A 72,089-nucleotide genomic window follows, 5' to 3' on the forward strand; every position below is an offset into this window, starting at 1 on the left:
CATTTAAATCCTGGGCAAAACTCCCATTGACTTCAATGGGAGCAGAGGTAGGCCAGCTCTGAGAGTCTTTCAAAATCCCACCCAACACAGAATGCAATTTTAAAAAATGTACCAAAACTGCCCCCTCCTCTTGCAGTGTTGTATAAGCTCACTGGCCTCTGCTAGTTGCAACTATTGTAAGATTTAAGATGGACCTTGATATTTTGGTTCTAGTCTCACGTGCCAGGCTGTCGTAATTCCATTTTTAAAAGCTCTCATACATACACTGAACATCCATTGAGCCTGCTCTGACTTTAATGTTACCAAGGCCAATCCCAGGAGGACATGTGTTTGCAAAAAGTCCAGGAAGAACTGCCTTAGATTTTGATTGTTGTTGCCAAATTATGTTTACTTTACTACTGGAAGAAAAGAAATCTAACCACCTCCTCTTTGGAAAATCAGACTTATGGAGTTCATAATTACACCAGACTGGAAAACTAACATACTATTGTTAATTTAAAGCACATCAGTTTGAAACCATTCGGTATCCATGTGCTAGTGATTTACATTTTTCTTTTAGAACCCACTGTTAATAATTCACTCTGTCAATGACTATCTTACACAAGTTTTGTTTCATCTAGACTTCACGAAACATGTTTCCTTCTATCTCCTTATTATGATGTCTTTTTACTCTCAGTAGATGGTCCTTCACTATTTCTCAGGAAGGAATCTTCTCGAACAGAGGTTTAAAATATGTGTGTATATATAATTCTACTATAATGTAATATCTCCTCACAAAAAATTAGACCATCCTGTTATGAATGGTCTCATTATGCCATATGGAGCATACTGTACCTGAATTAGAAATGACACTCATAAAATAAATATTCTAAATGTTTGTTGTTTGGGGTGTCTCTTGAAAAATCAATCATTTTACAAAGAGGATATAAAAATCTGTTTTAATTGAACTGCAGTGTATCCATTTTATGAATCATTATGAGCAATAAAGGTTCTATAGGCCAAATTATGCCCCCATTGATAAGTGCAACCTCAGATTTTCCCCTCGGTGATAACTGTACGAACCCATCATCTCATGAGGGCTGTACAGGTATAGCTGGGACATATTTTAACCTCCATTTCTGGGGAGGAAGAATCTACCTTGACTGTTTTAGTGTGAATTTGTAGGAATGATATATTTAGAGAGTAAAATTCTGTCCTTCCAATCTCTGCAAATTTTGATATGCAAACTTGAGCCAGGTCTGCACAATAGATGTCTGACAACATACTATGGCATGAAGCGGTATGATTCCCTGACCAGCCTAGCTGGGCCAGCAGAAGCCCCTAGAGTAGATGTAACATAGCAAACACTTTTATCAGTGTCGCTTGTTTCACTCATGGAGGGTGGTTTCACTATAGCAGTCTAGTAGCTTTTTGTCAACATAGTACACTAGTATTCCTATACAGGTAAAGCACTCCTAGTATAGACGTGGCCTGAGAAGACACAATGAATAGGGAACTCCCCAAAACTATTTTCAGGGAGTCACTCTTCAGGGTAATATCCACACTATAAAGTAAAGAAGCATTATTTTCTTGATTAAATATGAAACTGTTAGGTGAATTTACTTTTCTTCAAACAGATGAGAAACTACAGGAGAGGAAAATCTTAAACTTATCACACATGCCCACTAGCCCAACCTTTTCAGAGGAGAAAAAAAAATAGAGCTGCTAGAAAAACAGGAAAGCACTTTCATAGAATTTTATTCTTGTGATTTTTGGTGTTTTGGAAAAGTTTTAACAACTGTTTGAATCTCAAAACATTTCGAGCTTCTCTAATAGATCTTTGCCTGCCCAGATTCCCCTCTAAGATTCAGCTTCTGTCCTTGATTGTGGCAATCGGCACTTGCTTACATTTTAATAAAAGTAGCATTAGCAGAGTCTTATGAAGAGGAAGATGGAAATGAGATCTATTTATTTGCACTCTGAGAAATGTTGGTCCATTTGAGGATCGTACCATAGAGGAGAATAAGGACACAAGCAAACTAGAACTCCCATGAGGCATTACAACTCTCTCAATTTTGACTGACACATTTTGGTTTTCCAGATTCTGCCAAAAAAAAAATCAGTGGGGAAAATTTTGTTGAAGAAAAACATTTTTTTTTGGTCTGTTCTCATCAAAACTTTCTACAGAGGAAAGAACCCCTATTTTCACACTAGATCTAGTGATGAGCCCTTTGGCTCAATCCAGCAAAGCACTTAGGCATGTGCTGTCATTGCTTTGTTAGCAATAAGTGATGTGTTAGGCAGGCAGCATTATAGGAAAGAACTTTACTGGGCATGCAGCAAGGTCAGTGTTACATGCTGAGAGGCCTGTTTTTTTGGGAGTATCGTGGCCTCTGCTTGAATTCCTGAGTCCCCAGTACACCCCAAACTGGGACCCTTCTGCAACCTAACATTCTTTCTCCAGTTCCACTTATCACACTACAGTCAATGGGAGTAAGCTCTTGCCGAACTCTAAGCATGTTCTTAAGGGCCAGATTTTTTTAAAGCTATTTAGGTGCCTCAAGATGTAATGAGGCACCTACTGGCATTTTCAAAAGCATCCCCTATGTGATTATCTGTTAGATTTTCATCAGCCGATATGCAAGCATGCAGTAGGAAGAGGGAGTCAGGAGCACCTGTTGCATGGTGTGCATCAGGGAAGCACATATAGTTAAGTGCCTAAATACCTTGTCAAATCTTTCCCTAACTGCAATAAGGCCAAAGTGCTCATCCCCATGGAGGATCGAGCTCCAAGAGTTGAATTTCCTCTCCTGTGTACTGCTCCAATCTTTCCAAGTTGCATTGCAGTTTGGATCTGTCCTCCTGAGTGTTTTGCTAATTTTCTGTATTGCTTTAATATTGCAGATTTGGTCTCCACAGAAAGAGAGGAAACACGGGGCAAAGAGAAGCATGAGTTATAGTGGTATTTATCTGGCTTTATTTTAAAAAATGCACCTAACCACTTCTCAGCCCCAATCAATGGCATGTACATTAAACAAACCCATGACACAATGTGGACTCGTCCCACAACATCCAATCAACTTGTCAGGGCAAAGAAACAGAACCCTCTCTGTCCAAAACTACCCTTTTCTTGAAAATCTTGGAAAACAGATAGCCTTGCAATTGATTGCTCTGGAGAAAAAAAGCTATAACTAATTCTTTTCTGGTCTACAACAAACAGTTGTCAGTGCTGATGACAGACAAATGCTTCACCACTCACTGTGACCAAAATAGCTCTGTCAGCCATTTGAAAGTGTTCTGCAGACAACCAGTTACATGTATGAACCACAGTTTAAGAAACATGGCATTATCTGTTACATTACAGCCAGAGTCTACATAGTGAGACTAATGATGTTGGACTGTGCTGAGTGGCATCCACATCAGCTCCCTCAGCACACCGATCAAGAAATGAAGGGGAATGAAATGGTGCTCCTTTGTCAGCTCTGGAGTGTGTCTACACTGCAACTGAGAGCATGTGTGCGTCCCAGTGCAGGTAAACAGACACTCATTAGCTGTGCTAAAGCTGGCATGCTAGAAACAAACCTACCCAAACCCGTGGCTATGCACTCAGGAAGCGAGCTCAAGTTGCCACCCATGCTGCTGCAGCCAAATTGATATTCTTAGCCTGCTAGCTGGAGCAGAGCTAGTGAGCATCTGTCTGCCTGTGCTAAGAAGCACACACTCAGCTGCGGTGTAGATACACTGGCAGGAGGTGTGTGAAGCATGTACTGCCACTACCTGTTCTGTGGATGATAAGAGGACCTAAGTCTCCAAGGCTTCATTTTACCTTTCTAAAAAAACATGTTTGCTAAACAATTAGTTCAGGGTTAACCTAGCAACTCAAATGTTCTTAGGGATGCAGAGTCTGGGAGTATCCCTCTCTGTCCTCAGTAATCACACACTTTGCTTGGATGTTTTGGACTAGGCTTGAATTCCTGTCTCATAAGAAAATCTAGCCCTGTGTATGATTTACATCAGCCTCTATGCAGGCGTGCAGTAGGGGGAGGGAGTCAAGAGCACCTGTTGCATGGTGTGTATCAAGGTAGCACAGGGCGGCTGTGGGATGGTTCCTAGGGTAAGCACAATGCCCAAAAGTGGTGTGTGAGAGAGAGATGGGGGTGGGGAGGGAGCTATCTAGTTTTGTGTAGGGGAGTATGATGTATCCTTAAAGGGGTGTAGCAGATTTTGCTTGCCCCAGTGTAATCAGGGAACTCTGGGAAGCATTGTGCCTCTCTGAGGCAAGGTGTCTCTGGTACTCCCTCTGGATTGATGCAGCTGTGCCCCAAAGGCACAATCTAGCCCCAAAGTGAATGCTCCCCTTCCCTCTCTCAATGAATCTGCTGTTTGTCTGCTGTGCCCTAGTAGCAAATTTAATCTGATGATAGGTTAAGACTCAGCAAATGCAGCTCAGCCTTTGAGTGCACAAGAAAGGTGGGAAATATTAAAAGTTGTTAAATTGCTGGATGTTAGGTTTATATTTAATGTTTAGTTTCACCAGTATTAAATTAACCAATAGTAGTTTTTTTTAAAGAACGAAACTTATTTTACAACTCCTGCCTTGCTCATGCATTCAAACACTAAGCAGTATTTCCTGGGCACTGAAGTATCTTTAGACTGGACTTTTATTTTAGAAATAACGGGGAAATGGTGGCTTTCATTAGAAAGAGAGAACAGCAGCATCATTCCCATTGGGCCAGATTGTGGACCAGAGGAGTAGGAAGTGAAATAAGGAAATTGTCTCCAATGAGACATTAGAAGATTATGGTGAAGTAAAATCAGAATGCTTACAAGATGTTAAAAATTAGCTAGTGATTTTTGGGTGCCTTAATTTTTGTTTGTCCAACTTGAAACATCTTTAAAGGGCCTGTTTTTCAGAGGGTGGATGTTCAGTACTTTGTAAAAACAAAGCCCTTCTAAAGGTTATCTCCAGGTGGATACTCAAAAAAATAAATAAAAGTAAAACACTAGTCACTTCCGACAATCTTGGCATATGGCAAATGGAATATTAGAAGGGACTATTGGGAAGAACATATCTACTTCCCACTGTTAGTCCCATTTACAATGTGATTTTTTTTTTAAATCAAGAGCTTTTTGGTTTTTATATTTCACAAACATCCGAATGCAAAAAAAAATAGGCAAGTTCACAAAAGTTTTGAGAACTCAAAAACTGACTCTTTTTGTCACCCCCCCCCCCCCAAAAAAAATTCTTCCAGCTCTACCTATTGTACCTACTTCCCAGTGCTGTTCTGAGGATTTGTCATAGAAGTAACTGAGAATCCATCTATGAACACATCAAATTCTAAGGCACCACAAATCACCCTCCCTTTGGAAAGTCCCCAGCAAATTACTAAAGCTCTCTAAGCCTGAGAAGCGCCATGTAATCACGTCTGTAGGTATTGTTAGCTTTTCTTTTTAAGTTATATGTAGCAACACTCTTTTGAATGATTTACCTTTTTATAATTACATGTAGTGACTTTTCTGTTACAGTGGAGTTTTTCTTGAAGCACTTGATAAAAAGACACGGCACATGCTGACCAAATTACTTGGTTCCAGCAGCATGAGCAGAAATGGGACTAATACAAGGAAGTATAAGTGCTGTAGTAAGGAGCTGTTAAGGTGGGATCCAAGGTCAAGATTTAAATAAACTAATGAGGTCAATGAAAATGGCATTAGCACATTCTGTTACATGCCAGAGAAGGATGTGGGCTGCTAGAGTTCAGTGACTTAAACACACAGGCCAGGCCCGGTAATTCCTTGATTCTGACACTGCCAGGTGCTGTAAGTGAAACTTGCAAGCTTATTGTACCAGCCCACCTGGTACCCTTGGTATGTACTCAAGTGGGTAGTCTATGCTGCACCAGCTTCACTGCTATTGTTATACAAACTAGCTAGATCAAAACTAACTGAGTTACACCTACAAGTTGTGCGGTCACACCAATGATTACAGTGTACACATACCTGATGAGAACAGAATTTACCTCTTTATTTTGTGATTCAATATGGAGCTTTTCTGGGGGGGAGGGGGAAGTTGTTTTACACCAGTCCAGCAAAAATGCTGCTTCTAAAGCCATTCTCATCCGGAAGTGACTAGTCTGAGCCAGGTCACCCCACCTCTGATTTGTTTCCTCTCTAAAGTTGAAATTTAGCAATGAATTCCATGAAACCTGAAGGACTTTGCAAATGTACTGCCTGACTGGAATGTGGGTGGAACCTCTTCCAGTATGGATGGTTCTTTCTTGACATGCGCTTCCCCACCCTCAGCCAGACTTGAATACATATTTAAGGAGTTCATTACTGAGGTGCATTGAATACTATTTTAAAACTTTAATCTGCCACTTTATATTTTCAGGATTTTTCCTGATCCTGCTTGCAGGCTAGGGGTCTATGTAGGGAAGCAAATGATCTGGGCCTAGCAGCAATCAATTAGCAGCCAGACAGCCAAGAGTAAGGGGAGATGGGTTGTGCCTCTCTATTTTAGGAAGCAGCCTGCTTTGTTTCTCTCTATTTATGGGTTATTTTGTGTTGTTTTGAATTCTAAGAAATAAAGTATTTACATTGCAACCTTCCAGCAAGAATGTTGCTATATTTATCTAATTTCTCTGTTTGTAAGCCATGAACATAACAATTACTACATATGGACTTTGAGAAGAACATTTGTGTAGAAAATTTGATGTGGACGTATGGATGCATTTACTAAACATATTGTTATGATATAGCTGGTTGAAAATTAGTCCCAATTTTTTAACACAAGTTCTCATGAAAAATGTATTTCCCTTTTTGGCCAGCTTGAAAGATATATAAATAGCCTGATATTTTGCTTGGTCCAATGTTTTTAGTTTAATCTGGTATGTTAAATGATGGGACCAGATCCTCAGCTGATCCCTCTGTTGAAGGCAATTGAGCTACCCTGCTTTACACCAGCTGAGGATCTGCCACATAGTTTCTATATGAAAACTCAGCATTGAGATACAGATTTTATACCATTTTCCCAGTGACCTTCGTCAATCTAGTTACCAACCTGGGTATGACAAAGTCTGTATGGGTTGCACTGGTTGAAGATTTCCTAGCAATAGATAAGGATCAAGTGTCCAAAATGATGATATTAGATCATCTATCTTCGGTACCAGTGATCACAGGGTGCCGAAGACTTTTCTACAGACTTGGAGTGATGAGGGATGGGGCTGCTCTCAAGTGGCATTGTTTCTGTCCTGTAGAGAGATCAGTATTTCACAAGAGCTCCTCTTCCCCAAGGATGCTTTTATGTGGCATTTGGCAGCATTCCATCTTCTCTTCTCTTTCAGTGTGTATATGAGGCCATTAGGAGGGTTAGAGTAACACAAGCTTGTCCCATGGGCTGATTATGGAATCAGGGCCTGCTCCAGGCACCAGCATTCCTAGCAGGTGCTTGTGGTGGCACTGTGAAAGGGATGGCAGTCTGTGTGCCTTCAGGGTGGTGTCTCATCTTTCCGCGGCAGTGACAATTCGGCAGCAGCCTCTTTCCTCAGGCTGTCACGGCACCAATTCGGCAGCAGCTTTAGTCAGCAGGCTGCGCCCCGGTGGCAATTCTGCAGCAGCTGTACTCTGCAGGCTGCCGCAGCGGCAATTCGGCGGCAGCTTCTGTCTTCAGACAACCTGCTTGGGGCAGCAAAAATGGTAGAGCCGGCCCTGTATGGAATTAGCCTCACTTGAGGGGTATCAGGCAAATCTCCATAAATATCAGAAGATGGCTGCAGTAAGCAGAATAAAAGCCATGGTTAAGTGGTGATAAAGCCCAGCTGGGGAAAGAGTGGGAGGAGCTCCAAGAAGGGAAAAATTGAAAAGCTCGTGGTGGGGGGGGGGGGGGGGGGGAGAGCAGGAAGTGCCTAGAAGAGACCCTGAATGAGAAAGGAAGAGACTAGGAGACCCAGAGGGGAACTTAAGAGGCTGGTTAGGAAGTGGCCCAGTGGGGAATTGTAGTATACAGAAAGATGCAGCTCAAGCTGTTCAGTACAGGCCCCTGGGCCAGAATCCAGAGGAGACGGTGAGAGGGGATTCCCCTACTGGGCCCAAAGTCAGAAGCATACAAGTTCACCACAAGGGTTATTGAGTCTAGTAAGGAGGCTGCAGGCTGAACTGAAGACAGGCTCAGGAAGAACCCTAGAGAGGGGGAAATGCATTTTGGGGGACTTCCATTTGGATTATTGTGATCCTGAAGGGGAGGACTTAAGACTGACCTGGCCAGAGATCCAAATTACTGCCAGAGAAACTGCCAGAGCAGCCATCACCAGGGGCTGCTAGTCCAGAGTGAGAGTTACTACACCATAGTTGGCCCCAAGGGGGCCCCAATCCATGAGTGAACCTAGACCCAGTGAGGAAGATTGAGTAGTGGTATCTCCAGTGCACATAAACACCTTCATGCTTTGTCCCATGCTGCCCTTCATGCATGGAAGGAGCTCACCAAGTGTAACGGGCAGGGGACGCTAAGGCAATTGTTGGTATAACTGTTATACTCTCCTTCTTGTACCCCTGCATAACTCTCTGCTGATGCACATGACAGAGTTCTGACTTGTCAGAAAACTGTACGTAAAGCTAAACTTCTGGGCTACCATATGTAAAACCCTGATAATAGATGTCAATAGATCCTAGTCACATTCAAAGAGTACCGCACATTTTCTTAGTAAGAAACATTTAATATGCACACAGAAAATACTGTAAATAGTAGTCAGAAGATTATGAATAACTTTTAAGCAAACACTGGTGTTGCTTATGCATATTTACTCACTTTTCTTGTTACCTCTATTAACAGATGAGGTTTCAACATATCACTGTACTTTTACCCCACTCCTCAACACACATTCCTCACTGGTCCTCTCTCAGGTGATTTCAGTCTTTCTACTAGGGTCAGAAGATAATATACAGGGGTGGGGGAGTGTCAGTCACCTGCCATCTTCCAAGCCTGAGGAGAAGGACAGCATCTTTTCAAACACCTCAGAATCCTGTCAGCAAACAGGCAGTCTGGGGATTCTCCACAGCTAGCAGCATTCAATCCCTTTGGTTATAATAGTTGACTCATTTGCAGGTGAAACAGGAATCTGTAGCCTCTATCCAAAGTGGCAAGGGAATCAGCATATCAAATACCCCGGTCCTTAGATCTCTATAAGGCACCATCTTCTCCCCATAAGCCTGGCCAAGTCAGATGAGAATTCGCCTTGCAGGTGGCTTGCCCACAATGAAAATTTAGTATACATGCTCAGTAGCTGTTCTTTTGAGGCTGCATATGAACAGCCACACTGGAACTTGCCACACCCTAGTTCTGGATGGTTCTTCCCTTCTAGCTGAGTTGCCCTGCCCTGCTCTTTGCACGTGTGCTGAGCCGCTGTAGTATTCCAACTAAAAATCATTTCCCCTCCGCTCTGCTTCTTTCCCGTTCTTTGGGAGAAACAAAGTCAAATGCTGAGTATAAAGCATGTGAAGTCACCTCCTTGTCCTCCTTCAAATCCCTTCTTAAAACTCTCCGCCACACTGCCTACAATTTAAGCACCCAATAATGATTTGTCAGCTAGTGTGTCGATAGCACTGCCTATCATGTTCTCCACTATCATCTCATAGTTTCCATTTGTTCCCCCTTTCCTTCTGTTGTATCCATCTGTTGTTTCTTGTCTTATATTTATAACCTAAGCTCCTCAGGGCAGGTAATGTGTGTTAGATGGGTGCACACTGCCAGCACGATGAGGCCCTGGTTTATATCTAGTTACACTTTTAACCAGTTGTCAAAGGCCCTTAGACACTGATCAGCAAGGTACTTTGACACGTGTAACTATAAGCATTTGTGGTGTCCCATTGACATCCATCACACTTACATCCTCTTTAAGGTTGTTTTCTACTGTAAAAGGGCCTTAGCATAAAAGACTTACGCCCTAAATTCACAGTTTTAACTGAGGTCAGTATCTGGTCCAGTGTGTTTTGTTTTTGCCTCATAAATTTCTCTCTAGGGTCGGGGGTGACGGAAGTCATTTAAACACAAATGCCAAAATAATTAAATTTATCCAAAACCTGAGATTTAACAGTATTCCAATTACTGTGCAACCTTGAACCCCTTCCATAGATCATGTTCACTTAAAAAAGCCATACATGGGTTAAATAACTGTGGCTATCTTCTTACGGTGGTTCTTTGTCTAAAACCGTGGTGTGCAGAGAGCCAGTCTCTATTGTTCCTTTGACTCATAGGATCTCTTCTTTTATGCACCCTTTGCATTGTTGTCATTTGTCAGAGTTTTCACAGACTAAAGGTGAAAAAAAAAATTGGTAGCTGATATGAAAATCAAAGACTGCCACAATACTGCTGTTTGGACATTCCCCCCCACTCCCCATATGGGTTTATACATAGCACGTTTGCTGTGATTTCTGATTTTTTTTTCTCTCTGATTAGACTTAAACCTGGAAAGTTAGTTGATATGAACATGGGTGTCTGTATGTGTGTGTGCGTGTGTGTGTGTGTTTATGTATGTAAATGAAATAATTTGGACTATAATGAAAAGGTGGGGTCACTGACTCATATGACAATTTCAAAGTATTTACTATCCACTGCCACCTTTTCACTGGTAATAAACAGACTCTTAGCCCTCATAGGCCTAGTCTATACACAGACTTGTACCAATTTCAATATAGGTGTTTTCAACTAATTTAGTTAACCTGTTGCAAATTGCTATGTGGGCCCTCTTAAATCAATTTAAAAGTGACTTCTATCAATTTAGCTTAAGTCAGTTCTTTACTGACTAAAGTTTAATGTATGTAAGCCATTTTTAAACTGACTTAGGGATGTGCACATACGGTTTTATATTAGTTTAACTAAACCGATTTAAAAATATACCTTTAGTTATACTGGTGCAAGTTTGTGTGCAGACAAAGCCTGACTGTAATCTGTTTATTATGAATACATGGCTTCTGCAAACTTAAAGCAGTTTAGGCATTGTCTACGTGAGAAAGAGGCACTGGTTTAATTTATATAATTCTCAAACCCCATTAAATTAAACCAATGCAAACCCCTATGTATTTTGATGTAACAGTGCTTATTTCAGTTAGTCTTAAATCAGCATAAGATAAAGCAACATTGGACACTCTGAAATGAAATAAGAATGTCTTCACAGGAGTTTGCAGTATGTTTCAATAAATCAGTTTCTAAACTGATTTAATTGAAACCAGTGCAATTTACCTATCTACGCAATCTCACTCTGATCAATCCAAATGAATCCACTGCTGCTGTGAAGGTGCTATTTCAGACCCTCAGAATGTTATAAATTTTCATAGAAAATATTCAAATATATTTTTCAGAAAGTAAACCCAGAAGCCCTTGTTGGGTAGTTTTCTGATTGAGGCAATGACCATGGCAATAGTGACCATGTATTAATGTAAGAAGGCAAGAATAAAAACTCTAAATCAGTGGTTCCCAAACTTGTTCCGCTGCTTGTGCAGGAAAAGCCCCTGCCGGATCGGGCCAGTTTGTTTACCTGCCGCGTCCGTAGGTTCAGCCGATCGTGGCTCCTGGTGGCCGCTGTTCGCTGCTCCAGGCCAATGGGAGCTACTGGAAGCGGCGTGGGCTGAGGGACGCACTGACCACCGCTTCCAGCAGCTCCCATTGGCCTGGAGCCGCGATCGGCCGAACCTGCACAAGCGGCGGAACAAGTTTGGGAGCCACTGGTCTAAATGATAAGGGGGGATTTTTAAAGGAACACAGTATTAAGTACCCAGTTCCCATTGATATTTAGTGGGAATTGGGCACCTAAATCCTGTTTGTGGCTTTAAAAATAATCCCCGTAAGTAGCTGTAGTTCCTTTCTAGTCTAAGTAGACTTTATTACATCTATATAATATATATATATATATGAATTACTTTGAATCCAAATAATCCAGTACAAATAGACATGGAAATAAAGAAATACTTGCAGTTAGGATGGCTGGATTTTTGCTTTCCAATATTATTTTCCTTGTAATAATACATTAATGTCTGTATATGTGTATATAGAATTAGATGTATTTAGGGCCACATTGACGTGAAAGAGACTCCTTGTGTGACTAAATGCTCACTAATATGAGTAAGGGTCACATAACTGAGCCTTCAAGTTATCAAATATATATGAATGTTTGCAGTTCAAGAGTGAAAACTTGTGCTAAAAAAATTGTCTTCCTCAGAATTTCTGGACCTGATTCTCATTTACACTAAGGCCACTTTATAGTGCTCTGGCAGTGTAAAAGGGCCTTAAATGGAGTAAATTATATTATAGCCCCTTTTAAGCCTTGGGCTACAGCAGAGTAAAGGGGCCTTAGTATAAATCAGAATCAGGCTCTATGGGTAGGATTCACAAAGGTATTTAGACAACTATCTCTCATTGATATTAGGCGGAGTTAGACGACTAAATAATCTTTGTGAATCCCACCCCATGTGTTCTATAAACATATGAAAGCCAAGTGAAATGTGAATCCTAACAGCTCCCCTTACATATATGTGCATTTCCTTTTTCAGGGGACTGCACTAATCATTATTAAAGCTACAGAAAATGGCTAACAAATAACCAGTTCCATGATATTATAATCTTATCAACCAACCACAGTTGCTGAAAGCATGTTAGACTATGCTTAAAATGATCAGCTAATGTACCAGGCTGAACTTGAATTCTGTCTATTTATAATCAGTTATTCCTCAATGTATATAATTGTATAGGCATGGGCTTGTCTTCACTGTAGAAGTCACTCACACTCTTACTTGGGAGTTGTCCCTAACTTGGCTCCTGTATACCGACTAAAACCTCTTACTTGAGCATGATGGTTTTTTATACCTGGTCTAGCTGTCCAATTCTGGGGTATAAGCTAAAGTCCAAGTGCTGCTTACACTCATGCTGGTAACCCATATACTTTGCAATGAAGTTACATGCTAAACCACTCAAGAGTTGATTGTCCTCCAATGTTTTCCCACAGTTCACCCATGTGTCCTGAAAGACAGAGAAGTTCTCCCATAACTCACTGGAAAGAAGTCTGAGGGGAGGAATAGCTCAGTGGTTTGAGCATTGGCCTGCTAAACACAGGATTGTGAGTTCAATCCTGGAGGGGGCCATTTAGGGATCTGGGGCAAAAATAAGGAATGGTAGTTGGTCCTGCTGTGAAGGCAGGGGATTGGACTCTATGACCTTTCAAGATCCCTTCCAGTTCTTTGAGATCGGTATATCTCCATATAAAAAATAAATAAAAAATCACCGAGCCGCTCAGCTTACTGCCATGCAAAGAATCAGAAATCCTAGCAATTCACACGAATGAGAGGGCATGGTTGTGTGGATTCACTCAAGGCTGCCTTTGCAGTGTGGCCATTCATACCTGAGCTAGGCCAACCTGAAGACTCACACCAGAGAGCTGATCACTTAGGTTACATCTGGAGTGAAGACTTGCCCTGTATAAGCTTTACCTAACTCAAAAAAGTGCTCAAAATTTATTAGCACTCTATTAAACATACATAATGTGGACTTTTTTTTTTTAAAACTCCAGGCAGACTTTTGCAATTAATTTGCCAACAGCCTCTTATCTGGTACTAGAACATATATACAGATTTGACACTCACTGTACTTTTGTAAAGAAGTGAATTTGTATTACTGAAAGCCGGAATGGCTTCTTTCTCTAATCTATCCAGTTAGTATTAAAAAAAATGCATTATGTGATTGATTGTGTCTTTGTTCCCAGACATAAATTGGGGGCCAATTAGAGCAGCCCGGGTTCCACTGCTGCTGCAGACCTAAACAGACTGCCATGCATGCTGAGGGTCAGAAGGAGAACTGTGTGCTGTTCTTCAGCCCCTCCCACCCTAATACAGTCTTTCTCCCAGTTCACTTGTTATGGGGAGGAAATGAATGCTGTAGATCTGGATCTGGGCTTCAGCATTGAGCCGAGAGTGATTTTTATGTCTTTAAAAAGGGGAATCATGTTCTCAGTTTGTACATTTTAGAACTCATGAAGGTAGGAAATTGCTGGGGATGCAAGGTGGTTTGTAGATTTAATATTTTATTCAGCTATTCTCTGTTTCTTCATAACCATATTATTTTCCCTGTGAAACTATTTTTTATGATATGTTACTAGTAATAATCATTATCCAAAGGCACCCACAATTTATCCCCGCTCTTAGATTTGGGCTCAAGGTGAGAGCGTGGAAGGAAACTGCCTTAGCTCATAAAGATTCAAGCCTTAGCAGGGGGTATCACAAGCCTGTTCTAGAGAACACATGGTGCTCATAACTGTCAGCTCTTTTCAGATCATGAAAGGCCCAGGAGCTCCCAGGAATAAGACCTGTTACATTTCACCAGACCATTTATGCCTGTCTGATGTTCACCCATTTTTATTACCAGGCAGAAAGTGGTATTCCTTATCACTGAATAATACACCTGTAAACCACAGTTAGGCCTTGAGTACACTGGCAGTGGCATGTAGGATATGGGCACCACACATGTAACTATGTGCTACAGTGAAAAGCAGGCTGCGCCCATGCTGCAGCGTGTAGCTACATGTGTCAGTGAAAGGTTGTGATGGGGGAAGGCAGCCTTTCCTCACAGCCAGAGTCTTTCCCTGCTATGGGAAAAGGCTCTGGCAACAGGATATACTGCTAAGAATAATAATGTAGACTGCTTGGGCATGTAGGGTTCAGGTGTGTTGTTACTCACTTAAGCAATGCCTCACCATCTACAGTGCTATTTATACCTGTGCTAGAGATGTGTGCAGTGTATCCTAAATGCCAACAAGAAGAGTATGCAATGTGGATGTACCCTTAGAGTGCAAAGGAAAAGTCCTAACTAGGCTAGAAACTTACCATGCCATGTGTATGTGCTATTAGTGAAACTAATCATGCATTTCAGACGTGCTAAAATATTTTTCCAGAACATCTTCTCTTTTCCTTTGTTTATTTCTGAGACTTATTTGAATATATAAAACAACTTGTGTGTGTGTGTGTGTGTGGTGTTTTTCTTCACTGATTAAGGCCTCGTCATGCAATAACATGACTAGATGTTCATTGTAGTGTTTCTGTGAGTGATCTATTCTGTTCCTTTAGTTACACAAAGGATTTTATTTTTAAATGTCTTAATACATAAAATGTTTGACCATTATGGATTAAGAGATTTTTCTTTTTGGACTAACTGTTTAGCTAGATTTCCCTTTGTTCACTTGAAGCAATGCCTTTAATGAGCTTCTAGCTGGGAGCATTTTCTTTTGTGTTTTTTTTTTCTAATCTATCATGTATCAGTACATTTCTAAATATAAATGTTCAATCCAAAAACAGATTAGGGAGTATTTATTTTCTTTTCTAACAATATATATAAATGTTGAGGGAAGGAAAATATATATCCCATAAACTACTTTTGAACTGAAGATCTGTACTTCAAAATGTGCTTATATGTGCTAATTCTCTCCCTCCCCCCTTTCTCTTTGTCTCTCTCTGTCAATGAATATATAGATAGATTCTCCTCATTCTCTACACTGGTTTATAAGTGTCACTTGGAGAACATATACCTGAAGGATTTGTTCCCTTAGTTGGTGTGACATTAACAACAGGATTGACTTGCATCACATATGTGGATGTAAAGCCCATTGATAAAGTCCCTTTTGATTGGATGATCCACTCTTTATCCAATAAATGATCTTTTTTAATGTAAAGGCCAGATCTTTGACTAGTGTAAATCAGTGTAGCTCAATGGATTTACACCATCTGAATATCTGACTGTTTCTGTTTATTTGCTTTGTGATTCCTCTGGGGCATGGTCTAATAGCTGAAGGACAGTATTAGAAAATATCAAGTGATCTTGGTTCTATTTCCAGTTCTCCCACAAACTTGCAATGTGAACTTGGGTGAGTCACTGAAGCCAACCCTTTCAAACTTGGGTACGTAATTGTAAGCACCTAAAGCCATCTGTAAATACCTAAATAAAAGAGCCTGATTTACAAGCCTTTCAGTATGTTCAAAGGTTGCATCTGAATTTTGTGCCTTGAGATATGTCTAGTGCAAGCTATTAATTATTATTTATTGTAATCATCATTGTGGTTCATCTGAAAAGTCCACCTAACTAGGGCTATGCCTGTGTTAGTTCCATTAGCTGATTAAAATGTCTGATTATTCATAAATATTGCCCCCTGCAACCGGAACTTTAAGGTACATAGCCATTTTTAGTATCAATTCATTAATGGAAGTTGAAGGCACTTAGCAGCTTTCTGGACTGGGCTGATTACTGAGGTCACATGTTTTTTGTTGTTGTTGCTTTTTGGGGGGGAGAGGGAAGAAAGGAGGGTATCGTGAATCCATCCAATGTCTTCATTTCTAAGTTTTTGGAGCTAGATTCTGTGAATGGATACCCCCAGGCTCATCCCTTTACATATGCAGAGCTCCAATGACTCACAGGTGCACCCTGGCAAATCCATGTGCAGCTTCTAGTTGATAGACTCTTGCAATTTTTTGAGATTTACACAGAACATCACAGGCTTTGTAGTTTGCACATGACTGTGATCACTTGCATCTGGGGGCATATAGCTACTGTACATTTGTTTTACTCTGTTTTCATTCTTCTTTGAAAGAGTCTGATGTTTGCTTTCTCTATTAATTTATTATTCAGTTTGGCTTTTTGCTGTGTCAGCATATAATGGATTGTGCATGCTTGTAGTTGCTTATTCTTGATTCCTCCTCAAGGACTACTGTGCCAGACCAGCCTCTTGTGGTAAATGGGTGAGAGGGGTAGATTGTTGTTGACTAATGCACACCTATTCTAAGTATCTTCAATTTTCTTCAAGAGCACTTCTGCATGCTCCTGTCAACAATAATGTGCTGCCTATCAGTTAAATACTCTCCCCCATGTACAATTGCATGCACCTATGCAGAGAAAACCCAGGTATGGGAGCCATATCTCTGGGGCCTAATTCTCCTCTCCATTACTCTGGTTGTATGTTCCTTGACTTTAGCAAAGCTTTTGACATGGTATCCCACAGTATTCTTGCCAGCAAGTTAAAGAAGTATGGGCTGGATGAATGGACTATAAAGTGGATAGAAAGTTGGCTAGATTGTCGGGCTCAACGGGTAGTGATCAATGGCTTGATGTCTAGTTGGCAGCCGGTATCAAGTGGAGTGCTCCAAGGGTCGGTCCTCGGGCTGGTTTTGTTCAATATCTTCATAAATGATCTAGAAGATGGTGTGGATTGCACCCTCAGCAAGTTTACAGATTACACTAAACTGGGAGGAGAGGTAGAAATGCTGGAGGGTAGGGATAGGATACAGAGGAACCTAGACAAATTAGAGGATTGGGCCAAAAGAAATCTGATGACGTTCAACAAGGACAAGTGCAGAGTCTTGCACTTAGGACGGAAGAATCCCATGCACACTACAGACTAGGGACCGAATGGCTAGACAGCAGTTCTGCAGAAAAGTACCTAGGGGTTACAGTGGACAAGAAGCTGGATATGAGTCAACAGTGTGCTGTTGTTGCCAAGAAGGCCAATGGCATTTTGGGATGTATAAGTAGGGCATTGCCAGCAGATCGAGGGACGTGATCGTTCCCCTCTATTCGACATTAGTGAGGCCTCACCTGGAGTACTGTGTCCAGTTTTGAGCCCCACACTACAAGAAGGATGTGGAAAAATTGGAAAACATCCAGTGGAGGGCAACAAAAATGATTAGGGGACTGGAACACATGACTTATGAGGAGAGGCTGAGGGAACTGGGACTGTTTAGTCTATGGAAGAGAAGAATGAGGGGGGATTTGATAGCTGCTTTCAACTACCTGAAAGGGGGTTCCAAAGAGGATAGATCTAGACTGTTCTCAGTGGTAGCAGATGACCGAACAAGGAGTAATGGTCTCAAGTTGCAGTGGGGGAGGTTTAGGTTGGATATTAGGAAAAACTTTTTCACTAGGAGGGTGATGAAGCACTGGAATGTGTTACCTAGGGAGGTGGTGGAATCTCCTTCCTTAGAAGTTTTTACGGTCAGGCTTGACAAAGCCCTGGCTGGGATGATTTAGTTGGGGATTGGTCCTGCTTTGAGCAGGGGGTGGGACTAGCTGACCTCCTGAGGTCCCTTCCAACTCTGTTATTCTCTGATTCTATGAACTCTACTGATGTCCATCACTCCAGTGAAAGAGGAGAATCAGACTTTATGTGGGTGAATGCCTAGCAGAAGCCCCTTGGGTAAGTGCAGCTACATCTCCAGTGTTTCCAGTATCATCCAGTACTAAACCAGACAAATGTGAAAAGTTAGCTCTATCCTTCTTTGCCCGGGATCCACTTGATTAACATTTACATAGAAAAGGCCCAATGTGTTAAAAATATCACCTGATGAATTGCTCTTGACTTTAAACAGAGATCTGTTTCTCAGATGAGTGAGTGAATTTTCAGCAACTGCTACATCAAAATGTTTTCCCTATTTATTGGCCTCAGGGCACAACATTGTGTCTCATCAATAATATCCTTTATTTGTCTAACATGCCACTGTGACCAATAAAGCTGAATTCAAGCAGTGACATGTCCAAGTAACCAAGAAAACAGAAAAGAGAGGTCTTGGCCTCTGCTATATTTTGCCAAGACAGAAAAACAATGGCAGATATAGTGCTGAGTGAACTAGGCTGCCACCTAGGGGTAATGGTGAGAAAGTAATATACTTAGATGTCTAAGACATTTGACTTGATATTGCATGACATTTTGATGAAAAAACTAAAAAGATAATATTAATATGGCACACATTAAATGGATTAAAAACTAACTGATAGGTATTAAAATGTAATTTTAAATGGGGATTCATCATTGAATGAGTGTTTCTCGTGGGGTCCTGCAGGGATTGTTTCTTCGCCCTATGTTTAACATTTTTATTAGTGACATGGAAGAAAACATAACATTATCACTGATAATGTTTACAGAGGACACACAAATGGGGGGGTGGTGGTAAATAATGACGAGAACAGGTCACTGATACAGACAGATACAAATCATTTGGTAAACTGGGAGCAAGCAAACAATGTATTTCAATAGGGCTATATGTAAAGATGTACATCTAGGAACAAAGAATGTTGGTCATACTTACACTATGGGGGACTTTATCCTGGGAAGCAGTGACTGAAAAAAGATTTAGGGTTATGGTGGATTATCAATTTAATACGAGCTCCAGGTGAGATGCTGTGGCCTAAAGGGCTAATGCAATCCCTGAATGTATAAACAGGGGAATCTCGAGTAGGAGAAAAGAGGTTATTTTACCTTCCTATTTGGCACTGGTGTGACTGTTGCTGGAATACTGTGTCCACTTTTGGTGTCCACAATTCAAGGAGAATGTTTATCAAGTGGAGTGGGTCCAAAGAAGAGCTATGAAAGTGATTAGAAAACATGTCTTCTAGTTATAGACTCCAGGAGCTCAATCTGTTTGGTTTAACAAAGAACGTTAAGGGGAGACTTGATTACAGCCTATAAATACCTACATGAGGAACAAATATTTAATAATGGGCTCTTCAGTATAGCAGAGAAAGTATAGCACAATCCAATGACTGGATATTGAAATTAGATCAATTCAGACTGGAAATAAGGCATCATTTTTTATTTTTTTAATGGTGATAGTAATTAACCATTGGAATGACTTACCAAGGATCATGGGGATTCTCCATCACTGACAATTTTAAAATCAAGACTGGTTGCTTTTCTAGAAGATCTGCTCTAGGAATTACTTTGGGGCAGTTCTATGGCCTGTGTTACACAGGAGGTCAGATTAGATGATCACAGTGGTCCCTTCTGGCCTTGGAATCTTTGAAAAATGATTTGAATGCACACAAAGAATAATTTAAGTATAAAGGTACCATTACACATAGTCCTTTTTCAGAAGAGAACCACACTTTCAGCTGTTTAACTTGATCATTTAAATGGCCAACCCTTTCTAACTTAATTGGTTTGATAGATATCCTATCTTTATATGGCTAATCTGTTCTTTCTCTAGCTTGGCTTCTTAAATCTGTGCAATGCTTTGCATCAGATGTAACAATGCTCTTATCTATTTTTTTAAAGGTCAGCTACTAGCCCTTCATTGCTTGAGTCTCTATGTGCTGTAGAAAGAACCTTTGTTTGAAAAGTGGTAATGTATACCGGATGGGGAATATACTTGCTTGCTTCATCTAATTCCTCAACAAAGGTACAAAAATACATGTTCATAGGGAACAGCCACAATTGTTTACATGAGTCACTTGATACCCTACTAATTTGATTGACTAAATACTCATTATTATGAGATGGGCTCTTCTGTCTTCATTTAGGGCTGATTCACAGTGCATCCCTCATGATCCTAAAGTGGTGTTATGGGGTGAAAAGTGATCTCATATCTATTTTCACCTCAGTGATTTCTGACTGGTGGCCCTGAAGGATCAAAATGACATGTGGAAGTCTCATCGGTGTTGTGTTCTGTTTTCCTCTGTCATACCCAGCAGTAAGAGTAAGCTGGCAGTTTAGTTGACCTTATTTTCCTTTCTCATCTGTGCTGGTTTTATTTTGCTGAAAATATAGGGTGGTATTGTTGTTGCTGTTGTTGGTTTGGTTTTTGGGTTTTTTTTTTTTTTTAAGATCTGATCCTCGGCTGGTGTAAATCAGCAAAACTCCATTGGTTTCAGCTGAGGATCTGGGCCAGGTTTGCTTGTGAGCAAACTAAACACATATAAGTTATAAATATGCATGGAAGAGAGACTTTTGTTTTAACAAAGTACTTTTTCTTTAACAGATTCCTCTTCTGACCATAGCTCTGATTATCTTTTGAATGATGGTCTATTCTGACATTTCTCAAGCTCACCCAGGTAAATCTGTCTAGGCTAATTACAAATCTGTAGCTGTTTAATCAAAATGAGGTTTTATTCAGGGTTGTTTAGTCTGCTTTGGCTTTTATCTTGCTGATCTTCTTCACTAATGGACTCTCTCATTTTATCTTTCATGTGAGTTTATTGATCTTGCTTAGGAACAAAGGCATCCTCTGAGCATAGACTCAAGAATGGAATAGTCCAACTGCTCATCTTCTTGCATTTAGTATGAACTTGACCAGTACACTTATTAAAATAAGTTTGTTGCTTTTCTCTTCAGGAATTGTCTAGAAGTTTGTCATTAATGGTCATATATGTAGAAACATGCTGGTTGGTCTGAGTTATGCAGAGGAACTTTACTGCCATGATTTATTATGTTACATTCACTGAATGTTTCATTCCCATGGCACCTGGTTTCGGTATTGAAGTGATTCTGAAGGGAAGTCAGTAGAGCAATTTTGTCAATGCTACATAATGGGCCACACTTATCTTTGATAGAAGGCCATTGACATCAATTGAGATAATCACAGAAGTGAATTTGACCCACACCTCTTATTGTGCTTGAAGTATGAAATCATATCTATTTTCTGAGTTCAGCTTATTTTTTTCCTGAGTCACAAAGTTATATGAAGAGCATGTGTTACTGCAGAAGTCTTTAGTTAAAAGAAACAGATGAGCACCACCAGTTTAAACATTCTTTGCTTTATGACTGCCCATGACGTATAAATGGAAACTATCAATTAGTTTTTAGTCAAAGCTTTTGTTTTGGGCTTGCTCATGAAACACATGTTCTTAATTTTATTTATTTATTTATTTAGATTTTACCATTTATTTATTTATTAAATATGTAATGCCTACATGGATTTGTCAAGAACAAATCATGCCAAACCAACCTAATTTCCTCCTTTGAGAGGATATTAGCCTCATGGACAGAGGGAAGAAAGCAATATATGGGATTAATCAAGATTTTATTATGGCTTTTGTCACAGTCCCACATAACATTCTCATAAGCAAACTATGGGAATGAGATCTAGATGAAATTGCTATAAAATGGGTGCATAACTGATTGAAAGACTACTTGAAGAGTACTTATCAATGGTTCACTATCAAATTGGGGGATGTATCTGATATGATCCTGAAAGGGTCTGTTCTGGTCTGGTATTAGTCATTAATGAGATGAAGTGGAGAGTATGCTTCTAAAATTTGTGGATGACACTAAGTTGGGAGAGGTTTCGAGCACTTTAGAGAACAGGATTAGAATTCAAAACAATCTTGACAAACTGGAGAATTGGTCTGAAATCAACAAGATGAAATTCAATAATGACAACTGCAAAGTACTTCACTTTGGAAGGAAAAATCAAATGCACAACTACAAAATGGAGACTAACTGAGTAGGCTGTAGTGCTGTTGAAAAGTATCTGGGACTTATAGTGATCACAAATTGAATGTGAGTCAACAAAGTGATGCAGTTGATAAAAAGAGTAAGGCCTTGTCTACACTGCTACTTACAGTGCTGAAACTTTCTTTACTCAGGGGTGTGAAAAAACACCCCGCTGAGTGATGCAAGTTTCAGCACTGTAAAGTGGCAGTATAAATAGTACTACAGTGCTGGGAGCCATTCCTCTCACGGAGGTGCTTTTATTAGACCGCTGGGAGAGCTCTCCAGCCCTGGAGCACCCATGGGAAAAAAATAGCGGATGCTTAGCATCCACCAGCAGCCAGCTCCCCCATCCCCTCCAGCACCTCCCATCTGCTGTCAGCCCTGTCAATCAACCCCCTCCCTCCCAGTGCCTCCCACCCACTGCGATCAGGAGGCCCTGGGGGGGAGAGGGAGGAGTGGGGATGGGGCACGCTCTGGCGGGAAGAAGTAGGGCAGAGGTGGAGTGGGGGCAGGAAGAGGCGGGGTGGGGGTGGGGGGTTGGGAGAAGGCATCAGGTGGGGTGGGGCCTGAGGCAGAGCAGGAGGTTGAGCACCCGTGGGGACCGGAGGAAGCTGGCACCTGTGGTGGGGGGTATCAGGAAGTGCCACTGAGTCAAGTCAAAGACTGAACTCCAACAGCTATCTTGGGAAGTCACCCTCTTGGGCAGCAGAGACTGAATGGCATAGGTATCATTTCCAGAAATTACAGTGCTGACAAAAAAACTAAGCAGATGGAGCTCTGACATTCCAGAGCTAACACATGCTCATTTACTGGGTCAAATCAATCTTTGGCCTATGATGGAGGAATTAGCTTCTGCAGTGAAAATGCTGCCCCTTCCTAGATTCTTCATCACTAGCTCACTGATTTTATAGCCCAGCCTTTTTCTCATCTTGGATTGGTGGTGGAGTTAACCTCTTGTTTTTCTCCTTCCTTAATGTTTCATTTGATACGGGTATTTCTCTGAGTGTCATCTGTAAAATGGGTATCATCATTATAATTTACTATTTTTATTGCAGTAGCATTTAGGAAGCCCAGTTCAGGACCCTATTGTGTTAGGGGCTGTACAAAGATGCATCATATAATACTCCCTTTCTCCCAACTGTTGTTTATCTTGTCTATTTAGCCTATAACAGTTTGTGGCAGGAACTGTCTCTTAACTGCTTGTACTGGGTTTAGAATAATGGTGCCCTGATCTCACTTGAGGACTCTTGTCTTTACAATCAATAATAATGATAGATACAGCTCCTTTCATGCTGTTAGGGACTGTTAGACTGTTATGATATTACAATGCTGCAGGGAGCTGGTCAAACTGATTCACTAGATCAGTGGTTCTCAGTCAGGGGTACATGTACCCCTGGGGGTACTCAGAAGTCTTCCAGTGGATACATCAACTCATCTAGATATTTGCTTAGTTTTACAACAGGCTACATAAAAAGCACTAGAGAAGTCAGTACAAACTAAAATTTCATACAGATAATGACTTGTTCATACTGCTCTATATACTATACACTGAAATCTATGCACAATATTTATATTCCAATTGATTTTATAATTGTATAGTAAAAATAAGGAAGTCAGCAATTTTTCAGTAATAGTGTGCTGTAACACTTTTGTATATTTATGTCTAATTTTGTAAGCAAGTAGTTATTAAGTGAGGTGAAACTTCTCCCCCCCCCACTGTTCCTCAGATATTCTTGTTAACTGCTGGAAATAGCCTACCTTGCTTGTCACCATGAATGGTTTTCCTTCCCCCCCCCCCCCCGCTGCTGGTGATGGCTTATCTTAAGTGATCACTCTCCTTACAGTGTGTATGATAAACCCATTGTTTCATGTTCTCTGTGTGTGTATATCAATCTCCCCTCTGTTTTCTCCACCAAATGCATCCGATGAAGTGAGCTGTAGTTCACGAAAGCTTATGCTCTAATAAATTTGTTAGTCTCTAAGGTGCCACAAGTACTCCTTTTCTTTTTGCAAATACAGACTAACACGGCTGTTACTCTGAAACCTGTCATTATGCAAGGCACTGAATTTAGCCGTATAGAGTGGAAATCTGTCAACTTCATGAAAAAACTTGTACAGATACAGACAGACATCATCTTCCTCTCCAAATACAAACAGATGGACATCATACCGAAAGGACTGAAGGTCAAAAATCTTTTACAATCTACATACCACACAGACTATGCTGACAGCTTGTGCCACACACTCTCAAAGAAACTGTGGAACCACCTGATCAACATCCTCTACAGCAAACAGGGAAAGATTAAGAATGAGCTCTCAAAACTGGATACTCTCATAAAGAACCAACCTTCCACACAAACTTCCTCGTGGTTGGACTTTACAAAAACTAAACAAGACATTTACAACACACACTTTGCTTCTCTACAAAAGAAAAAGGACACTAAGCTATATAAACTACTACATGCCACAAGGGGCCACAAGAGTGGTTCCCGTAAGTCACCCAGCAATATTGTTAATCTATCCAACTATACTCTTAGCCCAGTAGAAGAATCTGTCCTATCTTGGGGCCTCTCCTTTTGCCCCTCCACCCCCACGAACATGATACAGTTCTGTGGTGACCTAGAATCCTATTTTCGACGTCTCCGACTCAAGGAATATTTCCAACACACCTCTGACCAACATATTAACCCACAGAGACCTTCCTACCAACACTACAAAAAGAAGGATTCTGGGTGGACTCCTCCTGAAGGTCGAAACAGCAGCCTGGACTTCTACATAGAGTGCCTCCGCCGACGTGCACGAGCTGAAATTGTGGAAAAGCAGCATCGCTTGCCCCATAACCTCAGCCATGCAGAACACAATGCCATCCACAGCCTCAGAAACAACTCTGACATCATAATCTAAAAGGCTGACAAAGGAGGTGCTGTCATCATCATGAATAGGTCGGAGTATGAACAAGAGGCTACTAGGCAGCTCTCCAACACCACTTCCTACAAGCCATTACCCTCTGATCCCACTGAGAGTTACCAAAAGAAACTACAGCATTTGCTCAAGAAACTCCCTGAAAAAGTACAAGAACAAATCCACACACACACACCTAGAACCCCAAACTGGGGTATTCTATCTGCTACCCAAGATTCATAAACCTGGAAATCCTGGACACCCCAGCATCTCAGGCATTGGCACCCTGACAGCAGGATTGTCTGGCTATGTAGACTCCCTCCTCAGGCCCTACGTTACCAGCACTCCCAGCTATCTTCGAGACACCACTGACTTCCTGAGGAAACTACAGTCCATTGGTGATCTTCCTAAAAACACCATCCTAGCCACTATGGATGTAGAAGCCCTCTACACCAACTTTCCACACAAAGATGGACTACAAGCCGTCAGGAACAGTATCCCCAATACTGTCACGGCTAACCTGGTGGCTGAACTTTGTGACTTTGTCCTCACCCATAACTATTTCACATTTGGGGACAATGTATACCTTCAAATCAGCGGCACTGCAATGGGTATCCGCATGGCCCCACAGTATGCCAACATTTTTATGGCTGACTTAGAACAACGCTTCCTCAGCTCTCGTCCCCTAATGCCCCTACTCTACTTGCGCTACTTTGATGACATCTTCATCATCTGGACCCATGGAGAAGAAGCCGTTGAGGAATTCCACCAGGATTTCAACAATTTCCATCCCACCATCAACCTCAGCCTGGACCAGTCCACACAAGAGATCCACTTCCTGGACACTACGGTGCTAATAAGCGATGGTCACATAAACACCACCCTATATCGGAAACCTACTGACTGCTATTCGTACTAACATGCCTCTAGCTTTCATCCAGATCATACCACACGATCCATTGTCTATAGCCAAGCTCTACGATATAACCGCATTTGCTCCAACCCCTCAGACAGAGACAAACACCTACAAGATCTCTATCATGCATTCCTACAACTACAATACCCACCTGCTGAAGTGAAGAAACAGATTGACAGAGCCAGAAGAGTATCCAGAAGTCACCTACTACAGGACAGGCCCAACAAAGAAAACAACAGAACGCCACTAGCCATCACCTTCAGCCCCCAACTAAAACCTCTCCAACGCATCATCAAGGATCTACAACCTATCCTGAAGGACGACCCATCACTCTCACAGATCTTGGGAGACAGCCCAGTCCTTGCTTACAGACAGCCCCCCAATCTGAAGCAAATACTCACCAGCAACCACACACCACACAACAGAACCACTAACCCAGGAACCTATCCTTGCAACAAAGCCCATTGCCAACTCTGTCCACATATCTATTCAGGGGACACCATCATAGGGCCTAATCACATCAGCCACACTATCAGAGGCTCGTTCACCTGCGCATCTACCAATGTGATATATGCCATCATGTGCCAGCAATGCCCCTCTGCCATGTACATTGGCCAAACTGGACAGTCTCTATGTAAAAGAATGAATGGACACAAATCAGACGTCAAGAATTATAACATTCAAAAACCAGTTGGAGAACACTTCAATCTCTCTGGTCACTCGATTACAGACGATGAAGTGAGCTGTAGCTCACGAAAGCTTATGCTCTAATAAATTTGTTAGTCTCTAAGGTGCCACAAGTACTCCTTTTCTTTTTTAGACCTAAGAGTGGCTATCCTTCAACAAAAAACCTTCAAAACCAGACTCCAAGGAGAGACTGCTGAATTGGAATTAATTTGCAAACTGGATACAATTAACTTAGGCTTGAATAGAGACTGGGAATGGATGAGTCATTACACAAAGTAAAACTATTTCCCCATGTTATTTCTCCCCCCCACACCACCCCCCACTGTTCCTCAGATATTCATGCATCCGATGAAGTGAGCTGTAGCTCACGAAAGCTTATGCTCTAATAAATTTGTTAGTCTCTAAGGTGCCACAAGTACTCCTTTTCTTTTTGCGAATACAGACTAACACGGCTGCTACTCTGAAACCTGTCAGATATTCTTGTTAACTGTTGGAAATAGCCTACCTTGCTTGTCACCATGAAAGGTTTTCCTCCTTTCCCTGCCCTGCTGCTGGTGATGGCTTATCTTAAGTGATCACTCTCCTTACAGTGTGTATGATAAACCCATTGTTTCATGTTCTCTGTGTGTGTATATCAATCTCCCCTCTGTTTTTTCCACCAAATGCATCCGATGAAGTGAGCTGTAGCTCACGAAAGCTTATGCTCTAATAAATTTGTTAGTTTCTAAGGTGCCACAAGTACTCCTTTTCTTTTTGCGAATACAGACTAACACGGCTGCTACTCTGAAACAAAACAAATCAGACTCCTGAAAGGATTACAGTAATCTGGAAAGGTCCTTATAGCTTTTTGCCTTTTCTCTATATATAGAGTTTACTATATTGGCGTCCAGTGCTGTAGTATCAACCCCTCATTGAACCATTTTGATTCACACATTGTAAACAATATCTGTAGTTTTTCTTGCACTATTTAATTATCTAGGAAACCTTTTGATCTAGTTTATCAATATTTTCCTGAGAAGGCAGACTATTCATTTATTTGAATGTATATAGATTTGTATCAGTCAGTAAGTGCCCATCCTGTGCTGTGGGTGATTTATAATACTTAAAATGAACATTGTAACCAAATTCTCAAATCACTACTTTACTAACATATCAGAATGCACATCCCACCAAAGATGACCAAGAGTGAATAACAGTCAACCTTGATAAAATATTTCAACCATTCAGGCAACCTCCTTTCCAAATAGCTGTGAGAAAATATGGGCATTACAGCTTAACTGTAATAATTCTAAATGTAGTAAATGTAAAAGACTAAATGTAGGCTCTTTAGGATCAAAGCCTGCTCAAAAATCTTTATGCAACAAAACACTTTTATATATGTGCTTAATTTAACTGGTATTGTTAATAATACCTAGCTCTTATTTAGCGCTTTTCATCAGTAGATCTCAAAGGGTTTACAAAGGAGGTCAGTGTCATTAAAGAGACTTACATACGTGCTTAAAGTTAAGCATGTGCTTAATTGCTTTGCTGAATAGGGGCAGACTTCTGCCTGATTCTCACAGCTGCTTTACACTACTGCTTAAGTTAATGTAACTTACCTTGCTCAGGGGCGTGAAAATGACAGCCCCGTGAGTGACGTAAGTTACATCAACTTAAAGCAGTGTCTACATTGCGCTATGTCAGCAGAAGACGCTCTCCCGCCAGCATAGCTTCTGCCTCTCGCGGAGATGGAGTAATTATGCTGTTGGGTGATCGCTCTCCCATCGACATAGCATGTCTTCACTAGGCATGGTGCAGCACAGTAGTGTAGACTTGCCCTCAGTTCCCTTAAGTCCCCTTTAAATGGTCAGAGCAGTATAAAGAGAACTTAGTACCTGAGAATCAGGTGGTAAAGTCCAGATCCTCAAGGATATTTAGATGCCGAACTCACACTCAAATCAATGGGAGTTAAGAAGTTCATGAGTATTTAGGGGCCTAACAGCTTAAATACTTGGCTGGATCAGGGCCCAGTTGGGGTGGAGGGGGGTGAGAAAATTATCTAAGTCTCACAGCAGTGAAGAATGTACCAAAAGAGAAAATCAATAATACAGAGCATCATACATCCCCCAGTCTGACTGCTGAGTTTTTTCACAGACGGGTCAAAAACATTTTTGACAGGATTTTTAAACAGAGCTTAATTTTAGACAAGAGCCTCTGAAGGGACTTGGTTTTTTTCTCACACTGACATAAGGCAGGCGTTACTCCCTTGTGTTGAATGCAGTTACAACAGATGTAAAATTCATGTGACAGACAGACAGGCTCATACCCTTTGAGTTTAATATTATCACAGTCTCCAGTATATGTCAGACTAGAGATAAGGTGTAACTTTAGGGTAACTCAGGATGAAGGGGGCTCTAAAAAAGCTTATGATCACTTCCTTTTATTGATAAAACATCTTCTTTCTCCTCCCATTGGACCTTATTCAGTCATTACTCAGGCAGACTCCCAACTCTAGCATGAGAAAAGACAGAGTGAAAATTGCATGATCTCAAGATTTGGACCCTGGTTGGTGCCTCTCTAGTATTGAGTTCAGCTATGAGAGGTAGCCAGAACTCACTTGTGTAATCAGGTGGTGCTTTAAGCCTATCTGACATTGACACTTGTACTTAGGGTGGCAGGTGGAAGAGAAGAACCAAGAAAGGGTCAGGGAACTGTTTGACAATTTTCTAAATCAGGCCTGAGCAGAGGTGTAGTGACTACTGACAGTGGAATTCTCCCTCCCACTCATGTTGCAAATTAAAGGAATGAGTGCACCCACTGACAGTGTGTTAATAGTTTGGGAAGGCTCCAGCATTCTTGACCTGCTCACTGGAACAGCTCAAAAGAGCCTGTCTGCTGAGACAGGAAAGGTGATGCTATCGGCATTGAAGGGGAAGCGTGGAACCAGAAACCTTGATTTGCTCCACTGTTTCTGGGAGGATCGTATTTGATCCCTACAGACTGTCGTGCAGTAGCCATCACAGCAGTGCCATGTATATCAAACACCTGAAACCTGGGGGTTTGTGTGTTGGGTGTGTGAATGAAGTGATGTCTCCTTGCTGGGGTATGGTGGCCACTTACCAGACTGAATAAACAAAGGTAACATGTTCCCTGGCAAGACATCTGTTCAGCTACGTCACTACTATTACTGCTGTGAAGAGTATTTGTTGGAGACAAAGGAAAGAGCCCTTAGAAGGGAGAAGTGCTGGTTTTTATAGGTACAGTGGCTCCTTTACAAAACACTGTTCTTTTACTTTAGTGAAGCCTGGTGAAGGATCAGACAAGACAAAATTGCTGAAGCTCTCACTGGATCAGAGTCAAGAAATCTGAATGACTTCTTGCTAAATCCCTGTGAAGGCATGTCAGGCTTTGGCACCCCACCCCCCTATCCGCCTGCAGAGTCATGTAGATAATGCATAAACATGTGTACATAAACACATCAGAAATAAACAGAATGCCACTGCTATTCACACAAGGCCTGGGTCACATTCACACACAGGCCCTTTTAAACCACCCCAGCAGTGCAAATCTCCTGTAATTTGCACCCACTTTTAGATCCCATTATACTGCCAAAGTGGGCCTGACTAGTTCGCTTTCACAGCCATTCAAAGATTGCTAACCCTTTTTCTTTTTTTTTTTTTTTTATTTTTGTAACCTAGCTAGGACATCTATCACCTTCCAAAATTCACACAGCGATTACCTTGAATATATACATAGTCCATAGGTTGGTGACTTTTCCAGGTATTAAGGAATTTTCATGTAACAAAAGAGACAGATGGACAAAGACTCTCTCAGAGAGACAGAAGACAAAATCTGGTGTGTTTAGGAAAGCGGATACTGTGTGTTGGGACTATGCAGTCTGCCTTCTGAATAAATAGCCTCAAACATTCATGCTCCTTTTGATAAACTATACTAATTGAAAAATGAAATGGAAAGGGTTTTTTATATATATGTATGGGACCTGAACTGAATCATAATGCATACACACAAGATGGGTGAATTAAAGTTTCACAGGCTACATTAATTCTGGCATTTCTAACTTCTGAGAGGTTGACTTTGCAATTTTAGGAATGTTCTTTTAATGTAGTTTTTTGTCTCTAATAAATTTCAGAGCTGCGCAAATGACGGATATTTTGGTATGGGGGAGAATATCCCATTCATTTTGAAGCAAAACCAATGTTTTCTAAATTTTTTTCATCACATGAAACACTTGTAAATCATTTGTGTTGACTTGACCAAAATGTTTGTTGACTTAAACAGCTTAGCTTTTTGTTTCAATTCAACCTCCTACAGGTGATTTTCACCCTCTTTTGCAGCATTGTTTTAAAATTCATCACATTTCAAAATGGAATGCCATTTCAAAATGAAAAGAGAAAACAAAACATTCTGAAATGTTCTTAACAAAATATTTCAAAACAAAAAAGTAGAATTGACATGCTTTGAAATGGTCAAAATAAACTATTCAAATTTCTCTTCCCCCTTTCCCACTCCCCAACTGAAACTATTCAACCTGAACTTGTGAATAGTTCTAGAGCACTGAAAATGCATTTTTTAAAAAAGAAAAATCTATTTGTTGAAAAATTTCCACCCATCTCTAATGTATATAATGTGTATGCATATATAGATACTAAACTTTTAATTTAAAATCAAAACAAATTAGCTTTCCAAATGATCAAGTCATCTTAGGCTGAATGTTTGCCTAACTCAGGAAGGGTAAAAATCTTTACTTTTGAGTTATAGAAAGCCCTGGAAAAAGTGGTTTACAATGAACACCTTTAGCTTAATTATAGCAGCACACGGTGCCATATTAATAGTCCATCTGTACTCAGCTCTCTTACAATCTCTTGTGAAAATTGCCCCCAGCTTTTTGGTTCTGTCTAAAAACCAAACTGCATCTGGTCCACAGGTGCCTTAAGTGTCAGGAGATCTGTAACATGCCTGTATTGCATATAAAGAGGTTCACAAATATGCACTGCTTTCAAGCTGGAGCTCTATGCTCTTGCCTAGCCCATCTGGGCTAGATAAAGTGAGGTAGGGTCTGAAATCTTCATTTCTGTTTGTCAAGTCAAGGAGAAGACATATATTTTCCTAGAGTAGGCAGCTAAGGATGTTGCCTGAGCAAGTTCTACAGTTTGTCAAAAAATGTGGTAGTTGAGACAATACAAAGTTTATAATGCAGATAAAAGAGTTAACCTGTTTCTCAACCCCTGAAGTATCTGTTCTACAGTCCTATTTTATAATCAACAAACAACCCCCCAGAAGTTTATCAAAATGCCAGAACTCCAGTGAGCTGTGATCCTCTTGTTTTCTCCAGTTCTGTCATTGTACCATCATCACACTGAGCAGATTTATTGCTTTGGCTAGCATTTTCAATGTAATAAGAATGGCTTAAAAGTGAGAGCCGGACACGTCTAATTACCTGCAGGGATTTGCAGTTCCAAACATGATGATTTGGATAGAGTAGATGTAATAGATCCATTTTGTCCTTGCCAGCACAATCGTTAAAACCAGGGCTTTCTTCCATTGCTGAGGAAATTAAAGAGACTGTAGTTTCCTACCCATTACTAGACCTATTTCAAGACACCGATGTTTAAAGTCGTTAAAGGGTTTGGCCAATGCTATCTCAGAAACCACCTCATGTCTGTGCAGTATTGTAAGATCTATGATCAATTGTCAGGTTATGGTTGATGGAGTGCCAGGTCAGGTTCAGATTAGGTCTGTGATGGGGTAATCAAATCTCAGATTGTTTGCTGAGGATAAGGAAGAAATCCCCCCTGCCCCCATGGAGCATGCACAGTCAGCAAACTGCATTGTGGGGGGAGTTGTCTTCCTCTGACTCATCAGGCATGGCTCTTATTGAAGGCAGGATTTTTGTCCTTAAATAGCTGAGAATGTTCTAGGGTTTCACAATATCCAAGTGGGAAGCTTTGCACCAGCGAATTCCCAGGGTGTGGTGGGTTTTTTGTTTGTTTGTTTTTTAACGCAGGTGGGGTACAAGTTAACATACAAAGATCCAGTATCTCCACAACAACCAGTCTGCCCACCACCTGCCAGCAGTGAATGATGTGCTCTGACTCCATTCCAGGAGACTAGGGATTTTGAATATTAATGGTATTATTGTATTTTATTGTTGCTACCAAAGGCTGTCAAAGGTTCTCAGTTTAAATGCTAGCTTAACTGGAAAAATTGCAGCAGGACTGAGTGGCAGTCAAAGTCTCCATGAGCCAGCTAGAATGCCTGGACGCTCCCAAGCACTGCCCACTGGCATGATAGTTACACCGCCGCCGTTAGAGATGGTGCAGAACACCCAGCGAGATATGTTGGCTAGTGTGGAGGGACAGGGGGAGCAATGTCTGTCGTCCTTCCCTACACCCTCTCAGGCACCTGAATGGGCTAGGAGGAAGCAGAGACTTTTCTTTCTAATGGGACTTTAGTAAGCTCCTTGCTAAAGAGTGACAGAAACGATTTGTTTGTGCTTTTTTTTCCTGCTTCTGTATCAAACAAGGGCAGCCAGAAACTAGCCCTAAATGCCAGCATCTGCTCCCATTGAATTCAGTAGAGCCAGGAATTCCACCATTGTCTTTAATGGCAAGGGCCCCTCCGTTCTTGTAGAGGAGTCTATGGTCCAGATTTCTCATTTACACTAAGGCCTGGTCTACACTTAAAAGTTTCGCCTGGGTAGCTATGTCCATTAGGATTGTGCAAAGAAAACCAAAAACCTGTAAGTGACAGAGCTATACCTATTTAAAAAGCCCCAGGACAGATGCAGTTCTTTTGCTGGTATAGCTTATTTTGCTCACAGAACTGGTATAAGCTATAACAACAAAAAGAGCTCTTTTGCTGAGATAAAGCTGCATCTCCACTAGGAAGGTTTCCTAGTGTACATAAGGCCTGAGGCCTATTTACATCACTCTAGCAGTCTAACACTTCCTTAAAGTGGAGAGAAATTACATTTTTATAACCATTTCAACTGTCAGAACAGTGCATATAGGAATAAGGCCCTATGGTTTTACCAAATGTCTCTCAAAGCAATTTTTCTTCCTTCAGGTTGATTCTTTGTTATAATAATTTTTATTCTTTTTTTTCCCAATGCTTTCTCTGATCTTATTTCTTCTGCCCCACATAACATGTGTATAGGGCTGTAAATGGATCAAAGCTGATAACCTAGAGAGTCAGGTCTTGATCCAGCAAAGCACTTAAACCTGTACATAACTTTAAGAACTTGAGTAGTCCCCTGAAATCAGTGGGACTCCTTGAATGCTGAAAGAGAAGCATGTGTGCTTGAGTGCTTTGATGGGGATTGGGGCTCTAGTCACGTGGGTGACCATACAGAAGGATAAGATGTGTGTTGGCTGAACTTTGTTTTGCTATATCTAACATAAATTTTGTTATGATGAAACCATTGCCACTGTCCTGGGGGGAGTCAAGGTTAGTTTTCCTTTAAGAACGTAAGAACGGCCGTACTGGGTCAGACCAAAGGTCCATCTAGCCCAGTATCCTGTCTTCCAACAGTGGCTATTGCGATGTGCCCCAGAGGGAATGAAAAGAACAGTTAATAATCAAGTGATCCATTCCCTGTTGCCCATTCCCAGCTTCTGGCAAACACAAGCTAGGGACACCATCCCTGCTCATCCTGGCTAATAGTCATTGATGGACCTATTCTCCATGAATTTATCTAGTTCTTTTTTGAACCCTGTTATAGTCTTGGCCTTCACAACATCCTCTGGCAAAGAGTTCCACAGGTTGACTGTGCATTATATGAAGACATACTTCCTTTTGTTTGTTTTAAACCTGCTGCATATTAACTAGCAGCTTGACTATTTCCTTGACTATTTTAATCAAGAACATAACATAAGAACAGAAGAACGGTCATACTGGGTTAGGTCAATGGTCCATCTAGCCCAGTATCCGGTCTTCCGATAGTGGCCAATGCCAGGTGCTTCAAAGGGAATGAACAGACCAGGTAATCATCAAGTGATCCATCCCCTGTCACCCTTCCCAGCATCTTGCAAACAGAGGCTAGGGTCAAACTGAAAGTCTTCTTGGAAAAACACATTGTTGAATATACAATATGGCAATGGGCTTCCCCATCTCCACTGTCTGGGTTGCAAGTAGAGCTGGCTAGGAACCAGAACTTCCATTCCATGAAAAACTCTGAAATTAAAAAAAATAAAAAATAAAATTGAAATGGAAAAAAATGTTCTGACTGGGGATGAAAAACCACATTTTTCTACTGAATGGAAATTCTAAAATATTTTAATTCAGAAACATTGAAAAGTCAGTATTCAAATGAAACATTTCAACCTTTATTGACCAGGAATGGGAAGCCCAATAGTGGCCATTTTGATTTCAGTTTTCAGTGATTCAGTTAGTCAGGAGAAGGATGAGAGGAGGACTAGTTATTAGGTAGGGATGGCAGGACTAACTGATAGAAATAAATAAACTCTCAGTCCCTAGGGGGAAGAAGTGAAAGCTAGAGGCAGAAGGAATCCTTTGCTGATTGAGGAGGTGTGCTAGCATCTGGGAACATTTCTCAGAGGTGGCAGGGCAGACTGATACAGCAGCCTGCCACCACTGCAAAGAAAACTCCCCTGTAAACAGAGCGAGGCCATAATGGATCAATGCCCTATGGTGCTCCCTCTGCAAGAGGCACCCAGAGGTGCTTGAGGGGGGCACAGACCCATCCTACAGTTGCCAGACCCATAGTATTTGCTACCCACCCCAACATCAGGCAGGCTCTCCAGCCCCTGATTTCCATGTGCAGCCCCCCAATATCTTGCCCCAGGTCCTGTCCTTGTGAAGTGGGACCAAGCATGGTTACACCTGGAAGCTTGAGAAAGCAGGCTACAGAACTGCTCCCTTATCTAGGGCAGTGGGATACTGCAGCAGCAGGTTGTGCAAGTGCGGTGGAGGCCCAAGAGAACCTTCCAATCTTGCTGTCAGGAGCAACTTTAAAGCTGCTGCTGCTTCCTTGTGTTAATCCCATCAAAGGAGGTCTGCTATATGAGTATTCTCCTTCTAACATGCTTTCCGTTCAAAGCCCTATCCCCTGTCACAGCATGTGCTAACATGTCTTCCTTTATGACATCCCATCACTTCTTCTTAGGTCGGGTCCTCTGTTTTTTTCCTTTACTCTTCGTCTCCTGGACTCTCTTAGCCACGTAGTTGTTAGGGCTGTGCTTTACATGACCAAACCACGTGAGTCTGAACTCTCTCACTTTTTCATTTATGGGTGTTACTTTGAGCATGTCTGTGATGTACACATTCCTCATGTGGTCCGTCTTGCTTACACTACTCACACATCTCAACATTCACATTTCTGTGGAACAGATCATTTGCTTGTGTTTCTTCTTTGTTGCCCATCACTCAGCACCATACCTTAAAATGGGATGGACCACTGTTTTATAGACATCAAGCTCAGAGCTATTGGTTGGAATTTCAAAAAGATATGTGTGTGTGTGAGGATGCTGATGTGTTTGCTTTCCCTCGATAACCTCCTTAAAATCAATGAAATGGGTTTTGCAGTTGACTCTGAATGAAGTGAGGCTTATGATCCTTCTCATTTTCTCTGACAAAGTTCTATAGTCACAGTCCAGCTCCTGTGAAAGTTTTGTCTGGTATAAGTCTTCCTCTCTTAGTTGACAACTTCATTCTTTTAGTGAAATGAAGCTGTTGTGTGAGGCTGTTACTGGAGTAGGAGAGGCAATCCAGTGCTATGCAGGCCTTCGAAAATCAGAACAGAGACCTTGAACTGTACTCTGTGCTCAATGAGGAGCCAGTAAAGGAAGCAGAAAATCAGGGTAATGTGTTCCTGGTAACCCATGTTTCCTAGCAGGCAAGCTGCTGCATTTGGGGTTAGCAGTAGTTTCCTGAAGGCATGGAGCTTTGGGACATGAGACCTCATTCCTACATATGGGAATTGCAGTAACCAAATCTAAAGGTAACAAATATGTGGGTACATTGGGCCAGATCAGGATCTGATAGGATAAGGTGTAATCTGTTAGCCAGATGCAGGTAGAAGTGGGAGTTTTTTGCCACTATGGCTTTGGGTGTCCAATTGTAGTGCAGTGTCTAAAACAGTGTCTAAGAGTGATCAAACAGCAAGAGGTCAGATGGTTTTGATGGTGGGGATTTTAAAGGAAGCAGTGAGCTCTTCAAAATGCTTCCCTCTTCCAACATCACTTCAGCCTTGTCAGGTTTCATATTCAGCCAGACAGTCTTCATCCAGGGACTGAGCTCAGCCAGGCATTTGGAAAGTTAGCAGATGGTGCTGTTAATGTTTCATGTAAGGAAAATGTAGCACTGTTTATCATCTCCATACTGCTGGGACTCTTGCCCACATTGTCCAACTCGCTCTACCAATGGCTTCATGCTCAAAGCAGGATGAAGCCCCAAACAAGTCCTAGTGACATGCTCCCAGATTGCTTTAGTGAAAGGTGGCTAATACTATCTCCACCCATTTAGTATTCCTAGCCGCTGAACTCCCACCTCCAACACACATACACAAAAATTCCTCACTGCCCAATTCCATCCTTCTAACAGATCCTCCTGTCAAATCGCTCCTTAGTCTTAGCCACCTGATCACACCACATCCCTAACTCCATTTCTTAACCTTTGTTACACCACACTCAAGGCAAGAACTGAATGCCTTAGTGAAATCCAAATCTACCATGTCCACTGGCCTATGTGTAAGCAGGACCTTTTTAAGCAAGAAAGACTTTTCTTTTTCTTTTAAAGAAAGTTGAGATGGTAGGATGGAGATGTATCAAAATCAGTCTTCTTACAGAAATTTTCTCATATATATGAAATGCCTTACACAATCTTAAATATGGGGATTGCTATCAACTCACTTTAATATGAATAAGTTAATTCATGGATATGATTCCTTAGATTTCCTTTTAATACAGATTACTCTTACAACTCAATAATGTACGTGTGATCCTTGCAGTCCTTTCTAACCCTTTGGTTCTATGATTCTATGCCCGCTGATTCGCGTTTGGTCACCTCTTTTATACACTTTCCCCAGCTGGGAGCAGCATCTCACTGTGTGTGCCTTTTATGCCTTCCTTTGTTACTTACAAAAATAGCCAAATGACAGCTACGTTTTCTTACTCTCATATTTAAGTTAATTTAATAGATTCATAGATACTAAGGTCAGAAGGGACCATTCTAATCATCTAGTCCAACCTCCTGCACAGCGCAGGCCACAGAATCTCACCCACCCACTCCTATGAAAAACCTCACCCATGTCTGAGCTATTGAAGTCCTTAAATCATGGTTTAAAGACTTCAGGAGCAGAGAAGCCTCCCTCAAGTCAACCATGCCCCATGCTACAGAGGAAGGTGAAAAACCTCCAGGGCCTCTCCAATCTGCCCTGGAGGAAAAATTCCTTCCCGACCCCAAATATGGCAATCAGCTAAACCCTGAGCATATGGGCAGGATTCACCAGCCAGATACTACAGAAAATTCTTTTCTGGGAAACTCAGATCCCACCAATCTAATATCCCATCTCAGGGGATTAGTCCTATTTACCCTGAATATTTAAAGATCAATTACTTACCAAAATCCCATTATCCCATCATACCATCTCCTCCATAAACTTATCAAGTAGAATCTTAAAACCAGATAGATCTTTTGCCCCCACTGCTTCCCTTGGAAGGCTATTCCAAAACTTCACTCCTCTGATGGTTAGAAACCTTGGTCTAATTTCAAGTCTAAACTTCCTGGTGGCCAGTTTATACCCATTTGTTCTTGTGTCCACATTGGTGCTGAGCTGAAATAATTCCTCTCCCTCTCCTGTATTTATCCCTCTGATATATTTATAGAGAGCAATCATATCTCCCCTCAACCTTCTTTTAGTTAGGCTAAACAAGCCAAGCTCCTTAAGTCTCCTTTCATAAGACAAGTTTTCCATTCCTCGGATCATCCTAGTAGCCCTTCTCTGTACCTGCTCCAGTTGAATTCATCCTTTTTGAACATGGGAGACCAGAACTGCACACAGTATTCTAGGTGAGGTCTCACCAGTGCCTTGTATAATGGTACTAAAACCTCCTTATCCCTACTGGAAATGCCTCTCCTGATGCATCCCAAAACCGCATTAGCTTTTTTCACAGCCATGTCACACTGGCAGCTCATAGTCATCCTATGATCAACCAATACTCCAAGGTCCTTCTCCTCTTCCGTTACTTCTAATTGATGCATCCCCAACTTATAACTAAAATTCTTGTTATTAATCCCTAAATGCATAACCTTACACTTCTCACTATTAAATTTCATCCTATTACTATTACTCCAGTTTACAAGGTCATCCAGATCCTCCTGTATAATATCCCGATCCTTCTCCGAATTGGCAATACCTCCCAGCTTTGTATCATCTGCAAACTTTATTAGCACACTCCCACTTTTTGTGCCAAAGTCAGTAATAAAAAGATTAAATAAGATTGGTCCCAAAACCGATCCCTGAGGAACTCCACTGGTAACCTCCCTCCAACCTGACAGTTCGCCTTTCAGTAGGACCCGTTGCAGTCTCCCCTTTAACCAATTCCTTATCCACCTTTTGATGTTCATATTGATCCCCATCTTCTCCAATTTAACTAATAATTCTCCATGTGGCACGGTATCAAATGCCTTACTGAAATCTAGGTAAATTAGATCCACTGCATTTCCTTTATCTAAAAAAATCTGTTACTTTTTCAAAAAAGGAGATTAGGTTGGTTTGGCATGATCTACCTTTTGTAAAACCATGTTGTATTTTGTCCCATTTACCATTGACTTCAATGTCCTTAACTAATTTCTCCTTCAAAATTTTTTCCAGGACCTTGCATGCTACAGATGTCAAACTAACTGGCCTGTAGTTACCTGGATCACTTTTTTTTCCCTTTCTTAAAAATAGGGACTATATTAGCAATTCTCCAATCATTCGGTACTACTCCTGAGTTTACAGATTCATTAAAAATTCTTGCTAATGGGCTTGCAATTTCAGGTGCCAATTCCTTTAATATTCTTGGATGAAGATTATCTGGGCCCCCCGATTTAGTCCCATTAAGCTGTTTCAGTTTTGCTTCTACCTCAGATATGGTAATATCTACCTCCATATCCTCATTCCCATTTGTCATGCAACCATTATCCCTAAGATCCTCTTTAGCCTTATTAAAGACTGAGGCAAAGTATTTGTTTAGATATTGGGCCATGCCTAGATTATCTTTAACCTCCACTCCATCCTCAGTGTTAAGCGGCCCCACTTCTTCTTTCTTAGTTTTTTTCTTATTTATATGGCTATAGAACCTTTTACTATTGGTTTTAATTCCCTTTGCAAAGTCCTATTCTACTCGACTTTTAGCCTGTCTCACTTGATCCCTACATGTTCTGACCTCAATTAGGTAGCTTTCCTTGCTGATCCCTCCCATCTTCCACTCCCTGTATGCTTTCTGCTTCTATTAAAATTTATAACCATTTTAATTATAACTAAAGTTTTGTGAGCATTCTGAAGGTTTGGTGACTGGTATTACTTAAAGGGAGCTGTAAAAATCCACAAGGAAAGGTGGTGCTAGTTCAAATGTTCCAACATTACATTATAGTCGTGTATCAGCGGCAACAGACAGGATTCTTTACTTAGTAGTTTAGTTTCTTTACCCTTACGAGAGGTGGCCAAATACAGCAAAAATGTACTTGCAAACATTGTCTGACTAAAACTGTGGGTCAGATCTTCATCTGATCGAGTTATTTAAGCTATGGTGATTTACACCTGTTGAGGATCTGGATCTGTGAATGATTTGGATGGTTTTTGACTTTTTTATTTTTTTTTTCTGTGTAGGAGTAAATTTTTGTTTTCAAAGATTTTCACAGAAAGCGGAAGTCTCACAGATACACAGCCAGATGCGTGTTTGCACTGGAAGGGTTATCATGGCCATTTTGATAACAATCTCTTTGATTTCCATCCTCTTGAAAAAAGTCAACTTGGGAAGTGGAAACAACATCGTGTGACTGTAGAGAGCAGACAGAGTCAAATCCTGACAGTGTTTTGCTGACAGTATAAAACACAGTTCAAAAATGCCTTCTCTTAACGTTTGTGCGCTTGAAGATGATTTGCAAAGAATTTTTGAAAAACTTTAGCTTGTGCCTTTGGGCTCTTTTTTGCTGCTTTATAATGTAAAGGAGGACTGAAAGGGTTGGGGGTATGGTGAAGTGGAACTGTTCTCTTAATTTATCTTCCTGCTTATTTCTTAGCTTAAAATATCAGGAATTCCATATCAGGTCGACTGTTTCTTTCTGGAGAACTTTCTGGTCATCTTAGAGATATTAATTGTGCAGTCTCATGCCTTAAGGGATGGTGGATTCAGAATCTTTAATAAAGGGTTTATTTCTCCAAAGTGTGAATTGAACAAAGTAAATAGGTAATAACAAAAACTAACTGAAAGTTTAAACAAGCAAACTTCAAAAATCATCTTCTTACTCAGTTGTTCACCTTTTTCACTCTCTCTGCTCTTGTGATGTCATCATTTCATGTGTTCTCCAGTTGCCATAGAGTCTTTCAAGTAGGACAAAAGCCCCTATTCCCTTTTCATGGGCTACTCAAGTCCCTGGATCCTCTGTGGGTTCAGGGAGAGCTATCATCAGACTGCTATTCTCATTCCTGTTAAGGTAGGTAGGAAGACAGCAGGCATGGATGGTGAAGTAGTCAGAGCATTGGCTCTGTCCACACACACCTACACGCCAGCCAGCACACCAGTGTTGATGTAAAGGAAGAAGTAAATGTGTGTCAGCCAAGGGCTGGAGCAGTTAACTTCCCCTTGAAACAAAGGGGAAAGTAGTGACTCGATCAAGTTCCTGCTCTGTTCTGACAGCACCACTGCTATACATTGCCCCTTACTCAGCTTTGATGGTAGGGCTAAAATCTATCTCAAAGTTTGCACAACTTCAATAGGGGGAAGGGGGGGAGGGGCTGGGTAAGCAACATAATGGCATTATGTTGAGATGCCAACGCAAGGGACCTGACATATTGGAGAAGGGGTGGTGCCCAGACCTCCTATGTGAAGTTGGGTACATTTTGAGCTACTACATTTAGCTACCCCCACATGGAGATGGAGAGCCATAGCACCACACTATATTTCCATAGGCAGGCTGTACACAGTGTCATGCTCCTCATATGGGACTGGGATGACACACTGAGTTGCCAGATGGGATGAACAACAGTGACATGTTAAGTGTGCACACAGGGGGATGTAACAGTGGCATGCCACGTGGAGGAGGATGTGGCAATGGCACACAGAGCTGGGTGTGTGTGTGGTGACACTGTGAGTTGCTGTGAAGGGCAAACTGAGCTGACATGGTGAGGAGCAGACAGAGCTGTCACGTGTGGAAGGGTGGGTGCATGCTGAACTATCCTGGGAGAGGAGTGCAGGCCCATTGCGTTGCCATGTCAGGGGCTATGGCGATGGTATGTTAACATGCCACTGAGCTGAGTGTGGCGCAGCCATGGTGAACTGCTGCATGTTGGGTACGGCAGGGTTACGTTAATGTTACCATTTGGGGGTGTCAGGGTTCCCTCCCCACTCTGAACTCTAGGGTACAGACCTGGGGACCCACATGAGAGACCCCCTAAGCTTATTTCTACCAGCTTAGCTTAAAAACTCCCCAAGGCACAAATTCTCCCTTGTACCTTGGATTAGGTAATGCTGCCACCACCAAGTGATTTAGACAAACTCAGGGAAAGGACCACTTGGAGTTCCTACTTCCCCCTAATATCCCTCCAAGTCCCCACACCTCCTTTCCTGGGGAAGCTTGAGAATAAACAAGATGAGCACAGACCAGTCTTGGGCAGGGGGGGGTTTAGGACACTAAAAAAAACCCAATCAGATTCTAAAAGAAACAGAACTTTATTATAAAGAAAAAAGGTAAAAGAAGTACCTCTGTAAAATTAGAATGGAAGATAATCTTACAGGTCAATTAGATTCAAAAACACAGAGGATTTCTCTCTGGGCCAAACTTTAAAGTTACAAAAAGAAAACTAGGAATACACCTTCCTCTCAGCACATAGAAAATCACAAGCCAAAACAAAAATAAGCTAGTGCATTCCCTTGCTAGTACTTACTAATTCTAATGGAGTTGGATTGCTTACTTCCTTGATCTGTGTCTGGCAAGCACACAACAGACAGACCAAAACCTTTCTCCCCTCCCCTCTCCCCCCCCCCATTTGAAAGTATCTTGTCCCCTTATTGGTCCTTTTGGTCAGGTGCCAGCCAGGTTACCCAAGCTTCTTAACTCTTTACAGGTAAAAGGATTTTGTGCCTCTGGCCAAGAGGGATTTTATAGTACTGTATACAGGAAGGTTGTTACCCTTCCCTTTATATTTATGACTGGGCATGCAGCGATGACACATTGAGCAGCCATGAGATAGGTATGCAGTGTGGGGACCCACTAAAATGTACACCCTGCACTGGGTCATTTGTTGCCACCTGTTTTTGCGAACGTGTTTGCCGTGGGTTGGGGTAGTGTGTGAGCTTTCTGCATAGCCCACTTCCTAAACATTTTCCATATTTAACTCAGAGTCTCTTAGACGTCCTGCTCTGCCAGACCACTGCCATCATTTTTATAATGTTAAAGCCTCAAAATCTTCTACATGCTGGAACAGTTCCCTATAATCTGTGTCTCTTACAAACTGCTGTCATTGCCGATGTATCAAAACCATCTCTTGCCCCAGGATACTGAATGTTTTTGATGAAGTATCTTCCTAACACCATTCCAGAGAAACATGGGAGTCCCTTTCTCCACTTCTCTCACAGAACTTCAGGTGAAGTGTTAGGATTGTGTCCTTTTTTGTATTTCTTGTAGCATAAGCAAACTATCCCTGTTACTTTGATCTTTGTCTGGTTTTTTTTTAATGCTCTTACTTTTTTTCACTTCTGAAAGACTTTATTTCACTCAATTAAGGAAAATAAAACCCCATTATTTAAACTAGAGTGGGCCTCAACCACAACCCTGGTACTGAACATTCGGGAGGCACTCACAGTCATGATCCAGATCTCAGTTTTGCAACTTGGCCCCATATGTGATTCATGGTAATTTAATCTGTTGTTTTTCAGTCATGATAGGGAAACTGGGCATACGTCCCAGTCAAATAACTGAAAATCTGTCAGAGCTTTCATTGGACATCTCCATTTCATCAATATCCTGTAACCAAGTAGTGTCAGTAAACAATAACTAGAGTGTGTGTCTACTTCGAGAAAGGAATAACTTAATACATCTGCTCTCTGGGTCTATTCACAGTCAGATCTGCTTCCTTTGGAGACAAAAATAACTTTTAACTCACCTTAGCACTGCAGAGGCCCCATAGCAATGGGAGGGTGAGCTGTATTCTTGTCCTTCTCGGTCATCATCAACCAAAGTCTTTACCAAATTCCATTCATTACTCCTTGATTGAAGGTAACAAGGCTGCACAGGGTCACTGTTGGCAGCATTTGAGACAATGGATTGCATACTACAATTTCTCCTGAAGAATACTTATTACAGGTTATGATGAATAAATCTCACTCAGCCTAGCTTGACTCTCATCTTTCAAGTTAAGTTTGCAGGGCTGGAATTTGTTTCAGTTGGGTTCACTCCCATTTGGGATTCATTTTCTGTGAAAATTCTAGAACACAATTTTATTGGCAGGAGTATTTCTGGAAACAGCAAATATTAGAGATAATTCACAGAAAGCAGACTTTGAAGTAAAGAAAGAATATTCACGTTAGAATAATAACTAATATTTATACTCATCCAGCCAAGAAACAAAAACAGTCCCTGTGACAATCTACCTATTCCAAATTAGCCCATAGGGCTTGGATTATGGATATTGAGTACTCTCGGTGAACTGTTCATAGATCATCTAAAGACAAGAACTTTTCATATAAAGTTATAAAGTAGAGCTGGTTAGGATTTTTCTGATGGAAAGTGCCCTTTTTGCAAAACTGAGATTTTCTGCAGGAAAATTTCAATTTTGCTGAAAATTTTTCACTTTCCATTGGGAAAAATCAAAGTGACAGCTTCCTTGCCTGTCCACCTGGAAGGCTCACGTCAATTTCACTTTTTGCCTAAGGGGGGTAGTGATATTGACAAGAGCTTTTCAGGCTGGCAGCTGGCAGTCAAAAAATTTTGTTTTGATTCTCCTGAGATTTTTACTTTTTATCCCAGACTGAGACAGAATTTTTTCTAAAACCTCATTTTTTGCCATGGGATAGAAATTGTGTTTTCTGGCCAGTTCTATTAAGTATTTGGTGCATCCACTTTTCATACAACAAAGAAATGTTAGAAAATCATAAACTTGGCACAGACAATTCATGACAAGAAAAAAATGTTAAATTCATATAATTAACTATCAGTTTGAATTATTTCCTCAGCTGTAGTTTGGAATGACCGCTCTAAGAAGTGTATACAGATCTGGGTAAGACAACCAGCATGACACAAATAAGCTCTAAAAAACCCAGGTCTGGCTGGAGGATGACATTTGGGGCAGCACTGCAGCCCATAGGGCTGCCCCAGGAGGCTGCTGTAACTTAGACAGACCCCAGTGTTGTCTAGATTATGCCAGGGGTTTCTCCAGCCCTGAGAACAGTCTAAGATCAGGAAGGTACAAAGTCACCTTAGCATACCCCTGCCCTTAGAGGTGCAGCACAGAAACTCACCTGAGCACTTTACATTTAAAGCCTCAAAGACAGCAGGTATGAATCTGTGATGGTGTAAGTGATGCATCTCTACTGAAATTAATGGATAGAACTACATGAATTTACATCTGCTGAATATCAGGACCAGTGAATTTGGACCTCTTCACCATGCATTTCATTCCCCCCTCCCCGCCTTTTTTTTAGTAGATCTAGATATGCGTATAGTGTGACTAATTTGAAAATATTAATCAAAATTAGAAGCCAGTTGCCAACTAAAGCATACCTTCAATGCAGAGTTGCTTTCTGGTAATATGAATCAAATCTGTGTTGCTCTGGTCCTTTGCTGACAATTGTTAGGATATAGATATTCAGGCCTGTCTGTAAAGGCCTATACTCTAAGAATTTAGGTGTATTCTTATCACTTAGATAGTTATAGAGGTATAAAAGAAAGAATCAAAATTACTGTGTGCTGGTGTAAGGGCCTTCTCTTACTGTTACAGTCTGAGGCCCTGTTCTTAGGCTAAGGCCTTTGGCTAAGCAACAGAGGCAGCCATAAGCTGGGAAGTGACCGGTCACCTCCTCACATTCCAAACTAGTCACATTGAAAGAAGGGGCTATTGGGCTGCAGCTCACGAAAGTTTATGCTCAAATAAATTTGTTATTTGCCACAAGTACTCTTTTTCTTTTTGCGAATACAGACTAACACGGCTGCTACTCTGAAACTTATCAATAGATGTAGTTGTGAAATCCTCCCTTCTATATTGTTTTGTCATTATAGTTCCTACTTTGCTATTGTTTATTTGCATGGTCTCTGTCTGGTTCTGTAATTGTTTCTGTCTGCTGTATAATTAATTTTGCTGGGTGTAAACTAATTAAGGTGGTGGGATATAATTGGTAAAATAATCATGTTGCAATATGTTAGGATTGGTTAGTTAAATTTCAGTTAAGGTATAGCTAAGCAGAACTCAAGTTTTACTATACAGTCTGAAGTCAATCAGGAAGTGAGGAGGCAGAAAATGAGAAAAGGGAATGGGGGTGGGGAATTGGAATCATGTTTTGCTAAGGAGGGAAATGGGAACGGAATGGGGTTGGGAAATTGGAATCATGTTTTGCTAAGGGGGGGGAATGGGAACAGGGACACAGGTAAGGCTCTGTGGTGTCAGAGCTGGGAAGAGGGACACTAAGGAAGAAAACTGGAATCATGCTTGCTGGAAGTTCACCCCAATAAACATCAAATTATTTGCACCTTTGGACTTTGGTATTGTTGCTCTCTGTTCATGCGAGAAGGACCAGGGAAGTAGGCGGGTGAAGGAATAAGCCCGCTAACAACAATCCTGCAATGTTCTCACTGTCTCTTGCAGGATGCTAAACACCCTTTACTCCTGTTTACTGCACTGGGAGGTGAGTTCTCAGCATCCTGTATGTTTGGTACCTTGGATTCTTGCATCCATGTGTTTTACAATGATGAGTTATTTCGAGCAAACATACTGTTGCATGCTGAACTGACAGATTGAGCAAGTACCCTGTTACTAATGTTTTATTCTACCACTTACTCTAACCATTTTGGATATTAGCCAGTACCTATAAAGAATACATTTATACCTTTATAACACTGGTTTGTCATTTTAGCATTCTGGATATTAGCCAATGGCTATGAAATGTATGGCATTAAATTAATTTCAGATGCTTCATTAGACATTTATTTTTGATAAATGGGTCCATGATGGAGATGTCCATATAAAATGGGAATTTAATTCAGTTTTGAAAAGATAACTATTTGGCCAATTTCTGTTGGCTTGATGATCATCAGTGTCTTTTTTAATTCTCAGAGTATTTTGGTAATGTCAGATGTATAATACCTTTGATAATTGGATGACAATCAGTAAAAGAAACATTCATAGCAGGGCTCATACCTTGAGGTTTTATGCCCATGCATATGTCCAGGTTATGATCAAAATGAGTTATTGTGATTTACCTCTTCCCCATAATGTACTTTCATATTAGAGTATTAGACTTGAGTCCTTCCAGTAGGGCCAGAAAGAGCTCCTTCATAAGTGCAAGGTGTCATTAGTCAAAGTGAAGACGCAGAACATCCACAGAGGTATCCCAGAGGAAGTGGCTGAGTAGGCTGTGAATCTAATTTATCTACAATAACCTTTATGTCTCCTGGACGTTTTTGAAGACATAAATCAAGAACTGTTTCACCAAGTTTACAACCTAGGTCTCATCAGAAGTCCAAATCAATTTTTTATTCATTTCATATGGTAAAAATTATTGCATTAGCAATGAAATTGAGATTACCAATGGGAATAACATTCAGGGCTGGATTGGACAGGTGTGCAACAGGGCGAGAGTATAAGGAGCCTCCTTTCTTTGTGCACCTGCAGAAGGGCCAACTGCCATCACTTTCTTTATGCTCACCTGAGCACAAGGTCTGCGCCAAGCTAGTATGGGTATGGGCGGTAGAGGCTAGTACAGGTAGGGGCCAGGAGGAGGCAGTACCATATTGCTGCCTTCCCTGTGGCCAGCTGCAGAGGAGACTGTACCTTCTTAACATATAATGTTTAAGCCCACGTCCCAGGGAGCTGTCATTCCTCTGGAGTTCCCGCTGGAGTGTACTGTCTTGTCAGTGACCCCCAGCCATGGACATTGCCTTACAAATTAGCCCTTAGTAAGTAGCCAGCATGTGCCAGAGGCAGTGAGTGAGTTAGATACAGACAAAATTCTGGAAGAAGTGTGTCTTCCCTTCTGGCAAATTTCAGTCAATTGAACTTTTAAAATCAAATGTAATGGGGCCAGGTAAGTTCCCCTTAAAATGTTGAGGCTTTTAAGTAATAAAATTTCCCATGTGGACTCATGGTAGGAAGTTTAAAAACGGATTTGGCCCAAACTGTAAAATTCAGATCCTGATCCAGATTTTGAATACCACAGAGTTCAGAGGTGTTTGGATCTGGGATATTACTCCAGCTGAATATGGATCCAGGAGCCAGCCAATGGATTTGGATATGGCTCCACATTTTGCTTCCAAAACCCCTCCCCCCAAAATCTTTGGGGGTGTTCACATTCAGCATTTTGGTTCATGCTTGTTTCTGTTTACAACACCAAGAAGGATATGTAAGTGTATGAATTGCTGAGTTCCTGAACTTTTCTGCAACCCTTTAATATACCATGTTATAATCCTGACAAATTGTACAAGATCTTTGGGGTTGGGTGTTTGTGTAAATTCTCCTGTACATTTTACAAACTTTGTAGAAGATACCTTCACACCAAGCTCTACTGTAAATTGTACCAGTTCAGTAGGAATTGTCTATCCCAAACACAAACTGGCTGCATATTATCTTTAAATTAATTAGGTGCTAAAGCTGCATAGTTAAAAATAGTTTTAAAAAGTCTGGATATCCAATTCCTATAATCATGTTAACTCAATCACATTTTATATATGCAGTAATTTCTCTTACTATTCCAACACCACAAAATCCAGCCTCATCAATCCATCTATATTTTATTCATTTTCCCATTATTTCAAAATTGCTGAAGGATTTTGCTGAATCTTTTCTAAATAATTCATCAGCAGCAAGAGAAAGCGCATGGAAAATTGAAGCGGCATAGTTGACTAATTTGTGTGGAAATGGGCACAAAAAAAATTGTTTTGAAATTTTAATTATAGCAGAATTGACCCTTGCTTGCTACATGACACAATTACTTTATAAAGTATTTGCAAAAATGCAAAGTCAGTGTTAGCAGTGATTTACATTCTGGATGGCTTTTATTTTAAATAACATAATCAACTTTGCAAATGCTCAGCGAAATGGTCAGTTGGCCATACAATATTAAGCTGAATTATTGGCCATCTAAGTCTTTTATGTGGTCATTCCATGGAGTATTTTACAGATATATATGTTGGTATTAAAATGTTTGCATTGTTTTAAAAAGTATGACTATTAGAGTTTATTATTGTAATGTAGTTAAGAAACTACACAGAGACTTAGAATACCGGGGTTCAGTTTCCAACTTACTTAACCTCTCTGTTCCACAATTTCCGTTTCTGTAAACTGGGAATAATACTACTTCCTTTGTTTGTCTTGACTATTTAGATCGTACGCTCTTTCAGGCAGAGATTCTCTTACTATATATATCCAGTGCTTAGCACGATGTGGTCCTGATCTTAGTTAGCACATCTATGTGCTATTGTAATAGGTACAATTAGTAATGCAATTACTATTAATATTGCTTTATTAGTTTTTAATTAATATATTTTCTTTATTTATGACAGCTTTACTTAAAATCTAATTGACAGTGTAAACTCAGCAACTCAGTATAGCAGCAATATGACAGATTCCTATCCTCATGTAAAATCATATCACCGTATCTTTAATTCCGCATAAATTATCTTGCATAGAACTTTTCAGTTATTTTGCTTATTGGATCTGTTTCAAGCTCAGCTATCTCAGCTGTATATTTACACACACAATATACAGGGAAGAACAAATATGAAAGCTTTGCAATGTGTTAAAAGGCTCCCCAGATACTAGAGAAGTGAGCTTATGTTACACAGTTTTGCCTGGGTCAAACTCTGCCCATGTCATTGACTGAAAAAACAGTGATGAATGTTTTGGATTATTTTGGGGGGAAGAAGGTAAAACTGTCTGAAGGTCGCTAGTGCAGCAATATTCTTCTCCAAATCAGAAGTCTGTTTATAACCTGAATTTAAGCTGGATCTCACTTATAGAACTCCTGTAGCAACCAAGGCAGTACAGAAGAGGATACCCCCCCCATATATAATACACATACATTCATTTGTGTACATGAGTATAAACCCAGTGGGGTGCTGTTGTGTGGTTTCAAACAGCTGCCGGGTTCATCTCCAGATGTTGTGAGCTGATTCCGATATACTTTAGGGGAGAGCTGTGAGATTTAACTAATATTTGTTAACCACTTTAGATGGAAGGCAATATAGAAGTCCCTCGTTATGTATGTACTCTCTCTCACTCACACACACGTCAGACTTTGCTACCTATATCATTAAAGTTTGAATAACTCAGTGAAGCCTACATATCCACTAAGTGGCTCTATTCCTTAGAGCTAAAATCCTCTCTGGGCAGCTGTCTTCTAGAGAGAGATGTGTGGCCCTGACAGCCCCTCTCATATCTTGTGAAGACTGAAAATGCAAACCAGCCCCACCCTGTACCAGCCACAATAGGCAGCAGAAAGGAACTACCTGGACAGCAGCCATCTAATGTGGTGAGATAAATTATTTACATAGTTACTGTGAAACATTGTCTGCTATCCTGCTGAAACTATGCAAGAACCTTCAATGGAAATTATGGTAAATGCTCTGTCACTTACATAATTAATACCTTCTGCGGTGTAGTATTGTAAATGTACATTTGCCATCTATCCGTCCTTAAATGACTCTTTGAACAGCACTGTGCTACTAAGGGCAGTGCTGCATAAGATTAATGGGCAAAGACTGTGGACCAGGTTCTTTGCTGCTGCCAGTAAGAAGGAAAGTTGCCGGAGCCAGTTCTGTCTCCCTGACTCCCTTACAGGCCTTACCCCTGATGCTGGTTAGAACAGCAGGGGACTGTTCTAGCCTGTGCCAGCTGGCTGTAGTCTCCAGGGGATGGTGTGCTGGTTGGGGATTGCTGGAGTACCTCATGCTGGAACCACTCCTTACTGACCCTCCTCAGATACACCCTTGCACTAGGGGCTACAAAGTCAGCTAATTCAGTGGCAGAGTCCTCTTCTAAGGATGACCCTCATGCTGGGGCATCAGCCTGAGCTGCACAAAGAGAGTAGACTGCAACTGGCCATGTGTCTGACATGGCGCTGCTTGCTGCAGTCTATGGAAACTAGGTGGGGCCTGAGAGGGATCTTTCAGAACAGTAGCTTCAATACATTCTTTTCTTTTTTGCAGTGCCAAACTCTCCTTGAGCACGGACTCGTCTGCACTTTGAGATGAGATGGCAGATGTCGCTGCTGCTGTGATCTGTCCTTCTGGCTTATAATTTCTTTTACCAAGGTAACTTTCAAGGCTTATTTCATCCTTTACCTGCTATTCGCCTTTTAATTGGCTTGTACCCTGGTCCTTCTCAGTTTTTGGATGCTTTTCCGTCTTCTATTCAGATACCATTTCCAATCCCTTTTTCTTCCCACAAGCCAAACCCTTGTGGTACAGCAGATTAAATGACTGATGAGAACTCCTTATTCAGACAACATCTCATTGAAATGGAAAGCAGTTTTGCCTGAATAAGGATTATAGGATAAGGGACAATGAGATGAAGATCAAATGATGCACCAGTTTGGAGCCAATATTCCAAATCATTATTCACATAGCAGCTCTGTTGCTTCCATTGTGACTACTAACATGAGTACTGAACAGTGACATGAGTAAGGGACCATATGTGTTTCATTTCTGACCTTCACCTTTGTTGCCATCATCCGTTACTGAAAACTACAACAGCCCAATTGAATTGTTGATGCAAAATCTTAACAAAGGTGGGAGCAAATGCACTCCAGCCTGTTACCTTTATGCCACAAAAGTGACGGTAAGGTTTATTTTATTTCACAGCTAATAATTGTTACATATCTACATAGGGAGGGCTTTATTAGCATGAGTTTGGGATAGCCACGAGTGAGTTAATCAGACTATTACAAAAAACTGCCAATAAAATGTTTATACCTCATCTCACCACCCTGTACATTTGTATAGCCTGTATATTCTGTCTCCCTGTATATTTAACAGAAAAACTATTTTAGAAATGTGGAAGAGAGGGTTTTTTAAAATTTTTTACAGTTCCTCCTAATTATAACTCTGCTCCTGTAGAGCCAATTATCTTAGATATAGTTTGGGGTCAACTGTACAGGGATCAGAAGAAGCCAAAAAAAACATTTATAGTGTCCCCAAAATATCACAGTCCTAAAATCTAATATCTCAGGCACATCCAGGACTAGTGGTGTATTGAGGTTCTCCTCATTCTGTTAGTAAAAAATATCCTTGTGTCTCCTGTAAGGGCAAAGCTTAAGCCCCACCATCATTGGCACATGGCTGAATATCCATCCATTACTTTCACAGAGAGAAATTTCACATTTGGGGGAGGAAGTGAAAACATGTTTTGTGGCATGTAATATTTTTTTTAAAAAATATGGCAGTTGTGTGAAATTGCTCAGAGGTTTGGAATGCTGAAAGCAGTCCCGAGGGACATGGATTAGTGAGCAGAGGGCAGGTGAGGTGGTCAAAGGTGCATGATAAATTGCAGAACTATGTGACAAAAGACTCATTTATCACATGGCCGCGCAATTTGTCACATGGCTACCACAACAGACCCTTCCCGTTTTCTAGGGAGAAGGCACTGGATCTTGCTGGGAGTTGCTTACTATGTCAGCATCAGGGATAGGGCCAGTAGCAGCATCAGGCAGCTGCAGCAGAGAAGACCTGAAGAGCAAAGGTGTCTTCGGCTATTGAATCATAAGATGTACGATTGCTGGGGTGTGGGAGGAAAAGGAACTCTCTACTAAGTTTCCCCATATTTTTTCAACTCTGACGGATGCAGCCAAGGAGCAGCTGTGTGCTTCCCCTCCTTTCCCCACCCCATCTCTGCTATTTCCAGGGTCTGATGGAGGAATACATGTGCCCTGCCCAAAAGCTCTGCAAGACTTGGGACTGGTGGTGTGACGGGCAGCAACTGTTCCCCACTCTTAGTGCCAGCCAACAATAATTTTGGAGAGGGATTGAATAGAAATGCAGCTGACAAAGCCACGGGGAAGGGATGGAGGAGCCACTACTCTCCTCTCTTCCCCCTCGGCAACCAGCCCTGGATAAGGAGGTAAAGTATGTGAATAGAATGGGGAGCACCTATCCATCTAACATACTTATGAACGCTCCATCACTGGCATCTGAGCACATCAAACTCTTCAATGTATTTATCCTCACAACAACCCTTGCGTCAGGACAGTTCTATTATCTACATTTTACACAGTGTAATTGAGGCACAGAGAAACTAAGGCCCAGCTCCTCAAAGGTATTTAGATGCCTTACTTCCATTGAATGAGAATAATCTGGGGCCTTATAAGTGACTTGTCTAAGGGCCCATGTGAAATCTGTGGTGCAGCACAGAATGAAGTCCTGGTTTCCCAAGCTAGTGCCCTAACTACTGGCACATCCTTCCTCTCCTGTGCCTAGCCCTACCCCCTGTTAAAAAAAATCTGCCAGCTCTGGAGAGAAAGGATGTGTGGCACTTGACCCAACTCCTGCCAAAATCTAGCAGTCTTTGTGGGGAAGGGGCCAAGAAGCACCTGTGCCCTCTTCAGAATTGGGAAGTATTTCTGTGCTCCCCTGCCCCCCCCCCCAAGGGAGGGGAAGGTTGAGAAATCTGGAGTATCAGTTGGCATCTTTGAGGCTCCAGCTGGTGCTTCCCAAGCAGCTGGCACTTTCAGAGTTAGTGCTTTTTCTCTCAGGTGGACTGTGCTTCAGGGGGAGTTTGGCTGATAGTGAGTTTTGCCCAGTGCCTGTATATGGCAGGTATCATAGTTCAGGGCAATTGCACCTGTATTTCCGCTCCATGGTCCAGCAAGGGCAGTCAGTCTCAGGCTTCCAGCTCCCCAGCTGTTGCCTCTCTTGGGTAAAAACTCCCGTCTCTTTCCCTTCTGACCACATATTCCCTGCCTTCACTGTGTGATTGTCAGCACAGACAGGTTGCCCTAGGACATCTGCTTGCTTTCTCTTCAAAGACTCCTAGTATGGTAGATGCTATAGATATAAGTTACCACATGTTTCTTTCTAAACAGCCTGCTTTGTTCTTAAGGTACAAAGCATTACAGAGAAAACATATTAGAAACAATAAAGAACCTACATGCACGCTAATAAGCTTACCAGTGTTCATCCTACTTCTCACATGAGTCCTGGCAAGTGCAATCTTTTAATATCCCGTCCTGGTAATGTGCTTAGAAGTTCACGAGATCTTCAACTCAGAACAAGAATACTCACGTGTTCAGTTCTCTTTTTATACAGTTGAGGGGTCTTTGTTCTGGAGTTTCCAGAAGCACATAGTTAGTACACAAAGTGTGTCTCTCTCCCAAGGGCCTATATTCAAAAGGTTGGCTTTGGGAGAAGTGGGGGGAGTGTGTTTGCATTCCCCTCACCTCAATGTATTTCCTAAGGACATTCACCTTACACATATGGTTTCAAAAAGACCTTTGAACTTCCTCATAACTTTCAGAGATGACGTTAATCTTGTCTTCCTGCTAAAGCAATCTCACAATCGTACATAAACATTTGCATGTGTGATATAATGAATTCCAAAGATGTTAACCCAAATTCAGTAAAGTTTAACTTAACTCAGTAAAGTTAATCTTATTCCCATAAGGCTTGTTCAGGATTGTCGTAAATATAAAGGGAAGGGTAAACACCTTTAAATCCCTCCTGGCCAGAGGAAAAACCCTTTCACCTGTAAAGGGTTAAGAAGCTAGGATAACCATGCTGGCACCTGACCAAAATGACCAATGAGGAGGCAAGATACTTTCAGAGCTGGGGGGGGGGAGGGAACAAAGGTTTTCTCTCTCTATGTGATGCTTTTGCCGGGAATAGAAAAGGAATGGAGTCTTAGAATTTAGTAAGTAATCTAGCTAGATATGCGTTAGATTCTGTTTTGTTTAAATGGCTGATAAAATAAGCTGTGCTGAATGGAATATATCTTCCTATTTTTGTGTCTTTTTGTAACTTAAGGTTTTGCCTAGAGGGATTCTCTGTTTTGAATCCGATTACCCTGTAAGGTATTTACCATCTGATTTTACAGAGGTGATTGTTTTACTTTTTCTTCAATTAAAATTCTTCTTTTAAGAACCTGATTGCTTTTTCATTGTTCCTAAGATCCAAGGGTTTGAGTCTGTGTTCACCTATGCAAATTGGCGAGGATTTTTATCAAGCCTTCCCCAGGAAAGGGGGTGTAGAGTTTGGGGAGGATTTTGTGGAAAAAGACGTTTCTAAGCAGGCTCTTTCCCTGTTACATATTTGTTAGATGCTTGGTGGTGGCAGCAATAAATTCCAAGGGCAAAAGGTAAAATAGTTTGTACCTTGGGGACATTTTAACCTAAGCTGGTAAAAATAAGCTTAGGGGGTTTTCATGCAGGTCCCACATCTGTACCCTAGAGTTCAGAGTGGGGAAGGAACCTTGACAAGGATATTGTTAACTCATTACACCAAGGTATTTAGCCTTTTGCAGGAGGCAGGGCAATGGGATGTCACTGAGACACAGGGCAAAGATAGAGAAAAGAAAAACACCTAAGAAATGTAAGCTAAAAGCTCCACTTGGTAGTTAAAAGAAAAGGAGTACTTGTGGCACCTTAGAGACTAACAAATTTCTTGTTATACAAATAACCTGGTAGTTAGTGGCTAATGAGGAAGAAACACTGCATTGTTTGCATAATGCTCATTCAAAGTTTAATCTGGCTTCCTTCCTGTTCCCTGACACCACCAGGCCTTCCTCTACAGCAGTCTCATTATGACCATTGTCTGCATCCCATACACTCAACTAGCTCATAGATCTCTTCCTCGGTATAACTGATTACAGCTTGGCTCTGACAGCCTCCTTCCCATCTGCCTTTCATAGACATGGCCCCTCTGCTCCCCCAAGCCTTCCATAATCAACTCCCACCTCATGTAAACAAAAGCCACTCCACTCCCTGAAACCTTCCTTGATCTATTCCCACCTCACACAGACCTTCCCTAATCTACTTCAAGTACTTTCAAAGTTCTACTTTGGGTGCCAGCATGGGACACTGCTAAATCTCACAGAGACTGCCCCTGGGAACACCCAGGTCTTATAGAATCTTTCCTGTGGAGAAAAGACAAACACCTCCTACCATCCCTAGCTTCCCCATGCCCCAAACTATTGGGTTCCTCATGGTTAAAAAAATACAAGATTTGGTCATAATGAACATAAAGAGCATTTTCTAGTGAGACTGCTGGACACAGACAATTCTCCCTTCCTCTCTAACTCCCAGCTTGTGCTATCTTCTGTGTACCTTATTTAGGGAAACCTGAAGTCACTTTAGAGCAAGCCTCAGGTAAAACAGACAAATCAGATTAAGACGGTACATGTTAAAAACAAAACACTGACTCCTGGGACAAATTCATCCTTGATGCAACTTCTTTAACACTGGAGGAGTTGTACCAGGGTTGAATGCAGCCCCCTGAGTATAGGCAGTTTCTGTTAAGGAAAAAGTACATCAGAGCCAAATGTAAATTGCCTCCTGCAAAAACAATTAACTAACAAACTGCATCTAAATGAAATATATACAATAAAACTATATTCAAGCGAACTTCCTCGTGTCTCAATACAGCCCCCTTCTAGCCAACTGCAAGTCGAGATGTATGTGTGATTTGTGAGGAAATAAGAGAAAAAATACCAGCAAAACTCTCACCACTGTAAAGAACATCGTAATCCTTCAGACATGACAAAGTGAGTCTGAAGTACAGCCCCCAACCTTCTGCCCTTCCTCCTGCCAAAGGCTTCTGGCTCCAAAAAATTCAGATACTTACTGGAATATGACTGCCCCAGCGGAGCATCTTTAGGAACTATTCCTGGAGCCTAGCAGCAGTGACTACATCTTGCCGTGCTATATTTTGGGCCATTTGCCCTGGAATAGGGACAAGCTCCAGTATGATTGGGAGTACAGGTCATGCCCTCCCCTCATAATACCCCCTTAGGTGTTAATTCCATGAAAGATGGTTAGGGGGAGGAATGGTTGTGGACCTGTTTCTTTGTCCCCACCCCACTCGGCTGTACTGGCTGGTATGGAGAGCGGTGCATGCTGCACCATCTCCAAGGGCAATGTAGTTCCTGAGGAAGCATGTGCTAGTTGGAAGCCCCAGGAAGAATTCTTCTTGGGGAGACCAGCTGAAGCATGGGCTCTTCTCACTCTTCACCTCCAGAATCCTTGAGGGCAGCAAAGGAACAACCTACCTCTTAGCTAAGAGGAACAACCAGTCATGTTAGCATGATCTGTTTTCCCATTAACGCGGGCAAAGAAATGCACTGAAGGGGGAAGAAATTCACTTTTGTGTAAACGGTGCTTCTGTAAGGCCAAGAAGGTCTTTGGTGATTTCCTTGGTTTTTTTTAGACTGAAATCCCCAGCAAAGGGATGGGAGGGGGAAAACTCCTCTTTTTCCTCATTCCCTTCTATTTGCTTTTGGCTGTAGGAATTTACACTTCAGTGTTTAGGGAGAGGATGAGAACTGTGTCCTAGAAACATAAATGGAACATTGGATTTCAGAGACTAGGATTTGGCCCTGATAAGCCAATGAATCATCCTGATCTTCTTTTTGAGGATGCTGGTCAGTCAGTCTGTCTGTCTGTTGTTTGCCAGGCTGCCAAACCTTAGTCTTTCTTCAGTTAAAGATTGTGTGGGAGGAGGAAGAGCAGCATCACATGTATGTTTGAGTACAGGATTAAATACAGCATGGCCGAGAGCCTGCAGGTTAGTTTAAAAGGGAATAAAAGCCTATGAAAGATTTAGGCCAAAATTTCTAGAGGTGGCCAGTGGTTTGGAGTGCCACAGTTCTAAGGTGCCCAGCTTGGCACACCTTATCAAGCTGGGCACCCAAAAACTGGCCCCAAGGTCCACTTGTGAATTTTTTTGGCTTTATTGGTTAAGAAGATGGATTCACTTCAGTCCAGAGTACTAGTCCAGGGAGTGTGTGTGTGTTTGGAAAACTGTATGTACATAGGCAAGTTAATCATTAGGCATGAGAGGCCTGTGCCTAGGGCCTCAACCTAGCATGAGGCCTTGCCCCAGCCCCTAGCATCTACACCACTGTCAGCCAGCCACCGTGTCTCCTTCCAGCTATGAGGGGTAATGCTGGACTGAAAGGTCTGCTTTTTTCTGAGTAAAGTGCTACCTGCATGAGTAGAAGTGGAAATCTCAGGGGGCAGTATTCTGTTCAGGCTACTTATTCTATTCATTTTATTGCATGGTTGTTTGCTTTGAAAACACAAAGAGAAGATGAATTTCTGGAAGATGTGCCATTTTTTTTTTTTGTAAAGAAATGGGAAAAGACCGCTTAGAGTAAACAGGTTTAGTTTATCCTAAGATCACCACCACTTGTTTTTCATCATAACTTTAAATCCACTCAGCCTGATTCTCCACAAGTATAAATCAGGATATTTCAAGTCAGTGGAGTGACACTGGTGAAGAATAGGTAAAGGTGAGATCAGAATTAGGCCCATTTTTTCCACTGTTCATATAACTCAGGTAGAGATTTTGTTGCCAGTGGAAATATTTAACATGTTTTTTAATCTGTGTTTAAAATAATTATTTCAGAGCCCTCTATGTAACACTAATTTTTCCATTCCATTGCTTCACATTATGAATTCCTTCAGCAGTGTGAACAATTGATCATTATCAACTTTTGTCTATTCCCTCCCTAATTCTGAATGATCAAAAATCTCTTGTTTTTCAGGGAGAATAACACCAACTTTCTTAATGGTTGAAATAAACAACAAAAATAAAAAACAAACAAACAAACTCTGGCAAATGACCTGCTGCTACAAAGCTAAAATTAAAATTAGAGCTGGTCAAAACTTTCAGCATTTCAAATTTTCAATGACTTTTTTTTTTTGGTGAAAAATTCAATTTTCATGTAGAATACCCCAATTCAATTTTCATGTAGAATACCCCTGCCTCTCAAAAAAATTTATTTCTTGACAAGCTACATAGATAAGACTAAGGTTTTGTCTCAGAACTTTTTAGTAAACGTCATGGACAGGTCACAGGCAATAAAGAAAAATTCACGGAAGCCGTGACCTGTCTCTGACTTTTACTAAAAATATCTGAGACAAAATGGGGATCTGCAGGTCCCCACACCACCTACAGTGGGTCAGCTTTGGGTGGCAGCTCCAGGAGCCCTCACCTCCCACAGCTGGGAGTTCTGGGGGACCTGCCACCTGCAGGAGCTGGGGGCTCTGGGGTACCGCCTGCAGTTTCGGAGGCCCGCGGGGTGGGAGCTCAGGTGGTCCCCAGCCTCCCACAAAGTCTGTGAGCTGTGGGGTGCCCCCGCTGCCCGTGGCAGCCAGGAGCTGCAGAGGTGCTCCGCAGCTCCCAGCCCCCACTGGTGTCGGGAGACCCTGAAGCTACGGACCGCCGCGGGCTGAAGTCACGGAGGTCGCTGGAAGTCATAGATTCCATGACTTCCACAACCTCTGTGACTAAATCGTAGCCTTATATATAGATGGTTCAAAGTTTTCCAAATTTTGATTTTTGTCCAAATATTGATTTTTGATTACTCCCTCCTCCCCAACACATTGACAATGTTTTTTTAACCAACTTCTCACCAACTAGTTAAAATATTAAGGACTCAACGGTCAGGAAATGCCATCATTTAAGGTTACTATTGCTGCACTGAAAAGAAAAAAGAGGAAATAGAAGACATTTGGTTTGGAGAAACTCAGGTCTATATTCTCAAAGGTATTTAGGTGCCTAACTCCTATTGAAATGGGAGCTAGGCACCTAAATACCTTTGAGGATCTGGGCCTAAATGCTCTTCCAACTATTCCAGCAAAGCTTTTAAATTCTTCAGTCCTGGGGACTCCCCAGCCCAGTTGTAGTATCAGCTGAGGGATTTATTCACTAGACTTGGCATCTCTCATGCAGGTGTCCTGTGCTTAGCTGACATAAGTTCTTTGATATGAAGCTATTTGGCCCATTGAGCTGACCAGACTGGCCTGATTTATCAACAAGATGCCCCATACCCTTGATATATGGCTGGATAGGTGAACACTTGATCCTCCATTTGCACCTTACATGGTTCTCCAGGTTTGACAATGGAGTAGACAACTTTTAAGATTAATTTAAATATGGGTAGAAAATGTCTAATATGGATGTTTGAAAATGCCAACTTTAATCACTTTTGAAGATAAGAATCAGTAAACCAATTTTTCAAAAACTTGGCTTGATGCTTAAGTTTCAATTAGATCTATAAAATGCGTCAAGTTTGAAGTTTCTCAATTCAGCTGCTTTTGAATTATATAACATGGGTAAATTTCATTTTTTTTCATACTTGCAGAATTCAAAACAGGCTCAAAAGAATTTTCCATAAACTTTCCAAAGAAAAAGAAAAATCACTGGAGTGAGACCAAACATACAACATTTCAGACCACAAGCAATTTGTCAGAGAAAGTTAATAAACATTGTTTGCTGTAGGTTAGAATGTAAACTTGATTTCAAACTTACCTGTAACAAAAATTGCCCATGGGTTCTGTAATAAATAAAAGAACCCTTTGAGATCTCAAATAATTCAGGGACTATTTGTGCAGAATTAAAAATGATAGACAAAGGCACTTTAAATGGGATTGGGAAAATCTTTTATCCACCAATAACCAAGTTCAAATGTGTGTAATACTCAGGAAACTGACTGGTGTCAACAGTGTCCAGGTGGAGGTCTAACAAGGACCTTGTACAGTAACAGGATCACCTTCTTTGAAGCAGTAATATCTTTCCTGTGGGATGGTGACCAGCCCTGCATGCTGCATTCCAGCTGGGGTTTAACAAGTGCTACCTTATACAAGTAACAGTATCACCTCTTTTGTTTTTTATTCAGTGCCTCTGTGAATACAGCCTAGTGTCTTATTTACCTTTTTTCTTGCAGTTGTGCAGTGGAATGATTCCCCCCCCCCGATAACCTCCAAACCCATTTTCTGATGAGTAAATTGTCTGGCTTTTCTATTTAGCATGTATTCTAAGGTGGATTCTTTTCTTTCAGACTATTTATAGCCTTTTACGTCAATCTGCATTAAACAGTAGAGCTCTATAGATACCTTGGAGCCATTCATGTGTCCCAGGGAGTCCCTGTGCCCATTTTACCCAGGAATAATTAAAAGAAAAACACTGTGTCATGAGAAAGACAACCCATTTGTTGGACTTTTCCTATAACGTATTATCATTTCATGAACTGTTATATAACCAGGCCGATGATATGATATAGTAAAGCCACTCAAAGGACAACCCACTTCTGCTCTCATTCATGTTTCCCTAATCTGTCTCTCCTTCACTTCTCGGACTAGAAAAATTATAGTATCTCTAGCCTGAAAATACATTACAGAGGATAACAGGATGAAAATGCATTCACGCAGCTTGATTCAGCTCTCACAGTGTAAATACACCAGGCCCAAACTGGTTGGGCCATAAGATGAGCTCAACAAAACTTCCCTCCTACACAATTTAAGTCTGTTATTTCTCCCTATAACCTCCCACTGAAAATGTATTTACATTGGGTGCCATCGTGAAGCCTTTTTGCAAAGGTCTTTAAATCAAGAATTTAAAATATCCTGTCTACAGCCTAAGTTAATAAATCACTTTATACAGCCAGAGCCAAATACATTTCCCTTCTTTTTTTATCCACTTGCCAAGTCTACCCCAATGTTCCAAATAAGGAGCCAGGAACCAAAGCTACAAGGGGACCCTTACCACAGAGGTCCCTGCTTCCTTCTATATGTCTACAGGGTCTGTTCAAGATCCACTGACTGGAAGTTGAAATTAGGCAAATTCAGACTGGAAATAAAGTGTAAAATTTACATTTTAACAGTGAGAGAAATTAGCCATTGGAACAATGCATCAAGGATTGCAGTAGATTCTCCATCACTGGCAATTTTAAAATCAATTTTAAAACAGCAGTTCTCAATCAAGGATCCAGGGTCCGCTGGGGGTCTGCAAGCAGGTTTCATGGGGTCCGCCAAGCAGGGCCAGTATTAGACTCAGTATCAGCCCCTGCATACGGGGCTGAAGCCTGGGTTCCTGAGCCCTGCCACTTAGGGCTGAAGCTGAAGCCTGAGCCACTTAGCTCTGCAGGGCTCCCTGTGGTGTGGGGCTCCGGGCAATTGCCCTACTTGATACCCCCTAATGCTGGCCCTCGCTTTCATATGCAGAACAAATGTTGTTGTGGTAATGGTTGGCCATGGAGTTTTTATAACATGCTGGGGGAGAGGGGTGCTCAGAAAGAAAAAGGTTGAGCACCCCTGTCCTAAAACATGTGTTCCAGTTCAAATAGGAATTATTTCAGGGAAGTTCTATGGCCTGTGCTATACAGGAGCTCAAACTACGTGATCACAGTGGTCTCTTTGGCATTAGGATGTAGGAATCTTTGAATTCTTCTTTCAGTAGTCCATGCTAGTCATCCACGAGCAGTACCAACAAGAGCATATGATGAAGAAGCCAACAGGTTTTTTAAAAATCTAAACACAAATTGTCCAACTAACAAACCTATCCTAAACTTCACTGTCTGCTCCCTAGGAACACTTTTGGAATTTTATATTCAATGAGACTTCCCATTTCTAATTTTTGAAAAAGGGAGAAGGAAAAAGAATTGTTGATGACATTTTCATGATTTTCCTGCCATATTTCAACCATCTACAGAGCTGTAGAGCTGAACAAAGTTTTTCCAAATGAAATGGGGAACAAATTATGAACCAATGTTCACAGTTTTCTCCCCAAGTCTGTTTTGTTTTATTTTTACTAGCTCTAAGTCACTTTTGTTTTCTGATTGCATCCCTTCCTTCCTATATTTATCATCTGTGCATTGCCTGGCTAGACTGCAAGTTCTTAAGGGCAGAGACCTTGGGCAAAATTTCCAAAAATGCCTAAGACCCATTTTCAAAAGACATTTAGGGACATAAAACTCATTGAATAGCCTGGGGCACTTCTGAAAATGGGATTTATGAACTTCTGAAATATTTCCCCCCTTGTCTTCCTGCCCATCTGTAAATTTCCTTGCACACTGTTGCTGCTAGAAAATAAATACATTGTTTTGTGTTTAATTTATCATTACTGTGCCTAAAACATTAGCAGGACACCTTACAATGGTAAATAATAAATAATCCTATGGAAATTCCCCCTCTCCAGTAACCATCAGGTTCGCTCTGTTTTTCTCATTTTCCCTTTCCAGAATAATTTGCTAACTCTTGCCATCAAAATCCTAAAAACAATCACCAACTCAGCAAGTAATATATTATCACAAAAAACAAAGTTTAAGCACAAACCATTTTTAGAATAAATATGAGCACCTGAAAGTACTTTTCCATCTTGTAATGTATGTTACTTTATCAAGGTCCCAAGCTGTGCATTACTCAAAAGCTGCAAGAACTTTTGAAAGCTTAAGTTCAGATTCCCTTCTGTATTAGGATCACAATGATTTTTAATTTCTTTTGTGTGTGGTGGGTAGAAAAAGAGCTTGAACAGAGAGTTTCAACAGTCAGTGGATGTCTAAGACACAATCTGTGTATAGAAATATGTTGTAGAAAAGGGATTAAAAACAGCTTGCAGTACTTTCACATGCAATTGAGACCAGAATGTGAAGCTTGATGCCATCCAGACCACTGCTAGATTCCTCCGAGATTCCCCATACCAGTACAGGGTAAACAGCATAATCTTGTCAGATATTCCTATTCCCACGAGGCAGAGGTTGAACAGCCAACAGCTATTAATCTGGCCTATGCCTTCAGAACTGTGGCTGGAGTTCTCTGAAGTCTGACACAGGGAGGTTTTAGTGGCAGTACAATATGTCTCCAGCAGTGAGCCTTTGCCTGGCTCCCTAAATTAGGGAATTGGCAATGCTGAAGGTGAAATGGGGCCTGGGATGTGGGGAGAAAAAAGGGGGGGGACAAAGCCAACCCTTTCAAAAGATCCAAAATCAACAGGGGTTTGTTGGATACTCCCCAGAGGAGTAATCTTACATGGAAGTGTGGAAGCAAAAGAGGACCATAGTTCTGCTGCACACACCAGAATATTTACATAAGAGGTGAGTTAATTCCTTTCTTTGTGCTCTGCACTAAAAGCTAAATGTTCCCTCCTCCTGAGCAGGTACACTAGAAGGAAAAAGGTTTCTAGGATCCTTTCAGAAACCCTCAGTGCACCCGTGCACAGGCTATGCACTATCTGCTTCCAGCCCTGGGGACAAATGGGGCGCGGGGTTGACTGACTTGGTGGAACAAGCACCTTGCGTTCCATGATGGATGTTTTAGGGGAGCACTGGCTATACCTGTTGCACAGATGCAGCCAGCTGTGCCCTTCTTCTATACTGCCCAGACCTCTGCAGGTATTGGGCCTTTTTAAAGATCTAACAATTCTGTGCACTAAAGCTCAGGCAGGGTGCTTCCTCCTCCTCCCCAGCATGCCTCATTCTCACAAGAGCCGTAATTGAGCCTTAAATTGATATTTCATATTGGATTAGAAACGTCCATGAAATGAAATGATTATTGGCAACTTTAGAGCTTTTGACTTAGTGAATCATTCTAATTATGTTACTAGAAGGGAGTGGAGCTGGCAGTCGTACTGATGGAAATGATTTAATGAAGTGATTCCTTTAAAAGTGCTGTTTTGATTCCTTTTCTGTCCCCTCTCCCCCCACAAACCCCAGTGGCTACAATATAATAAGCAATGGGAGTTCTCCTTAGATTTCCCCAGGATGTGTCCCAAAACTTATTTTTTTTAAAAAAGAGTTAAACTTTCAGGATCTGGAGAGCTGCCATCTCCATAGGCTGCAGCAAATCCAAGGTGCTCATTCCCAGAGCATCACCACTGGAAGATGGAGGCCTACCATGTTCTCAGCTCCCAGCTGTGTGGGCAGGACCCAAGCATTCCAAATTGGTTATTTATTTATTTCAGTGTATAGAAATTCTAAAGGGGGCACCCATTCACAGGCTTTAGGTGCCCTTGATATAATTTGAAAATACCAGGGCAACATTTTAAGGTAATCCCGTTCGAGCAATTCCTTCTCCCTATAATTACCTTCCCCCGATCCTCCCAACCCTTTCAAATACCGGCAGAGAAAGATGAGATGCGGGGTGGGGGGGAAGGGGGAGGGAATTTGGTAGCTACAATCTTTGGAGACCCCAACATTTAGGCAGGGTCCTGTGACTTTGGGATGCTGTATTCCAAAAGATGTTTGTGTACACCATGGACACCAAAGGAAGAAAAATGCAAAGCAAGACAAAGATACTGCACTGCTCACACTTATCCCCCTGGGGAGAGGAAGAGAGCACAAATGTGACAGATGTTTGTTGTACTTAATTAATAAATACTAATTATAATGTATAATACCTAGCTCTTCTATAGCACTTTTCATCATTAAACTCAAAGTGCTTTACAAAGGAGGACAGTACCATTATCTTCACTTTACAGAAAGGGAAACTGAGGCTCAGAGTGGTGATACACTACTGGAAGGTGCCAAGACACTATGGTGATGAATGCAGGATAACAATCTTTATAGAAAAGAATACAAAAGTTAAAGGGCCAGATACTCAGCTGGTGTACACTGGCGTAGCTTTGTTGCAGTCAATGGAATGCCACTAATTTGCATCAGTTGAGGACCGAGTGCTGTAACTTATCACATAGGAAGTGTAATGAGCTGCCTAGAGAGGCATGAATAAGAAAGGACAATACTGAAGTTGCTGGAAGATCCTGAGCTGGTGTCAATGGAGCTACGCTGATTTATACTAGCTCAGGATCTGGCACACAGAATGCAAATTTTTTCCTGAATTTGCTGGTATGCATTTTCTGGTTAAATAAGGGGGAAAAAAACAGATAATGATACAGGTGAAAAAGTGCTTAATTGTCACATTCAATTGCAAGGTTATTTGGTTTGGGAGAACCATATTAATTGCCACACTGGATCAGACCTAAGGTCCATTCAGCGCAGTAACCTGTCTCTGACAGTAGCCAGTACCAAACACTACAGAGGAAGCTGTAAGAACCCTGCAGCAGGCAGTTGAGACATAATGTGGGGGACAGATTATCTCACATCATGATCTCTAAGCATGTGTCTACACTGCAAAGAGAAACCTGTGGTCCTGAGTCTCAGAGTCCAAGTCAACTGACTCGGGCTCACAGGGCTCAGGCTGAGGAGCTAAAAGGAGCAGTGTAGATATTCCCACTTGGTCTGGAGCCCAGGCTCTGAAACCCAGTGAGTGGGAGGATCTCAGAGCTCAGTCTCCAGCCCAAGTGGGAACTGTGACACTGCCATTTTTAGGCGTGCAGCCCAAGCCTTGTGAGCCCAAGTTAATTGACCTTGACTCTGCGCCTAGGTGCCATGGGTTTTTCTTTGTAGTGTAGTCTTACCCTCATAGTCACAGATTGGTTTATACCCTGAAGCATGAGATTTAGGGCAAGTCTACACTTAAAACCCTGCATTGGCACAGCTGCACCGATATAGCTTTAATGAAGACGCCCTATGCTGATGGGAGAGAACATTGTGTGAAAAAGTATTTTCTTTTATCACTTTGGTATTTCCTACCTTCTAATTTCATTGAATGGCCCCCCTTCATCTTCTGCTCTGTCACAGGGAGAACAGACGTTCCCGATCTGTCTTCGATGTGCCGATCATTATTTTATATACTTTTATCCTATTGCTTGTCACCTTTCTAAAGTAAACAACCCCAATTTTTGCTTTCCAAATAATGAGATAAAATGTTTCCAATAGGAAAAAAAAAAGGCTTTTTTCAATGCAGTGATAGACAGATAGATGTGTTCCAGGGAAGCTTTGAGGTTGAGCTATCTTCTGTTCCTCACTCAGGAAAAAAAAAAAAACATGTTTGATTATTTTATTTTTTAAACAGAATGAACCTCAGGAGGTGGGGAGGAGTGTGGAATTGGTTTGAATGATAAGAAATTAAGTTAATGAATCTGATCCAGTTTAGTGAAGTGAAAAAGCCAACTGAGAAGTTCTGAATACCTTGAACTGCCCCAGGTTTACCCATCTCTAGTACCTGCCTTGATGGCAGCTGATAAACACAGTTTGTCCTACAGTGCTTCCTTTTCTCTTGCATCTGGATCTCCACGCCCAGGCTAACTAAAAATGAGCCTGGCTTCCCAGTAGGCAGATTTTCCTTGCTTAGGGCAAGGGGAATGGACTTCTGCTTCCTATGTGATCTAGATTTTGGAGCCTTGCTCCCACTGCTGATGGGGCATTGACAGAGGTGAGATAGCTGTGGCACATGGATATGGATGAGAGAGGGACCTGAGGAACATATCAGATACCTGAAGACAGGACATTTTCCTTTCTTCTAATAGGTTTCTCTAGAAGTTGTAGCAAAGAAATTCCCCAGGCTTACTGTGATCCAATTTGTTACGGAAGGTTTCTATGGAATAATTTTAAAAGTAATTTGTAACTGTTGCTACATTGTCAAATGTTAACACGGTCCAGCAAGGTTAACATTGATCTATTTGTTTTCTTAATAGCTCTTCTGAAAACACTGAGTGTGCTCTTCTGTGTATAATGAGTCATGCCCATTGGCAGCAGGGTCATCCTATGTTTCTTGTTACAGTGCAAACCTTGTTGATTAGAAACAAACAGAGACGTTTGAGATTTGTTCTATTCAACAGCTCTCCCAAAGCACAAGAATAATTTCCTATGAACATTTACATGGCACTTGCTCATTTGTACAAATGGAGCCATGCAGGTCATTGCCTCACACCTAAAACACAAACATATAGAGCCTTGTAGCCCCAGCCTTTAAGGAGCAGCCTTCTGTTCTTGGTGATGAGTAGGAGCACTACCACAGAAGGACATCTGGTGGCATTGTGCCTGAAGCTGGTACAATGTCTCCTGGAGCTCCATGGTGGACAGTTGCTGTGGTATTCTTGATGATGAAGGTGCAGTAGTCACCTTTGAACAATGGTGCCCCATTGAACAATGTAGGCCAACACCAGTCCTTCTTGCCTTGTGCCATCTTGTGCTCAAAAGAGCACAAGAACCAAAAGAACCACATAGTGCCCAGCCTCTGTTGCTGGAGAATTTGCATTTGCCCTCTCCTTTTATGCATCCATACAAGGCCAAGCACAGTGTGGATGGCAGAGTTAGTTCAGTCTGTCAGAGAATATGGTTATATTTATTATTTGTTGAGTGTTAGCAGTGCATAAGACACAAAGACCTGAAAATGTGCCTAATTACCACCGAGGATCCCAGGTGACTAGAAGGTAACTATCTCATCAAAGCTGTGCAGAACTTTTATTCACATTAAGTATCAACATTTCTTTGTGAAAGGGTCTACAGGGAGTAATTATGGCTTTTAGGAACATTTCTGAGGAAGGAGAAGTTCAGGACAGGGAGCAAGTCCATCAATAAATGAGGAGGGGGATGAAGTGAATGGTGACAGAAAAAATGTCTCAAAAACACACTTTTCCTGCTAACCATTATTTCTGAAAAGCCCTGGTGAATGCACAGGAAGATTTGGAGAAAAACAAATGTAGCACAGATATACAAAAAAGGGAAGAGGAGTGTTCAGGACCATCACAATTCTGAAAGTCTAACTTCTATTCCCACTAAAACCATGAGGAGGGAAAAAACCCATAGATGATAGCATCCCATATCTGGACTAGAGAAGAAGGCCTAGATTGGTGAGGCAATTCTCCAACACATCAGATTGGGTGGATATACTGCCAACGAATACCACTCCAGAAAGTGAGGTCAGTGGGGGGTCCCCACAAACAGGACCCATTGTATTTCTTTTGAGGGTCCCACAGAACATCACCTACCTTTGACATCTACTTCTCATCTAGTTATTTGACTTGTAGGATCCCCCTTGTTTATAGCTCTTTCTATAGCATCAGATGACATAGGCAACATTTTACTCATATCTAAATACTTCCTCATGTAACAGGAAAGCAGCTTAGCCTAGACCATTCGGAACCCCTGAGACCCAGCTATCTTCCTCTCAGGACACAAGAGGCTGCTTAGGCCAGGCTTTAAGGAGCCACTGAGCCCTGGTGAGCTTCTTCTGAGGAAGTAGGAGGCAGATTGAGCCAGGACATACTGATGTTCCCTCAGCATCCTCTCGGGAGCTCATTAAGCCAGGTCAGGTTGCTCCTTGCAGTAGTTTGAGGTATCTTGTCAGTCATTATTCAGGAAAATACCTGGCAGAGAAAGGGGTAAGTAAAGAAATGAGAGGACAATGCCTTCAGCTGCATTCAGTGATAGGTGCATTAACATGGATAAGGTTGCATAGACAGCTCCATTTATAAGGGGTGTGTGGCAGGGGTCAGTGATCTGGGGATTAATTTCAGTCCATATCAGATCCTCCTCAAGTGCTCAGGAGTAGGTCTAACAAAATGGCTGCTGTGACTGACTCATTTCAGGTCAACTAAGCAGACCTGCTGCAACCAGACAAGCCCCCTGTCCCCCATCCTGAGCCTGGGAGCACTATTTGCTCATTCTGCTTCTCAGAGATTGCAGGCATCTACCCCCAAGCCAGCAGATAATGTGGCTCATATCCTCCAGAACAAGCATGCTCCTGAGTTGAGTTCCTCCTGAATTTATCCAAGGCAGACCACCACAAAGTAGCTTATCTGGTGAAAGATCGTATTTCTGTGGGTGAGCAGGTATTATCTAACACACTGACCATTTTGCACAATACAAGGTTTAAAGGCTGCTAGTAATGACTCCGATTTTTAAATTCCCTTTATTTGCAGTTTGTCCTCCTGAAAGCTTTGCATTACCATGTGTCACCCTCCAGGCAAGATATTACTCCCATTGCCTTCAGTGAAAGTAGGATCATATTCTTCTGCCTTTTCTGATTTTCTGCTGCTGAGGAGAAACTAGCACATGGCATTTGGGAAGATCCATGCACGTCGCCGTGGCAAGAGAGATAGATTTTCAATTGATATTTATGCTCTGGGACCTAGTCTGCTCCATATCCTACCAGTTACAAGGTTGGAGATTTAGGCCTGGAGAAGAATTTCAGTGAGTTTGTTCACGGACAGGGTTTTTTTAAATTTCTGTTTGGTTGGTTGTTTTTGGCTTACGACTGAAATAGTTTGAAAGCCAATTTATCAGGGAGTTCCTAATGAAAAGGCTCACGCTCTTCACCCCCAACGTCTCATTCCACCCTGCTATCCTCACCATTCAGTTCACCTCTCCTTGTCTCTTTATTTCCCACTGCACCCCTCACCCTGTCACTGCCCATTCCCTAACACCTTCTCTTTCCCTCCACCATTACCTACCAATCTCCCTTCCTCTCCAAACTTGTCTGCCTTCCCAGCACCTCCAAACCTGCTCCTTGCCCTCCCTGGACACCAGTAATGTTCCTTCTCATTCCTCAATACCTTTGAAGTGCCTCCATTCTTTTCTGTCTGCCCCGTCCATCTCAGAATGCAAATGAGAAGCATTAGAATAAGATATACTAATGAATCAAACTGCATATCATTTGTTAAGTAAGTTTAATCTCCTCTAGTAAAACTCAGGTAACAGAAGGCTTATTGCATAAGTCCTAAAATGTAGGCCTCAGATAAGGAATATCCCTCCATGGGAGAGAGAGCTCAGAGGTGTCAATGCGATGTGTTTCCTCTCTACCATAAATACAATGTGAGCATTGTAACAATATGATGCTACATATAGCAGATGGCATAGGCACCAGATGTAGAACTGTCTAGATCTGGGTGTGAGGTTTGTTTTTTAAAAGTCACTGTTTAGATGACATTTTTCACTGAAATTTTAAATTTTGGTGGAAAAATGAGTTGATGTTTTACATGATCATCCTGGTTTGTGACAGACTCTTGAGGTGGTTGAAAAGTTCCAACATTTAAAGAAATGAGACTTTGTGTGATTTTATTTTGGTGAAAATTCCATTCCGTTTTTCAAACAACTGTGGAATATACATAGTATCAAAAACTAGAAATGGGGTCAATGCAAAACTTAAGAGCTGAACCCCTTATTTTATTTCTGTACTGTGCAGGATCAAAAACCTGGTACTAAATGCTCCTGAAGTTGGAGTTGGAGTTTCTCTTTATGAGAGAGTCCTACAGAATATAATCAGGAATGTCAACATTTGTATGACTAGTTTGTACCATCTTGTAGTACTCAATAGGGAATAAGACCTCTGCTATAAAGGATTTAAAATTACTATAGGAAGGACTGTTATATTCTATGGGTTTGTAGAGTAATTTATATAGAAATCTATTACATTGCTATAGAACTCTATTAATCCCTATTACATTCTATGGAACTATAAAAAAAATCTGTAGAAATTGAAATGAGGTCCCAAACTTTCACAGAATTCATGGTGTTAAAACCTGGCGCATAATAAACTAGAGCTGCAAACTAACATTCGTGACTATACAGTATCTCTCCTGGTAGAGATGAATACAAGGGATTCTTTATTCAGTCTGCTCGAAGCAGACAGAAATGTGGAGCTCTCCACTGGTTCTCTTGTTCCCAGACAGCCTAAACAGGGCCAGTGCTGACTAATCTTATCCCACAAGATATTCAAAGGGCCTGGTTGGAGCTGAACAATTATTCAAAGGAACTTTTGACTACAATACAATACCTACATCCCGATTTTGGCATGGGCTCATGGCTACCAAAACCACAGGGAACTGACATACAAATGAGAAGGTCTAACGTTCAATCCAGTAGAGAACATAGATTCCACAGCCACATGCTCCTATCCAGTTCATTAAACCTTTCCTGATCTTTTAAAACTCTGCATTTATTTCATCACACACATCTGTTTAGTTAATCTGGTTCTTGGCGAGGGAAAACTACACACCCAGCCTAACATTGCTCTGATACAAGTAAAAAAAAGGAATAATCTGTAAATCATCAGTTGCTTTTAATAATATATAAAAGTTAGCTCTGGTGATTGTGGAATAACTAATGAACAGGACTGTAGTGGGGGAGCTGACAGAATGACTTTGGTCTCTGACAGGGCCATACAATTTGGAGTTTATAGGATGAAATAATT

Source organism: Dermochelys coriacea, chromosome 1 (genome assembly GCF_009764565.3).
Source record: "Dermochelys coriacea isolate rDerCor1 chromosome 1, rDerCor1.pri.v4, whole genome shotgun sequence".
Taxonomy (NCBI): Eukaryota; Metazoa; Chordata; order Testudines; family Dermochelyidae; genus Dermochelys; species Dermochelys coriacea.